At 36.9% G+C, this 72,089-nt stretch overlaps 3 protein-coding genes across 3 annotated transcripts; all 3 read left to right on the plus strand.

The window, feature by feature from the left end:
* Positions 1 to 4,485: 4,485 nt before the first annotated feature.
* Positions 4,486 to 34,480, plus strand: LOC145674322 (uncharacterized). The gene is made up of 2 exons (XM_081744225.1): positions 4,486 to 5,871; positions 33,084 to 34,480. Exon 1 carries the CDS (start codon positions 4,661 to 4,663, stop codon positions 5,846 to 5,848), a length of 1,188 nt encoding a protein of 395 aa, XP_081600351.1. The 5' UTR covers positions 4,486 to 4,660; the 3' UTR covers positions 5,849 to 5,871; positions 33,084 to 34,480.
* A 24,068-nt stretch (positions 34,481 to 58,548) lies between these two features.
* On the plus strand, positions 58,549 to 59,415 carry LOC145674162 (uncharacterized). The gene has a single exon (XM_081743992.1). It carries the CDS (start codon positions 58,549 to 58,551, stop codon positions 59,413 to 59,415), a length of 867 nt encoding a protein of 288 aa, XP_081600118.1.
* Positions 59,416 to 59,569: 154 nt separating this feature from the next.
* On the plus strand, positions 59,570 to 61,174 carry LOC145674163 (uncharacterized). The gene has a single exon (XM_081743993.1). It carries the CDS (start codon positions 59,570 to 59,572, stop codon positions 61,172 to 61,174), a length of 1,605 nt encoding a protein of 534 aa, XP_081600119.1.
* Positions 61,175 to 72,089: the final 10,915 nt, after the last annotated feature.

The raw sequence follows: 72,089 nt of genomic DNA on the forward strand, positions 1-72,089 counted from the left end.
TCTGCTGCTTAGCGGAAACGGATAATATCACGTTTAAGATGCGTTATTATTTCGCGTAAATGTAAACCCTTGAGAAATGAAGGAACGGACTTTAGGTCTAGGTCTTCTTTCGGGCCCTCCTGTTGTTCGACAGAAGTTGATTGGGTGTGGGGAGAAGTGGAAGCTTCAGCGTCTTCGTTGTCCGTAGCCATAGGTTGGATATTAACAACAGTGGGGATGAAAAGCGTCTCTTCTGATGGTTTGTTGAAAGTTTTCTTGGTCTTATCTGTAAGTTTCCTCGGCTGCTGGGCCGGCAATTCAAGAGCCTCAGAATAGAATTTAAAGACTGGACAGCCACGGTAATTTGCCGGGTGATCTCCCTGACAGTTGGCGCAAGTGGCGGGTGTGGAGGAGTCTGCTTTACTGCAGGATTGGGTGAAATGAAATTGCCCACATTTGAGACAGCGCGGGTGCGCTTAGCAGGTGTCTTGTGAATGCCCCAAGCGTTGGCATCTGTAACATTGCAGCACTGAGGGAGGCTTGTATGGTTCGATGTGGACCTTGTAATGAAGTAGGTTGGTAATAGCATACATTTCCTTAAAAGCTGCAGTTCGTTCCGAAGCAACCAAAAACAGTGGCATCATAATTTTCTTGTCATCTGTCTTGCTTTTGCGAGACATTTGGTGGAAGTTTATTGGTTTGTAACCGAGACGCAATAGTTCTTCCTTCAGGTAATCGAAGTCGGTGTCTATAGGCAGTTTTCGGACAACTACCTTAATAGACCTTTCATTTTTCGCTACGCCTGTAGCATACTCAGTTTTTGTTTGTTCGCAATAAGCCTTGATACAATTATAATCATCTCTGTCTGCTGCTTGAATTCGAATGCGCTCCTTATTGGGCTGAGCTAGAGGGGGCTCCTTCAATGCTCGTGATAAGGTCTTAATAAAGGTATAGGTGTTAGTAATTCCGTAGATGAAGACCGGAGGAGGCTTGAAACTCGGTGCCTGCTTTGTCGTACCAGTGTTAGTGCTAGCATTTATCTCATTGTCTTGGGGACAAAACATCGAACTTGTTACTGAGTGGGAGAGTTGGATATGCTGAGGGACTATTAGTGAGGTGTTCTTCCTTGTTGAGGTTTGATAAAGAAGATCTACGTCGCTTTAGCGTTCGTACAACCGTGAAATCCATATCTTCAGGAGTATTCGAAGTGGATGGTTGCGAAGCACTTGACTGCTTGAGTGTAGTGGATTTCAATGTCGCTAGGGCTATTGCTTGCTTCTTTTTGCCTAAAGGCACTAGAAAACCTTCTAGTTTGTACGTTGATTTTATTATTTTTCCTCTGAGACCTGGAATCCGGGGTGATTGTACTTTTTTTAAATTGATTTCGCTGATGTCTTCTGAGAAGCCATCTTTATAACTAAGGTGGGAGATGGCGCCAGCTTACCACAAAAGGGTAGTGACTGCCCCTGTGTATATTCTGGTCTTAGAGCAAAGCTCTAAGTTTAGAGTTTATTAAGGTGCTCTTTCCTCCAGAGAGGAAGCACGAAAGTAATTGTTCGCCGGTATAGGTGCCAAAGTAGTCAATTATTTTTTTCTCTTCAGGTACCTCTACCTCCGAAGAGGAGAGTATCAAAATAAATCGTTAAGCCTAGAGAATAGCAAGGTTGTCAACAGTTAAGATCAAATCAGGGTTCCAATCTCCGTGGAGGTTTAAAAAACAATTCGGCGGTTGTTTCCTTAACCTCAACAGACAAGTAATCCAACCGTATATACGAAGATCGCGAATCAGTTCAAGAAATAGTGATGGAATGCCTAAGTGACTCGCTTATTTTTATCCGCCAGCTACGGATACCCTATTTTTTAACCTGGTAAAAGTTCCAGGTGGCCAGTCCGTATGAGGTTTACCTTTTCTGCATATTTCTAAGAAGATTTAACATTTTCTATCATAAGAAAGAGAGTTATTTCTATTTATGTAATTTTGAAAGACATGTGACAGAAATTCTGGACAAAAGTGTAGTTTATTCTTTTATTTATACTCCATTTCTAGACACAGATAAAACAATTTCCCTCCATTTTATTGTTTCTTTAAACAAGTCACGTAATGACCCATACATTTGGTTCGGTCTTACTTGTTTGTTCTAAACTTCATGCATCTCGATTCGTTTGTTTTTTTCCTTTTCTACTTGTGCTGAAGAAATAAAAATGGTTCTGCGTGCGCGGGAATCCATCCGTGGACTACAAGATCTTCAGACCACCTTGCTATCAAATACTCTACAAGGGAGGATGGCCAGAGCAGAGAAACTATTTCTTTGTTCAAGAGACATACGCACATTACTCTGGCTTCGTCAACTCGATCTGTGTGCGAATTTAAACAAATAACTCGGTCTACAAATTTTACACGTGATTTCGCTAACAAGTTATTATTAGCTTCAATGCTACATGCAACATTGATAAAGCATTAAAGGAATAACACAAATTACAAATAGTGATCGAACTTACAACTCTAGTCACAAGAATAATTCTATTCAAGGTGTCATCTCACCTTCCTATCTAGCAAAAGACCCGGGCTCGATTCCCGGCAGGAGCTCATGTGTTTGCATTCCACGTTAATCAGTAGGTCCTATCTCATATAGCCTTGCTGTTGAAAGGGACGTTAAACTCAAAATCAACTCAACCTATCTAGAAGAAGGGCGAAACAAAATTCATTAATGCTACCAGCTAACATACATTTATACTCCATTTTTTGTTATCATTAATATTAATTCTGGGCCGCGGTGGCTCAGTGGTAGAGCGTTCACCTTAGGTGCTTGGGGTCCCGGGTTCGATCCCAGCCCCAGCCAAGTAACTTTGTGGTAGACAAACACCATGTGCGTGGGTTTTCTCGGGTTTCTCCCGTCCTCCCACTTTATTCATTCCACCATTTCATTCATTAATCATCATCACCGTCTCCTTTAACCTAACCGGCATAACCGTGGGACGTAAAACTCAAAGATTTCATTTCATTTTTTAAATATTAATTCTATCTGTCAATCCATAAATGTAATAATATTATTACGTTCATGTGTAAACCTAAAAAGAATCTGACACAAAGTATATCTCTTCTGTCCCTATCAACAGATTCAATTATGTGTCTTTTTCTTTCCTGCTTTTGTCATAATAATAATAATAATAATAATAATAATAATAATAATAATAATAATAATAATAATAATAATAAACCGTTTTCTTCAGAAAGTTGCCACTACATCGCATTGGATTTTTTCCTTGTTTCGTTTTTATTGCGTTTACTCTGTGTTTTTCGTGGAATGTACGAAAAAGTAAATACCTGGTACATTTCCACCACGATGCTTAGGAATACTATTTTAACTGATGAGCAAATAGGAAGCTCTTTGCGAAATGATATGGGGCAATGTGTAGTATTTTATTTTCATAGCAGCAAGGGGCAAGATAGTATCCCGCAAAAAATATGCATAAACTTTCTTGACAAAGAATACAGTAAATATGTTAAGAATTAAAATTGTTTGAAATATTTTCTCGAAATTCATGGTCCATTTTCGAGATTTTATATTATTATCTGCATCAACCACTAATTAAACGAGTTTTTGTGTTGTAAATAAGCTAAACAAAATGTGCTTGATCAATTTAAAGTTTTTTTTTTTTTAAAAAAAAAGCCCAAAATCTCCCAAGCAAAAAAGAGAAGCAGAAAAACCGAGTCCCCCCAAAAGACGTTTTTTTTTTGAGCTCTTACACCTGTATTTTAAGCATTTCAAAAATTCTCGTAATTTAGTAGCGTCCCGGATTTTCAGTTTTGAAATATGGCAACCCTACCAACGTAATATATAATTTGCGTTTTGGCCTATGTTTAGCAGAAGGGGTCCAACTCTTTTCTCTAAAAAATGTTACAATTTTGGTAATTTCTGTTCACATTCGGTTAGTTTAGGGCACGTTAGATTAGTTTAGGCTAGCTTAGGTTAGTTTAGTTTAGGTTAGGTTAGGTTAGTTTATGTTAAATTAGTGTAGGGGTCCCACATAATTTTCCAAAAAATGATAAAATTTCTCTTATTTCTACTAATATTAGGTAAGTTTAGGTTAGTTAAGGTTAGTTTATGTTAGGTTAGACTTGGTTACGTTATGTTTACGTCTAAGTACTTGCATCATTCATTTCTCCTGTAAATTTTGTGTTTTTTTACGTGCTTCTGGATCCCTTGGACTAAACATACTCCTGCGTTTTATTTGCAATAATCGACACAACAAATTGTTTTATGTGTATCTTGCATTGGGTTCCGTTGCGCTCTGAACATTTTGCGATGGCTGTTAGGGAGTTAGGTTCTTGCACTGTTTTCAATAGTTTAGCTAGGAACATGGCCTTAACAAGAAGGAGCGAGCTTTCGAATAGGGTCCCTCCCTGATCCAAATAAAGTTCCGCCACTACCCAAAGTACGCTTGACGGAAGAGTTATTAATTGATATTGAAATGAATTTGGAGAATATTAAAAGTACATGTGTTGGCAACATTGATAGTTGTTGGGTTGATGGACGCTGAAGCGGCTGAAGTTGAGTGCTTACTGCTTATATTTTGTAACTGAAAGAGGTGTTGTGGGTTGGTTAACACTAAGAAGAATGTTGTGAGACAGTGCATAGAATATAAATCAGTTTGAATTTCCACTTACACTCTTGTTAAGATGATAGGAGACATCTTGTTTTGTCTCGTTTCAGCTGTTCATACCTTCAGTCAAGTAATTATCACAGGATTTGTTTTGTGTTGCACTGTTGGTCATATTATATTGAAAGGTCTTGTAGCTTTATGTGATTTGGTTACTTCAGCTACCAGTAGCTTATATGCACTTCTTGTTGTGCTGTATGAGGACTTTTGCCTTTTTGTAATAGACATAGCCAGGAAAGTCAGTTGGAGTGTCCATCTTCTTGAATACTTAATCGCATGGCTTGGATCTTGTCTTAATAATATTGTTGTAGCACTGGAGAATGGATCGAAACGTTTGTTTGAACATTTTATGCAAATTGGTGTGAATGTGAATAACTTTTTGTTTGATTGTGTTGATGCTATTGGTTCATTTGCAGAAGCCATAAAACAAAGTATTATACTAGTCGGCTCAGGAACATGGTTAGCCCTGAAATTCATTCCACTTTCTATAGTGTATATTGTTACCAGCATCGCACAATTTTTTGTGCATCTATTTAAGAACTTCTGGTTTACGTTTTGTAGTATAGGCGACCTGTTAACATATGGAACGATTTGCGCATGTGAGAGAGTTCTACAATTTTTCACGGACATTCCAGTCCATGCCTATTTTGGTCTAGTAGCCGGAGTGATTATACTTGTTTTAGGTTTTAAATTCCGACGTTTGTTGCTGCTCAATGGAAGTGTAATTATTATATTTTTATACCAAAGTGTAACATCAATGCTTTATTTGACATGGCATCACTTAGAACAATTAATATTACATATTGCAACCTATCAAAGGGAACATGACTCGGACAGTGAAGTTTCTGATGGTGAGGAAGGAGATAGTGTTGAAATAGATCGGCTAGAGAACGTCGTGCAAACCCGACCAGGGAGTTCTGACAATGAGAGTAGGCTTCTGCCAACGTTAAATTTACGTTCCAGGCCAATTCTAAGGAGCCAGTTGAATTTGACGAGCTTATCAAGGAGGCAGTTGCAAAGACAATTAGAAAGAGAGAAAGAAGATAGGTTGTGTATAGTTTGTCAGGATAAAGTGAAATGTATTACTTTATTGCCGTGTCGGCATTTGTGTTTATGTGAAGACTGCTGCGAGATATTGCGAGACAGGCAGGGAGCCTGCCCAATGTGTCGAAACGACGTCAGGAGAACATTGAAAGTGTATTTGTAGACCCACCAGGAAGCATATTAATGGTAATTTTAATATCTTTTGGGTTTAGTTTAGTATATGTCATCTTATATGCCAGAATGAATGTAATCCCTTTCTCTTTTAAGATTATTTCAACCTGTGCTACTACAATAAAATAAGTGTAGAGTAGAGCACGATAATTTAAAGTACAATGCTCTGAAGTGATCAAGACACCTGCATTCTATTATTAACTATAAGCAATGGTGAGGATTACGATGGGTGACCAATATTTATATAGCCACCACATCCTTACCAAGTCATTTTTTTTTTAATTATAATTACGTAATGAAGTACAGTACAATATAACCCAAACCAATTATATTACACGACTGCTTACAGGTTAACGTTTCGGATGACATTTAGTACGTATCTCCAAATCTATCGACAGCTTCGGAGCCAAAACTGTTACTTATAACAAGCCGTTCTAAACATCTTCGTTTGTGGACACCCACCTCGCTCACGCGCCATCTCCTGACGAACGCATCCCTCGCTGCCGCCCGGGCTCCCCTGCTGCACTCCTGCCCTGACTCGGTTATTTAGCATTTGGTCTTTTTAGTGTCCCCTAGCACAATTTGTTTCGTGTTTCATGCTGTACGTCCACACTGTATTTATACTCATGACTACATCACAGTTACGGATAACAAACCATAATCACTCCTAGTTGATTTGAGGAGGAACTAAATTATACCCAACGTTTCATTTATTTTTTCATACTTATTTCTGGGAGTTACCGCATCTATGGCCTTAAGTCCGTCATATATGGGGGATGACGTTCCTCGGCGAACACACAGTCCAGGGAAGGTAGAAAGCGGTCTGGGACATGTATGCTAGGTATCATCCGCCATTTGCCTGGTGTGAATGAGGAAAAAGTCTCACCCCCGATGGCTGATCTGGAAAAGCTATTAAACTCTTTTTGCCAAGTGTCCCCAGTGGTAATCGATCTCGGGTCCGCTTGCAAGTTAATGTTTTAATTTAAAAGCATTGCTAGAAGCAATGTGTAAGGATTTCTTTACAGTCCACTTGCACTGAGCAACTTGTTCACAGAACTATCCAGATTGTAAGTGAAAAAATAATAAATAAAAGCTTAGATCCTCTAAATTTTCTCAAGTCTGCGTGCAGGGAAGTGCATTATTCGTTTGTTAAAATTTAGTCTCCCTTTTCAGTCCAGAGATAGGGTTTATTGTTCATTATGGGTATTATTTAGTTTATCACCCAAATTACTTGGTAGTGATTACAGTTTCTTATCTGTAACTTTGATAGTCATGAGTATAAATACAGTGTGGTCGTATAGCATAAAAGCTACAGTGCATAAAGCACGAACCAGCTCTTGCTGGATGCCTTCTTAAAAGTATGAATGCTTTCTAATCGAGTCAGGGTAGAAGCACGGCAGGGGGCCCGAGCGATAGCAAGGAGGTACGTACGTAGGGAGAAGGCGCGTCAGCGACGGTGTGTATACGCATAAAGAGATAATACAACGGCTCACTATAAGTCACAGTACTGGCTCCGGAGCTGTCGATGCATTTGGAAGAGATACTGATTGTCATCCTTCATTATAACTGGAAAAATTCAACAAGTGTTAAGTAAACAAAAGTAATTTCGCCTTCATCAGACATGTTGTATGTGTTTGATATAGCATATTTGCTGAAGGCGAGTTACATTGCCGAATCTATTATATGTTGTTAATATTTGTAGTGTTTGTTCGGTCAGGTTTGTTTAATTAATATATGAGACATGGACCTACACCGTAACATGTTCAATGCTCTTCCTTCTGGGATTGAATCGGAGACCCCTTTCACCAAAGACTCACGCTCTAGCCACTTGACCTACGGAGAGCACTAGGAGGTCCATTATGTTACAGAGAATCATATTAATAATATGCAAGAGAAATATACTATCTCCACATTGGCATTAAATACATGTATATCCGGCATGTAAAGAACACTATCATTAAATTGGAAAAGCTAAAGCGGGAACACGGTAGCTTAGTGGTAGAAAGCTTATCTCTGGTGCGTGCAGTCCTTGGTTCGATCCCCGGCCAAGTAATTTGTGGTGGACAACGTCATGTCCGTGGGTTTTCTGGGGGTACTCCCGTATCGTCCCACATTATCATTCCACCAGTACTTCTATCACCATTCGCATGCTTTAATCATCTGCCCATTAGTCTAATAGACATAATCGCGAAACGTTAAACTGAAATATTTCATTTCAAAGATTTGAAAGGCTGAAAACTGGCGTACTGTAACGAGGAAAAATAAGTAACTAAAAGAAGTAGATTTACAGTTTTGTATGTGGGATAATTAACAACGTTGCGAATCTCTATGCAAACTTGTTTTCATCATGGATTCGAATCTTGTATACAAAAAAAAAAAAAAAAATAATAATAATATATGCATGTACAAATTTAAGAAAAAACATTAAATATCCCACAACCTTGTAATATAGTTAATTAAAATATGTAGAGTGTGACGAGAACAACAACTCCTTTTTGTTTGTAACTATTTTCTGAATGCATTTCAGTTGTATTGTACGTCTCATATATCCATTCTTTGGATTAAAGGTACTGTTCGTATAAATAGGGGGCCACGGTGGCTCAGTGGGAGAGCGTTCACCTCTGGTGCTTGGGGTCCCGGGTTCAAACCCTGCTCCCGCCAAGTGAACTTTGTGGTGGACAAATACTTGTGTGGGGGTTTTTCGAAGTTCTCCCGTTTCCTCCCACTTTTCTTCATTCCACCATTTCATTCATTTCTCATAATCACCGTCTCCTTTAGCCTAACCGGCATAAACGTGGGACGTAAAACTTAAAAGATATATTCGTATCAATGTATAACTGCAATTTGTAACATTTCTCGTGAAGTACTGTAGCTTTCGCTTGACGAACTAATATTATGATGTATTGAATTTGAAGGTGCATCGCCGCAGATACAACTTCTCTACAGAGGTTTTTTTTAGTTCAATGTACTGTGATTATGCACCCAGGCAAAGGGGATTGTGAAAACAATAACGAAAGAAGCGGTAGAATGAAGGAAGTGGGAGGAAATTAGGCAGACTGTTGTTTGTCCACCACAAAACCCATTTGGCACGAGCTGAATCGAACCAAGAATCTCATGCATTAGAGGTGGGCCTTTTACCAATGACCCTCCCGGCCCATTCACCATAGGACGTTACTTATGATGCCCTTAGCCGAAGCAATACAGTTTTTAATTTTTGTCTATCTGTTTCGGATGTTTTATATATATATATTACCCCCTCAATTCTTCTTTTCCCCGAAAGTCACCTTTGTCAAGCCTATCCGGATAGAACACTGTTGTACACTCCGTTTGTGTTTCTTATGCTCGCGACTGTCCCACATATCTTAAGATGTGCAGAGATACGTTACACATATGATATTTGATAGTCTGTATCTATAGTGTGGCTTTGCATTACAGTATATTCCAGATTTATCTGTTTCTGGGCAATCTTGAATTTGCAGCTTATTAGTCTAAGTGCGATCCTGGTTTTCTTCGCATATAAGCCTACCACAAAGTGAGTGCTTTTAAATTCTGTTTTCATTCTGCAGTCAACTGTTCTTCATAGGTAACTAGCTAAAGTGTCCGTTTTTCTCACGAAGAGGTTTATGGGAAGTATTTGAACTCCTCCCAGTAGGATATACTTGAGTGATGAATTTTGGATTTAAAAAGTACATCAGAAATATTTATTCAGCCCAGTGACCTCAAAAACTATGGATTGGACACTAATATCGGTTGTTTTCGATTATTTGTACGTCACCCCACGTCTTCTTCCTTCCCGAAAATGTTAAGACCTAATTTAGTCCAGGAACCACTCGTGTACCAAACATCATCAAAATCGTTGCTACGATCTAGAAGTTAGCTATCAATAATCGTTACAATAATTTTTATTGATATAGACATTTTTTTTTCGTTATCTTACTTTCCGAGCCATTTGTGGAATTAGAAAGACCTTATACTACAGACTAACGAAAATTGGTTTTTAATGGTAGAAGTTAGAATATAACGATTCGTTATTAAAATATTTAGGTTCAAGGAAATATTGTGTGAAAAACAAGTGGAAGTATATACTAATGAAAGGAGAAAGCAACCTATTTTTTATTTTACTCACCAATACTCTTTATCATAGTTATCTGATGTTCAAAGTGTGCATTACACAGAGTGATTCTTTTAAAACTCACGGATTTCATTTGGGTCTAGAATTTCTCACTGAGGTCCGATTTTCATGCGGTTTGTGGCAGGGTTGGCTGGTTTAAAAAAAAAAACACGAAAAATGCTTTAAATTGTGTGAACTTCATTATGATGTCTCCACATATGAAACCATCTGCATTACGTTTATGTACTTTTCACCTTTTAATCAAGGGGTCCCGTGTTCAATTCTCGGTCGAACCACAACTCATCTTTCAAGTGTAAACCAAGTAGTGATTCGAGATGTCCCTTTAAGCAAAAGTCTTCTCCGTGATAACCTTGGTATTTCATAAGGATGTTAAGCCTAAACATACGGAATGAAACCAAATTGTATATTTCTACTTGCCTGAATGCATGTTGTTTTAGAAAGAAGCCAAGGTTGCTTAAATATATTGATAAAAATTGGCAAAATTTATCAACTGCCTACGCAGCTTCCAACATCAGCTTGGATTTGACTTTGTTTTAATTTTATTGAATGATATCTACATACCAAATTTGTAATTTAATACCTCAGTTTTAGCGTAGTGATTATGATACGTTGACCTTAATATTTTATATACAAATACATTTAAAGTAATAACAGGATTTTCCCAATAGCTAAGGTGGGAGTTTCCCGATTTATATATAATTCTGTATAATGTTTTTACTTGTGTAACTATTTACCTTTTTGTCCTTTTGAAATGACTCTTGACAATTATATTAAGGCCTGTGTAAAGATCAGTACAACGTATTTTTATCAGGAGTCCTTCGTGAGTGAGTCGGCCATCGCACTTGTGACCAATTAGTCCCGGTTTCGTGTCGAAATGGACAATTTTTCTTGGATGAAACCGAGAAGCGGTTTGGATTCCGCTTTAACATTATGTGACCCTTTCCAGCATAACCTTGTTGCATAATAACACCAAGGCGAAACAAACTAATTTCTGTCCATATCTAATATAAATACATAGAGTAAATTATTTAAACAAAACAAAACAAAACAAAAAAAAAAAAAAAAAGGGTTTAAACCAAAAGAACCTGTTTCTTTTTTTGTGGGGGTTTCTTCAATAAAAACCGTGGTTTTTGGCAACCCTGGTTTGTGGCGAATGATCAAGTAACGATGGGAGATTTATGGGACTATATTTACTGGTTTAAATTCATCCGGGGTATTATCGGCCACGCCTCAAGAAAAACCGCAAATATTCGCCAGTGTACCTTGCAATTGGAATGTGGTTTTGGATTTTTCAACTTATACCCAAAACTCCCATGTTGAATAGCTACAGCCGATTTCTTGCGACAAACAACGGAGAGATTTCTTGGACGACTTAAGGGGTCGATAAATGACATTTTCCACAAGAGGGTCCGAAACCTCCCTGACTCACTTAGAAGGGATCCTGTTTCTTCCAATTTATTAACTAGCGACCATAGGTATATGTTACTATCTGGGGCAGAACCTGAGGCAAATTTGTTCCTAAATAATCTTCGCGAAGCAACAACAGCTTCCGTTTACCAAAAACTTTTAACGATAAACTAATGTTGCTCCAAAGAGTACACAATTCTCACTGTGTCCTGATTATACTCACACAGTAGCACAGAATTGCACAGCACAATTCCCAATACAACGGCCCAGTTTCATATTTCTTAGTGTAATTGACCTTGGCGAGGTTTCCATGTACGAAGAAAACTCAAATATTCACACCGCACCGCACTTGATTCCAATTGTGAGGTACACTAGCGAATATTTGCGGTTTTTTTCCTGAGGTGTGACCAATATTACCCTGATGAATTTAAACCAGTAAACATAGTCCCATAAATCTCCAATCCTTCTCTAATCATTTGCCACAAACGGTATAAAAATCGGACTTCTGTTAGAAATTCTAGACCCAAATGAAATCCGTGAGTTTTAAAAAATCACACTATAGTAATAAACAAAAGCTAATATCCACGCTGGAATATATTGTTAGTATTTTTGTTGATAATATACACGATTTATGTAGTTACAGTGCTTGCATGCCCGGAGCATCATAAGTTTATCGTTAAAAGTTTTTGGTAAACGGAATCTGTTGTTCCTTCGCGAAGGTTATTTAGGAACAAATTTGCCTCAGGTTCTGCCCCAGATAGTAACATATACCTATGGTCGCTAGTGAATAAATTGGAAGAAACAGGATCGCTTCTGAGTGAGACAGGAAAGCATCGGACCCTGTAGACAGCTCTTGTGGAAAATGTCATTTATCGACTCCTTAAGTCGCCCAAGAAATCTCTCCGTTGTTTGTCGCAAGAAATCGGCTGTAGCTATTCAACATGGGAGTTTTGGGTATAACTTGAAAAATCCAAAACCTCATTCCAATTGCAAGGTACACTGGCGAATATTTGCGGTTTTTCTTGAGGCGTGGCCGATAATACCCCGGATGAATTTAAACCAATGGCGCCCACGGACAACAGAACATTATTCTACAAGTCAAAGTAAAGCAAAAAAAATATATATATTTGTATACTTTTGGTGTCATCGTCTGGAAACACAAATTGCACTATGTGACAACGTCGCAAATAAAGAAACGTAGATTAGATCTACCAATCTATCAAATAGTGATATCGATTCTTTCCAGATGGCAGCTAAAGTCGATATTGATTGACACTAACATTACTTATTAGTGTAGCAATCCATTTAACTGCTTGTTGTATTCGTAGGCTAATGGCTCCAAGGTAATTGTAACGTTGCCACATTGTGAAATTTTGATTCCCCGTAGCGGCTGAAGGAGGCCCTTGAGGGCAAATCATCTTATAACATTTTCGCTTTATTTTGACCTATAGAATAGTTGTCTGTGGTCCGTGGGCGCCATTTTAGAACACCCGATATATACATACAGGGTGTTAATGAACTATACCGACAAACTGAGAAGAGAAAGCGTTCATATGGACCTGTGGCGAAAAGTGCATAGTTTCAGAGCTAGGGCTGTCCAAAGTTGCGAACAAGCCAAATTTCGAGAGGCCCTATTTCGAATTCGAGAAACAGTGGATGGTGGCCCTTATTAGCGTAAAGGAGGTCATGAATACGCAGTCCAAAATTGCACATATCAGTAATGTTCAGTGGGTGTGCATAGTATTCCCTGCAGGGTGATATTCCCAGACATGCCATCAACTGAATTTTGATATATGCTCTGATTTTATGCTTGGTCCAAAGCAGGCAAACGATAAGTTTTCATAGCAGTGAACGCGGAACCCTTTGGCACGATATCGGAAGTGTTCAGGATCGTTAGCAGCACGGTCTCTCGTACTCGGAAAAACGCACGCTGCCATGTTTTCTTTCACGCTGATAAGTGAAGAAAATGTGAAATATACCGTGATGAAATACATGGCATCATACGTTATTCGGAACAAAGAAAAACATGGAGCTACCGGTTCCTATCACTTCTGACTTCCCTCGGAAGCATTGGATATCCATTGTTGTCAAGGCTTACTTTCTGCCTACCCTGGACCCCTCCTTGTAATCAGGGTATATCTGAAAACTCTATTGAGAGCATATGTGAGAATTACAGCCTGTGTGAATACCCTGTATACCTGTTGAAAATTGATGAAATATTCACTTCTGGATTGTGTATGCGTGGCCTCCTTTACGCTGATAAGGACCACCATCCACAGTTTCTGGAAGTTGAGATAGGGCCTGTTGAAATTTAGCTTTATCGCGATTTTGGGCAGCCCTAGCTCTGAAACTGTGCACTTTTTGCCATAGGTTCATATATACTTTTTCTCTTATTTTGATGTGGGGAATCACCTCTTACAGTTTGTCGGTATAGTTCATATATATATATATATATATATATATATATATATATATATATATATATATATATATATATATATATAATGTCTGACTTTTCTTGCTTTAATAAGACGTTTTCTACTGTTGCTAATCTGGGGTGATAACAAATAATTGCGTACAGATTGATAATATCCCCGCAAACTGAAGTACCCGGGAAATGTTTACATGTTATCCTATTATAATATATGCAATTATTTTATCCCGAAATTCACACGTAATATTTCAGAAGTTATATTTTATGTGACCAGTTGCTTTCATGCGTGCAGATTAATTTTATGAGTGCGCATCCAGACATGTTCCACATACACGAAAGTGGGGAAAAAAACTAAAATCGAGAATGCTATTTATCACTGTCAGGAGCGTAGGAGGGGCCCACGCGAGAGTACGTCCGTAGGGAGTACGTGTGTCATCGACGGAGGTTATAGTGCAAGAAACATAAGAATAAGAATAGTGCAACAAATCCTTGACATCGTATTCGCTCATTTGAACTTAACTGTAGTCCTTGTAATGATTTGATACTGGTAACATTAAACTTATAAACATAAAATACTGATTTCCTATATTATACAGGCATGTCCCTACAATGGAAATTATTATCTCAGGCATTCCTTTTTCATATGTACTCACATATTTTAACAGTAGAATTGCTATTTGACGGGCTATTCTTAACCAGTGCCAAATATGGGATAGGTTTGTGAAGTCTGATGCAAATATGGGCGGTAAGTCCATTAGTTGAAAAAGATATTATCGTTGCTTCGTTTGGTTTCCTGTGTTTTTTGTCTTTTCTTTAAACAGTCTTCGATGCCATAGCATAAATAGCATCAAAAGGCAGTCATTGCCTCGTGATACAATTTTGGGAAACAGTTCGATTTTTTTCTTGAGTGTGACTCTGTCATCAGTACGCCATTTAAAGAATTAGATTTTTAAAAAAGTTTCGTACAGGGAACGATTTTATACCTAAACAGCAGTTTACTCTTTTAACGTAAGCTAACCTAACCCACATTTAATGTAAAAGGGACAAAATACTGAGTGAAAATTTGATGGCATTGCTACAAAATCAATTGACCTGTTTTGTGAATGATTTAATACAATCTATTAAACTCCAAATGCCTGGAGAAAGTTAGGAACGAAATGCTAATATTATACTTATTTATACACAGGTCTGAAGTAAATCAGTACGCAGTTTCGCTTTCATTTGTTTCCATATTTTCAGTCACTTGTTTAGGACTGCCACCTTTCAACAAGTATATAAAATATGATTCAATATCTCTATGATCGTGTAAAAGTTGTTTCAAGTTCATTTGAGACTCATGTTCAAGTGTCTTGAATAACGTTGCTTTGAACGTGTAAAGTTGAGGTGTTGAATGGTGGTGTTCAAGTTTCTTTGACAGTCTATGAACAGCATAAGACAGCAGAACTTGACATGCAAGACCAAGACAGTTTTGGTCTTGTTTTTCTCATCGTTATTGGATATGACTTTCCGATACTAATTTTTGTCCAGTGGGGACACGGTGCCTCAGTGGTAGAGCGCTTACCTCTGGTGTCTGAGGTTCCTGGTTCGATCCCGGCCAAGTAAGTTTGTGTCCGTAGGATTTCTCGGGGTACTCCCGTTTCCTCCCATTTTCTCATTCCATCAATTATTCCACCATGATTTACTTGCCTTAGTCATTGACTCCCTTAACCAAAAGAACATAATTGTGGGATGTTAAACTGAGATATTTCATTTTCGTTCATAAAGAACCTATTTTTTCGAAAGCGAAATAAACAATAATACTCGAAAAAGGCACATAAAACCAGAAAAACAAACATGGATGTGGGTGCCTTAAAAAAAAAAAAATCTTTCAAGCCCTGTTCGCACAGAAGAAATAGGTTTATAAAAAGTATTTGAACCAAGGATCTTATAAAATAGAGGATCTGCCCTGACAACAAAATCTTGAAGCCATATGTCACAGTTTCGCCACCCCTACTCTGCCCATTCCGCCCAATAGGATCGCAATGTTTTGAGCCAACAATCATGACGGAAACGAAAGTAGCCAATGAGACGATGGTAGAAACGAGGGGAGCCAAGCAGACGTGCCGATGCTCGGTTGCTTTTTGGCTTCACCGATTTAATAGGATGAAGATACATATGGGCAGATCCTCTATTTGTAACATCCTTGATTTGAACCCCTTCTTCCTAAGGATATGCGTTTGATTGAAAGTGTAATGATATAATCCGTAATATTGTCCTTCCAATTCTTTTGACCCCCATGCCGAAGGGGACTGAACTTGGAACTTGCTTTGTGATTTGTACTTTAGAGTAGAGTATAATTGCAGGCTAATCTAGTATTACAACATTTACACATAACTATTTTTTGACGTACATCAAACACGTAGTAACCTTGATATTTAATGTGCTCTATCGAAACATGCGATTTTCGGCGTTGTATCGGTTGCTTTACCGTTCAGAAGTACACGAGGCAAATCTGGGACCACACTCATTGCAGCCATGAAAACAAACTGAGGGCTGGCGCCAGACATCCGACAATCCCATATTTCATTGTGGTAGACAAATGACGAACTAGTAGCGTTTACTCACGGTCAAGTATACAGAAGGGAGAAATAATGGTAGTGAATGAATCGTAAAAGCGTCGAAAAAATGTCACTTTTGCTTATATTTCGTAGAACATCGAGACTTGTTGCAAATTACGCTAATTCGACAAAATTTCGCGTCTAATCGCGAGCGTTGTATGTTCTAACAAATAGTGAAAAAATATATATTTTAGGTACACAACATTTTCATACAGAACTAACATATTTCGTGTTTTCGCATGTCACCAAACAATTGTGTCTCTATGCATTGTCATTGGTTGAAGACGTAATGTTGATGCAAGATGTGTGCATGTTTGCTCTGTATGATGGTGCTACTATAAGATACTTCTTTATATGTCATTTGCCACTGTTGATATTAAAAGTACGTTTTTCTTGTGTGTTGACTGGGTAATGTTCGATAATTACTTACATGGAAAATTTAAAGGGAAACGGATTACCCGAGAAACAAATGAGTTGGTACCACCTGTTACTTCCTGCAACTTCCTCAATTATGTAATTTCGTTCATGTAAATCAACGACGGAGTAAATCAACATTACCAAAATTGGATGGAAAATACATATTTAAGTGTGTACATTAACATTATTTTATTTTTAACTAGCTGAACCTGTGCTCTCTACACAGCGCATCATTCACATATAACCTTGAATTTCCTTGTTATTCCTCACATATGTACATGTCCCTTTACAGACACAACTGAAAGACGTCTTGATAAAAATTGGCAAGAGATACCATAAAGGGGAGATTTGGTCGAAGTTACTTTTTTCAGTATCTCGCACCATTTGTAAGATTTGAGCCTACTTCCGGTTGGAGTTTTTAATTCATATATGATCAGTGTTTTCTTTCTTCTTGCATGCAGTATGTAATAAGCAAATACATACACACACAATTATTAATATAATGTCAGAGATATATGGTGTTCATTGGACAAAACACTCCAAACAATAAAGATTCATCTTAGACTGGAGAAATGGTTATCCTTCGTTTTTTCATTTTAATTTGGCTATGAAAACGCCTGATATATACAATTGCGTACTGTTGGAATGTATAGTTCGTAGGATATGATGCTTTAGTTTTTTAATTTCAACACTTCTAGAGTACCCGTAAAAATGTAATAAAGAAATAATGTTCATGTTTTTTAAATAATCAATTAGAACTGGACAATCTACGCAAAACTTGCAGTCGATCAGTGAAAACGTCATCTTTCTAGAGCCTGTAGTTTCCGAGATCTCATTGTCGAAAGGATTGGCCACAAACATATAGTTTAAAAGAACTCCAAACATGGCAGCACAATTCATTTGCATTGCTTTTGGAGAAGGCTTATAAAAATACAAAAGCTTTGAATAATAATTTTAAAAAGTAAACTTTATGAAAAAGATCTATTTAAATAATTTATTTAAAGTACACATAGTTTAAAATATTTGTCTTTGTTAAAATTGAAATCACAAATAACCGTAAAGCAAAAGCTTGAAATTATAAGTTATAAGTTGGAGCTAAGTCATTTTGATTGGTTTTGTAGCATTTGTATCTACTGGAAAGTTAAAATTCACTATAAAACTGTTAACCTTCGGTTCGAGTTAATTCCCGGGTTCGATCTCGGTCCACTCACTCACTTTTTCACTCTATTATTGAATTCGCACCTACTGAAGATCTAAAGCGTTTTTCACAGTCCTTTGCACCTTTCAAAAACAAACCGCGTTACTTGATGTTGCATCACTGCGCGCACGACTATTTGCTGATTGGTGAAGAGGAAATTGTTTCGTCTGTTTCCCGCAATATTTCTGCTGCAGCACGTGCATGAATTTCTGCTACTGTGGTGTGCATTACTCGTCTCACTCTCACACCATTGCCGTGATATAAGGCAATATACCCAATACTATATAATCCTCCCTCCTTTAAGAGCAACTGAACATTGTTATTTTTCTCCAAACTGTAATTATATGTGAAATTACAATGAGTTATGTCAAATTTTCAACTGAACGGTAAAGAGATGGCGCTGGTATGTAACAGCAAGCATATTTATCATAATGGGAGATTATTTCTTTTTCATCAATTACCTAAATCATTATGCATATCCACGAAAAACAGATGGTACTTTTCCCCCTTAAGTTCAATTTATTGATGTGCTTTCTTACATTGTATAGCATGCGAATGTACAAATACTAACTTCAGTACTACAAAGTAAGTAAATAAATATTCTATGAGAACATGAAAACTAGCTATTATAGGTCTTAATTTTCTTCAAGTGAATTGAACAACTTTGATATCGTTTGATGAAGTATTTGCTTTTCTTCAGCACTTACGGGTTTGCCTTGTTTAGATTTAACAGAATAACTCGGAGCAGCACTTAACCTGCTGGCTTCCTTGGGCGACATCTTTAAATTGTGGCGCGCACTTCGTGTGTTTTGTCATTTGTTGTAACAGTTTTCTCATACAAATTCGATTTTGGTTCAAGGTTTCGATACATACAGATACATACTTTGAGTCGAAACCTAAATGTTCTTACTGTGCCTTAACAATACATTAATTACCATAATGCATTGCATTTGTTGTGTACTGTTTGCTCATGGAAGAATAAACTGTTATTAGTCTCATTTTCAATGTTGCTAACTCATAGTTATTTTTCAGTTTTTCACAAAGAATGGTTGTCAAACAGTTGTGTCATTTCATGAAAATGGGCTAAGAAAATGAAAAGGAGAAATCAAGTGAACTCGCTGTTCTTATTAAAGATAATAAGTTCCTTATATTATTTCAGATCTTTGTTTGACCTTTCATTAGAGAGGAGAAAATAGTCATTAAAAAAAGAGGGGGGGGGGATAGAGAGAAGTTAAAGAGGATAAAATCTGTTTTAGTGATTCATTACGAAGTAATATGAGGCTAATTTTATCAGTTATAATTTGTATATCGCGCTTTTAAAATGCGATCAGAATAAATGACCATTTAAAAGACCGAATATTCGGTGCCAGAAATGAAATAATGTACAAAGGAATCTTCAACATTTAAGAATTTTTCATAATATTGGATCGGAATGTTCATAACTTTTGAGTCTTATTTTTTTCTGGCTGTAGTGAAATTAAAAGGAGGTACTATGTGCATGTTAAATAATGTGTCTCTTTCCTATGTAGAATCTAAAAAGTTTCTTGGAATTTGTTGAATAAGTTGTCGCTAGAGTCTTCTTACTCTCATGACTGATATTAGTTTATGGCGTAACTTTCCTGTTAGATATCAAATGAAAGGATAAGTCATGAGGATTCAGAATATATTTTATAGGTATTTTATTACATATAACAAAGGAAATAAAATAATAAATTCTCTATTCAATAAATAAGTAAACTCAGTAGTTTTCAAGTTCTTGCAGAATGAACAATTGCTTGTTCCAAACACTCGCTCGTCTATAATGGAAACGTACAAGGAGCTCAATTTTGAAATGAAATGTAATGAAATTTTTCGAGTTTTACGTCCCACGATTATGCAGGTTAGGCTAAAGGAAGCGGTGATGATGAAAACATGAATGAAATGTTGGAATGAAGAAAGTGGGAGGAAACTGAAGGACCCAGAGGAAACCCACGCACACAGTGTTTGTCTACCACAAGGTTCACTTGGGGCGAACTGGGATCGAACCAGGAACCCCATGTGCCAGAGGTAAAAGCTCTACCACTGTGCCACCGCGGCGTCCCAAGAGCTCAATTTTGAATAGAAGTCGTGAGTACAACTGCACATGTTTCTAGGCCGGATAATTACCTCCTTTGTGGCTATATGATCCGCGTACTCGTCGGGCTCGAGACCCGCGTTCGATTTCCGGAGGAAATTCATGTTTGTTCGGATCACTCGTTCGGCTGTAGGTCCAGATCTTATGGAACCTTGTTGTTGAAGGGGACGATAAACTTTAATCAATCCATCCAACCATAGATCTGCTAGTAGGAACACTCAGTCATCATGTAATAGTGGTTCTGAATTCTAACATTTTAGGTAGATTCTCAGCTAGAGGAAACTTTAGGAGTGGGGATAGTAAGTTTTAGTTGTAATTTACACTGGTAGAAGAAATTCAACTTTTTGCTCTTCTTCCTCCTGATGTGTCTCTGCGTTTACATAGTAGTTCAAAGATTCAGGAGAGCAGTGCGTACGCCACTGCAAACGAGAGAAAATGGTTCCTGATTCTCTTATCACAAGCCCATGCCATTTTATTTTTAATCTCATTGTTTTTCCCCCTTCAGTTTGTTTATTCATTTCTTAGCACAAATTTGCATATAACATTTTTTGTTTAATTTGTTGGCAACATTTCTGCACTGCAGTCTGCATTGTTTACAAGGGGTGCAAAGCTTCGTGAAAATCAGATTAATGTGTGAAAACTTCTGTTGTTTGCGCCTTTCATTAATACATGATATCACAACCCTAAAAAAGGTGTGCTCAATATATCGACATTGGATTGTTGAAGCACAGTAGCTAGGCAGTGGTACAAGCTACATGATCTGAGTAGAGAGCACTGATTTCAGGAGCGAGAGAGTGTGTGGCTGTTCTGGGATGCGGACTGGGTAGCTTAGTGGTTAACCCTTCGGCACGGTGTGCAGAAGATGCCAGGTTCTAGTCTCTGTTGAGTCATTCATTTTTTCGTTCTTTATGTATTATTAACAAACGTGTTCTTAAGTGAGTGCAAAGTTAATATTACTTACTGTTACTCCGTTAAGAATAAAATTTCAAATACAATGGTCGAATGTATTACGAAGGACTGTACCTCTTGTTCAAAAGATATAACTGCACACTTGAGGCACGTTTATTTCCAGAACTGACGTCACTTAATGTGCGTCAAGAGGTACAAATTCTTAAGTGTGCATAGTGTGCTAAGGTGTAGACTTCGTAGGCGTACTTGTATATTAAAATGGCGGTCGGTCGTAGTATAAAAAACAGTACAGCCAATATGACTTGAATAAAAATGTTAAAAAGCATTAACACACACACACAGTGAAAAAGTGAAAGACTGGCCCGTGATCCGAACTCGAGATCTTCGGCATGCTGTGCCAATGCTTTAACCACTACGCTACCAGTCCCCCTCTCAGAACAGCCTAACACCCTCTCCTTCCTGTAGTCGGTGCTCTTCACTCAAACCACATGACGTGTACCACAGCCTAGTTGCTTTGCTTTGACAGTACAGTGTCCATGTATTAGGAACAACTTTTGATGGTTGTAATTACATATATATTGAGGAAAGGAGAAAACAATATATGGACAGTGGATTCTCCAAGCCAGGCTGTGGTCTGAGTGGAGAGCACCGACCTCAGGAATGAGAGTGTATGTGGCAGTTCTAGGAAGCGGACCGGGTAGCATAGTGTTCAACGTATTAGCACGACATGCTGAAGATCGCGGATTCAGATCTCAGTCCAGTCATTCACTTTTTCACTCTGTGTGTTATTGAATTTGCACCTACAAAGGATCTGGTGTTCGAAAAGTTCGGTTGTTTCCTCCTCATTAATATATGTTTAAAACCATGTTTGTATGTTGTGTAGAGGTTAGAGATGCAAGGGCTCGGAAAAAAACCGGCTTTTTTGGAAAAAAACTCGGTTTTTTCTGCTTTGCTTTTTTGCTTCGGAAATTTTGGGCTTTTTTCAAAATACTGCTTTAAATTGATAAAACAGACTTTGTATCGCTTCTCTATAACACAAAAAATCATTTAATTAGTGGTTGATGCTGATAATAATATAAAACATCGAAAATAAACTATGAATTTCGAAAAAATATTTCAAACAATTTTTCTTCAACATATTTACATTATGAATTCCACAGGATTAACCAATGTATATAATAAGAATTTTTTAACCTCCTATATACAAAAGTAAGCAGAGTTGGAAAGAACCGTGGTTGTTTTTGAATATGCCAAAAACCCGTTTTTTGGGGGATGTTATACCAGGCTTTTTTGGTTTAAACCAGGCTTTTTTGACTTAGATTTTTTTGCTTTATGTATTTATATTACATATTCACAGAAATAGCCTAAGTTTGTTTCGCCTTGATGTTATTATGCAACAGCGGGGTTATGCCGGAAGAACTCCCATAAGCTTAAAGAAGTGCGGTCAGTAAATTTCTTAAGTTGAGAATCTCCCGCCCTAGCCATTGGGAAAATCCCGTCATTACTTGAAATGTAAGACAATAACGGGAAAATCCTGTTATTGCTTTGCATGTAAAATTTAAAGGTCAACGTACCATAATCAGTACGCTAAAACTGAGGTATTAAATTACAAATTTAGTACCGGTACGTAGATATCATTGAAAGTCCAATCCAAGCTAATGTTGGAAGCTACGTAGGCAATCGATAAATTTTGCCAATTTCTATCAATATATTTAAGCAATATTGGCTTCTTTATAAAACAACACGCATTTAGGCATGTAGAAATATACAATTTGGTTTGTTTCGTATATTTAGGCTTAACATCCTTACGAAATACCGAGGTTATCAAGGAGAAGACTCTCGCTTAAACTGACATCCGAACCGCTACTTGGGTTACGCATGAAAGAAGGATTGTGGTTCGACCGAGAATTGAACATGGGACACCTTGATTAAAAGGTGAAAGGGAAATAAAACTATTGCAGGTGGTTTGATATCTGGAAACGTTACCATGAAGTTCACACGATTCGCATTTTTCATTCTTTTTATTTTTGTGGTTTAAACCAGTTATTAAAAAAAAAGTTGGTGTAAATCAATCAACCATAAAAGTAAACACTTCTTTTTAAAGAATACACAAATAACTAGCAAAAGAGTATGTAGTATTTTTACTTTAAAATATTCCACACCCTCTTTTTGAAACAAAATAAAATTAAAATAAAACATGAGAGAAATACTTAGATTTATATGATACACTTAAAGGCTGCACATCTAGAGCTTTTGGTTCTGTATATTCTTGAAATTCTACAGTTAAGTTTTATAGAACCACCATCACAGTTTACCCAATCCTCAAGTTTTCTGAATTTTTAACAAGAGGGATTCAACATATCATTAGGGAACTCCCCCCCAAAAAAGACTACGGAATATATTTAAGTTAAGCTAAATACAATTGCACAACAAACATGGCTGAGTGATTAGCTTTTGCGCTTCTATCGGGAAGTCCGGGATTCAACCAGCATTCGACCATTCTGACAAAGCTTTTCTTCATTCCATCTGTGAATGTAGAAATAGTGCGTGTACTGTGAGTTGGGCGACTTCCTTTTTTATTGTTTTTAAATCGTTATTATTACTAACTAGCAGCGTTCACCCCGCTTCGCTGCGGTCACCCCGGAACGCAATAAACTTTGTTACTTAGATAATTTTTACTTTTTCGCTTTCAAGTGATATGATAAAAACCATAGAAGATTGCAGTAAATGTTAACATTATATCGCCTGTCATTTATGTTAACCCGCCCCGCTTCGCTGCGGTCACCCCCGAACGCAATAAACTTTGTTACTTAGATAATTTTTACTTTTTCGCTTTCAAGTGATATGATAAAAACCATTATAACGCCTGTCATTTATGTTAACCCGCCGAGTGACACGGTCATGCGGGTTGCATATACATACGTTTATTTTTATACCTATGATGAACTAACAAAGGAGGACACCTGAATGGTCAATTATCTCAAGACACTGGTAATTGAAAATTAAAGTGATATGATAAAAACCATCTAGGGTCCAAATCCTAATAACCCCCCAAAAATAAAAGAAATTGGTTCAGCCGTATTAGCGTGATGAGCGGACAAAGGATTTGTACGTTCTCTTTTATATATATAGATTACCAGCAGTGACGGTTTTGCGAAGGTTAGGGGGGCGGTCTTTCGGACTGAAGCCCGTTCCCCAAAGTTACGGAATGTCTGCAACAAACGAAATATCTATTATTTATACCTTTACTCATAAACTTTAAGCTACCGTCAAATAAAAATTACGAATGTTTAAAAAAACTAAACATTAGTAAGAAACCCTTCCCAAAATACTTTTCTAAATCCGCCACTGATTCTCAGTATAAAATGATTTTTAAAGTTGTATCCGGAAGATTATTGCTAAACATATAAACGAAACGAAATATTAGTTATGCCTGTACTCATAAACTTCAAGCACTTCCCAAATAAAATTAGGACTTTTTAGGAAGCGAAACAATCAGAAAAAACCCTCCTAAAGTACTTTTCTAAATCCGCTACTGATTATTTGTATAAATTGGTATTCAAGGTTGTGTCCGGAAAATTATTGCTAAATCACTTCACAGCTACAGTATAACAGAAATGTGGAAGTACGGTTTGACGGATATATTGAAAAACGTACGCTTTGAGGGATAAATAGAAAAACGGGCAAGTTTAACTTTTGCGCTAGAAGCTAGAGTACTAAAAGCTCTTAGAAATGAAACACGGATGACAAACTAGAGAAGAAAAAAGATGTCGATAACTCAAAAGTTAAAATAAAGTTAAATAGCCTCTAAAATTACCCTCAAATACTACATTCTTCATGTTAGGTTTAATTCGTAAAACATGTGCTCCATCCATCTTGATGGTGAATTTCAGAGCGAAATATCATATTCAGGTCATGGAATTTTTATCTAACTATAGAATATACTATAAGAAAGCTATTTAGATAGAAAAATCATGAAGTTGAAAAAAGCCAAAATTTCCAAAATTCTCGTTTTTTCCCCAAAAAAGCCGGCTTTTTATGTGAAAAAAACCATCGATTCAAAAAAGCCGGCTTTTTTGCATCTCTAGTAGAGGTAAATATTTATTTTCCAGAGATGATGTTAAAATAATTTTTATGTAGATTAGTAACTATAATTTGAATATCAAATTGTTACAAATTTAACTGAACGTTGCACAACTATCATCCTCTGAGTATTGGAATACCAGGTTCGATCCCCGGCCAAGTAAGTTTGTGGTAGACAACATCGTGTCCATGGATTCTCTTGGGGTACTCCTGTTTCCTCCCACTTTCTCATTCCACCAATTCTTCTATCGTTATTCACTTACTTTAATTATCATCTCCCTTAGTCTACAATGCTCGTGGGACGTTAAAATCTTCTATTTTTTTCGTTAATATTACCATTACGATATTTGTAATTTAATAAAATACTAGCTGAAATATCCATTCTTCGCATGGGGCAGATAAAATATTTATGTAAACAAACAGAACAACGAAAGGGGGAAAAAATATCCGTCATTTTCTACTACTTTTACATATCCCGGAAAACGCCTCCTGAGACCCCCCTGGTTCTAATTTTGAAAAAAAAAAACTCCTCTTCCCCCAGTTGATGGGGGCTGCATTTGGAAGTCAACTCCTGTGGGGTATCATCATTCATCTCAGCAACCGCGAAGACTATGGATTTGACACTAATATCGGCCACTTTCTACTATTTTTACATGTCCCCGTAACCCCCTCCCCGCGACCCCCTGTTTCCAATTTTGAAAAAAAAAAACGCTTCGTTTTGGTTTGAGGCCTGAACCAAGGTACCTGTGACCAAAATTTGGTAACTCTCGGTCCACTTGTGTGGTCCTCAGGCCGCACAAAGACAGACTGGCACACAAACTCTTTATTTTATTTATATTAGATTAGATAACATGTAGTTTATATAGTTTGTGATAAGTTTGCTCTCGATTTAGCAATTTGCACGTTAATTGCATTTATCAATGGCATATGAAATGATACCTTAAAGCTCTAGTGCAAGTGTTAATTGGTAGGTAGTATAACTTACAGTATATTTGTTTAAATGAAGAAATACCTCTCGAGGACACTGTTCATTCTTGCACTTCGTCTGTGTTAGGCACCGTAATTTATCAGTTACTGTTTATTTAAAGATTATCATACATTTTGCGGTTTTTTACAGCTTTTTAAAGAAGTGAAATACCGGTAAAAGTGCTCTTTCTATATCTTTACCCAGATCATTACCATTCCTCTTGATTCGTATAATCACAGTGTCGCACCGACGATAAAGCAGTAAACTAATAAACCCATTTGTGTAGTTCAACAGTATGAAAGCCATTACATAACAAACATTAGTCTTTATTTATAAAATCGTCTCGTAATACCATAAAATTCTTAATTACATTACCGAATTTTCATTTATGGTAGAATACTTGCGGAAGGTGTATGAGTGGGAATGTTAAGAGGCGAAGGAAGTGAACTCAGGCGAGTACCAACCTAGAGACAGGGCTCCATTTTATGTTATTTCTATTTTATTACTTTAACAAAAGACATCAGGCCTCCGTAAACAGGGTGGCAACAAACCAGGAAAAGTTAGAGAATTCGAGAAGACTGGGAATAATCAGGGACTTCTACTGAGTCAGTGAATTTCGATTTACTAAGAATGAGATTTTAAAAGCATTTGAAATGAAAATTTTAAGGCGATTTCAGGTGTGGTTAAGTGCTTGTTTTTAATTGGCAACTTCAAACGTCGAAAATTATATAATTTTCACTAACGATGTGTAACAAACTTATTTTCTCTATTATCTTTTTCTTTCGCTTGTGCAGTGGAATATCATATTGGTTGATTTTGATTTAATTTTGAGTTTAGCATCCCTTTCAGCAGCGAAGCTATTTGGGATGTTGACCTAAGCTTAACGTGGAATCTGAACCACATGAATTCCCGCCGGGATTCAAACCTGGGTCTCCCACGCCAAAGGCGTGTATACTAACCGCTTATCGTAGCCACGAGGGAGCTCAATATCATACTGATGAATCATCTACAAAATGTAGCTGGATCAGCTATCCAATGAGGCATTTATTTTTGACGGACACACAATTCCAGCCTTTACGTTTTTCCGTTCCCACTAGTTTTTATTTTATCGGATTTTTTTTTTTTTTTTTTTTTTTTTTAAATTTTAGCATTAAGTATGGGTGTTTTATCACACAGACCACAGGATACGGTTACTCATATTTTAGCTTTTTGTGTTTTAATGTAATGTTTTGTGTAATGTATTTTAATTCGCAGAGATGTTTATTTTGCAAGTGCTTATGAGTTTACGAAAATAGCTAATAAAGGTGCACATCAGCGTATGCATTGGGTCAATAACCGAACTAATTTCATTGCACTCTTGATCTTCAAATATTGAATACGTAAATAACTAATACTTTCTTGCCAGAGCTTAATACACTTGTTTATTAAAACTAAAATGAAGTGTTACAGTTTCAACAACCTAACGGTGTCTTCATCGGACACTCAATCTGATGACACACAGATTGAGTGTCTGACGATGAAGACATCGCAAATTTGTAAAATTGTAGCACTTTATTTTATATATACCAATGAAAGGAGGAAACAACTTTTTTATACTTTTTTTTATACATAGCAGATCCTCTATAGGTGGCAATTCTATAACACACACACAGGGAAAAAGTGACTGACTGGACCAGGACTCGAACTTGGGACCTGCAGCATACCGAGCCGATGCGTCAACCACTACGCCGCCCAGTCCACTTCGCAGAACAGCAACTCACTCTCGAACACAGACCTCGAGAGTGAGAGACTGAGTGACTGTTCTGGGTGGCGTGGTGATTGACGCATCGGCACGGTATGCTGGAGATCACGGGTTCGAGTGCTGGTCCAGTCAGTCACTTTTTAACTCTTGTTGTGTTATACACTTCATTTTAGTTTTAAGAAATAAGTGTATTAAGCTCTGGTGAGTAAGTGTTAGTTATCTATATAATGTTTCAGAGTCGTGATGGGTATTGTTATATGGGATACGCCTATAGATATCAAGTTGTAGTTTGTACTTTATGCTTATAATGCAATATTTATTGTTACACACTTGTAGGTACATATCTAATAATTTTCCATTAATAATTATACATTTGTAATGACTTGATTATAATGTTTCCTTTACAAGTTTAGAAAACATATTATTTACTCTTATTTTAAAAGTACTCTGGCACTAAAAATAATGCAGCAATTTACAAACAGTATTTATGGTACCTGAGTTAAAATAAAGATTTTCCTGTTTTTCTCGAGCAATTGTTTGACCCAAATTTTTCTATATTTTCTCAATCCCAATACGCAATATTCAGTTTTATGAAACATATTTTTCAGACATGTAAAAAATATTTTGTAACTGGAGAGCTGCTTTTGAGAGAGGGGCACAAAAACTGTTTTCGAGGTTAGAGAGTGTGCTCCGATGGGAACACCTCTGCTAGTAGCCCTATCCAAAAGTGCGTAACAAAAACTGGATTTCTTTATATAGCAATTTGCAGTGAAATGAAAGAAAGAAAAAGGACGGTCAAAATTTGCGATTCAAAATATCGTAAAATAAAAATTTAAAAAAATATCATAAAATGAGATCTTCATATTCCTAACTTGCTGTTTTAAATCTTGTTTTTGGCTCAAAATCTCTAGGTTTGGAACTAATAAATCAAACAAGTTGTTCTTATTGACGATTCATTGTCACGTGTTACATTGATTGAAGGAAACTGACCCAAGTAATCGATCGTACTTCAGATTACGGGTTCGAAATATTGTGTATGTTGATGCTAACTTAAACACAAATTCAGTGATGTAGTCGGTGGAACATTTACTTCTGAGACGAATGTTTCTGTGTTCAAACCATGAGTGCGTGACATCGATTTTGCAGTAAACAAACATCAAGTGAGCGCATTTTCTCGGGTTTCTTCTATTTGTCCTCTATTTACATTCCTGTAATTCTTACATAATTAACTTAGTAATTACTGTCTCGCTTGTGGGACGTTGAACTAATGCTTTAATGTGAGCATTTATGAGTGCTTTAATAAATGCTAAGCAATTAGTTTTCGTCTGTCAATGATCATAAGGCGCCTTCGGGGATTCTGAAATTAAGAATTTGCATTGATTGACTTCTTTCACCCGTGTAAATAATGTTTCGGGACACAATTTTATTTTTTTGATAAATAAGCTCTTCTTCCCTCGTTCTCTGGCGTGCAGATTTAGTTTACTTTTGCGATAGTATTTGTTACTGGAAAATAGAATTTTGTAAATACCAAAATGTGCGAATCTAAAATTAAACAATATAATAAAGACATTATTACAACAAATTCCATATGGAAATGAAATGAAATCTTTGAGTTTTACGTCCCACAGTTATGCCGGTTAGGCTAAAGGAGACGGTGATGATGAGTAATGAATGAAATGGTGGAATGAAGAAAGTAAATTCCATATGAATCAGTAGCAACCTGAGAATGAGTGTGTATGCTTTATTATTGTGTATTAAGCGCGTGATCATGTTCCATTATTTACATGTTTTAGTCCATACCTTTCATTTCTTAAAAATGTAACAATGCTTAAACTCCTAGACTAAACACAAACTGGCTGTGCCCCAAAAATGAGAAGTTGCAAATCCAAGTTGATTTACAGTGGATCAAAGTAGGGTATGTAGGAGAAGAAAATATCTAATGCGATCGTCAACAACAGGATTTTATTTACAACAGCTTATTGTTGTATAGAAAGGGATCAATAAGCTCAAGGGCGGAGTGCATAGTAACAGCTTTCTGCTGGTTTAGTGTCATTGATCAAGTTGTAGCAAAAGGATCGAATGTAAAAAGGTGTTGTAGTTTTGGTATTCGTTGTTCGTTGTATCCATTGTTCCTGTACATATAACAAGCCTGTCAATTTCCAAGTACTTCAAGACCACGTACAATCCTTCGTGGTTGTTAGACAGTTCTTTATCATGGATTCTGGAAGTACCAGGTGGGTCATTCCACGTCAGTTCATCCAGGCCATGTCACCCACGGACTCGGAATTTGATGATATTTGGTACACTTGGTCTACAACCACCAAAACTAACTTGTGGAAAGTTTCAAAGTTCTCGCTCAACCAGTTTCCATGTTATGGTCCATCAAAATTTGAACATGGTAGGCAAAAAATTCTACTTGCGGCAGCCGGAAATAGTGTATCGAGGTTTAAAATTTCCCTAGTAACATGCTGATATGAATCCTTTGAGGCAACAGACCTATCCATTCTGATGCAGAATTGTCTGTAGATTTTATATCTGTGGTCAGATTTGACATAACATCAACGTGAAGTGCACTTTTGTACAAAAATCTAGTAAAAGGTATACTTGAAAAATGAACCTCAACTAGAAGTACAAAAATGGCTCTATTTCAAAAAGTACCAAATTCACAGAAATAATTCCTAGATATTCTGAAAGAGGATGAAATTTCCTATCAAATGAAGTGAAAATCGTTTTGGGTATTTGGCTTACTGCTAAAGAAGAAATAAAAATGCAGTTTTACACAATGTGCAGATAATTGTAATATTTTCCAGCACTCAAACACACTTACATGGGCCTATATATTTCATTTTTTGGCAACAGTTTTCCATTTCTGTTCAATTAATAATTTACATTTATTACTCAGTTGGTATTGCCTACCAGTACGAGTAAATGGAGTCTTAATAATAAATAAAATATGCTGTACTGGGACCCAACATGTGTCAACTCTGCTAGGCCAATAAAAGGATGCTGCAGGACCAGCTGGGTGCATGCATCTACTTCCGCATTGTCAGCATCTACTTCCACTACTAATCCGATATACCACTTATTATCATAGATGCATGTTACAAAGCAATTAACTTTGATGTCCTGGGAAGCCAACTTTTCCAACTGATCATATCCTGGTGCAAAGTTAAACTCTGAATCTGCTGTTTCATCTGTACTCAATTGTCTTGCTGTTATAACTGTACTTGACAGTGGTACAAACTTATGAAAACCTCTTGTGCCTGCTACAGTCTCAGCAATCTGGAAACGATTTGCTAACACACTTCTTACATTGATAACCTCAGCTTCAGGTAGATTAAAAAAAAAAAAAAAAAAAAAAAAAAAAAAAAAAAAAAAAAAAAAAGTAATTTTCAACAACTGACGCTTGCAAAACTCATACATTTGTTTTGGATTTGTTATCTGGTTTTGAAATTGCCTCTGCAGATTTGCCTTTGTAACATCGTTTCACACTGCCACCAATCCCATCGCAAGGTGACTTGCCATGGCTAGTAGCAAAGAAAGACCAACAAGCAAATATGCCAAAGTCTTGGAGATGATGGCACAGATTTAACAAACTCTTACAGTTTTTATACTGTGCAGCACACCCATTTGTTACATATTCGACTCTTTTAATATGCGGATATTTACTCTTTAGGAACGACATGGTTTTAGATTGGACTTCATACACAAAAGGCACGTCATGATGTAAGACATCAGATTAAAAAAAAAAATCTCTGTTAAAAGGTTATTTTCAATAAAATAAAGTACAACAGGGTGTAAGGTACTTGACACATGACTCCAATGGTTAAGTCTGTATCTCATTTTGCAATATAAAACCATAATTCTCTGCAAAGTCCATCAATATAATGGCTTCATCATGAGAGACATTTTGTTTACGTTCCTTTAGGTAAGTTGCCCTGCCTCTTAGCAATGAAAGAATGAGGTATTAATCCTTGGAGCTTCTGAACGAAATGATCAATAAAATCTGGAATTGGTAGTGTTCTTTCTACTGACTACGATCGACATTGACCCACTCTGCAAAGCTTACCTGCTCGTCATCCCAGTACTCCTCGATTTTGTTTTAAACTAATGGCATGTTAAGTAATTGTACTTCAAGTATTTTACGATGCTGATTATATGTTTCTTTGTTAGGGGACAGTGACTGCATATTATACGGAAAAAGCTTGCCTCTTCTATTTCTTGCCTTGCCTGCCTCTTCTATTTCTTGTCATATCTTCATAACGCGCACTACCAGAAAGAAGAAATAAAATTTAAAAAAAAAAAAAAAAATGGCTTCTTTAAAAAAATGGTTTAAGTCAAGCTTATTTAAATCACTTAACGCTGGCGTCGATGCATGACCGTGCGCCTTTAATGAAAAAAGAAAAAATGTAATAAAAAAAACACAAAATTTGAATTTTCTTTCACTACTATGATTGTTGAAGATCAGTTAAAGTTTTAAAATACATAGTGAAAGAATGTCACTTTAATACCAATTTATGAACTGTTACCACACATATAAAAATATGGTTTATCACTTTGATTTGTAGGTTGCAATCTCCCTTCCGAATTCCTTGAAAGTTAACTTGCACGTTAATTTACACCCTTAACCATTGACTTCATAACGAGGAACTGCATAATTTATACTATTTGGCAAACGTTATTAGGGTCATCAAGTCTAGGAGGCTGAGATGGACTGGTCATGTGCACAGAATGGAAGAAAGTAGGAACGCTTTCAAAGTTTTAACTGGAAATCCAATCGGAAAACGACCATTAGGAAGACCTATGCGCAAATGGGGAACAATATTAAGATGGATCTCTCAGAAATAGGAATACAAAGTAGAAACTGGATCCAGTTGGCTAAGAACAGAAGTCATTGGAAATGTTTTGTAAATGTGGCATTGAACCTCCGAGTTTCATAGACCATAGAGTGAGTTAGGTAATTATATATAAAAATGCATTAATTAGCAGATTGGATTTATTTTGTCTCCTAACAAGACTTACTTACTACTTGTAATATCATATGGTCCGCAGTAGTGCTCTTAAATTTCGAATAATAATTGTTCGGGTAGCTAATAATTGCTCTAATATTGAAAACTATAATTTGGATATTCGAGAAACAGAAGAAAAACTATTCGGATAATTTCAACAAGACTATTTTGGATCATTTATACCTGTTATTCTAACGCTGAAATTTTGTGTTCTTTCTAGATTCCGGAAATCAGTGTCCCGTGCTGTCCGTTAAAGTAAGAAGTAGAAGAAGAAACATTTGAAGGAATATGTGTGTGTTGGACGGCAGTTTGAAGAAATTTTAAGCCCACGTTTGATTAACGAGGATTAGTATTTTAAATTTCTCCAACCGTTTGTTTTAGAATTTATCATTTAATTATTCCTTTCGTCGGGTTTCCCGTATGTTTTCACGTTGATATCTCACCTTGTATGTGTTCAGTTCCTTCTCTTTACCTTTTAATGTGGTATTAATGATTAAGAGTCATCCTAAAATCCATTTTGCGGTGAAATTGTCTCATTATGTGACAGTCCACATTGCTATGGTACAATATAAAAGCAATTACAAATACTTCTGACGTCGCATTTAACAAGTGAAAAGATAAAAAATTGGAAACTCAAAGTAAGATTTTTTTTTAAAAAAAAAAGTATTTTCGAAGCCTAGAAGCAAATTGCATGTCATTAGACATCCTGAGTATAAATTTTGTGGCACAGAAATACATTTTGTTTTATGCGTTTGTCTCCACAAGCAACGATATATACACCGTCTTCCATCATGGTTTTCTGTTCTTGCTATATTTGGCCATGTATTTTAATTGCCATATTTTAGGATAAAATACGCGAGATTCTCTTAACAGTCTGTAATGTTTTTTCACTACAAATTATCCACTAATTGTAGTAAACCAAGTGTTTGGTTAGTATTTTGAGTTCTATCAAATTCATAATACAGTTTTACTTTAGCATACAGTAAGATCTTGGCCCATTTATGCATGTATCCTATCGTCACTGAAGAAACAATAATATGGTAGCTCTGCCACTCAGCAATCAGATATGGAGCAGTGTTGTTTAATATTCTCCAGGAAAGAGGCATTGATGAACAGGGAAGTATTGTGCGTGAAACCCTCTTTCTTGAAATCAAGCATGCAGTATCTGAGTATTTTCATTGCAAAGCGTGTAATTAGCCAAAAAGGACAACGAAAAGCATCTTTTCTTTCCATTGGTAATGTAGTTAATTATGTATAGATGTAAGAGTAGTATAAATCAGTGCTAGTTCTGATGGAGGGGTTAGGTTACTAAATGAATCCAGCGTGGTAGAGCGCCATCTGGTTGAATATTGAATAGAGCACAAAATACGAAAAAGAAAAGAATCAGTCAGATTTACTCGTAAAATTCTCCGTAAAATGCTGCTAACTATGTAATCTGGTAGTGTTACTTACAGAGGTGTGAGATTTCATGAAAAAATATTAGAGCTGTCCGTCCTGTTTTCTGAAATTATTCAAATCTGCTTGCTTCATCATTCACGTAAAGGGTAGACCATTTATCTTGAAACGATGTTATAAGTTTTATTTAAAAAAAAAAAAAAAAAAAAAAAACACTACAAATATCGACAGCAAAAAATCATTTGGCATATTCTGCATTATCACCAGACGAATAGTGATGTAAACCCAACATAAAGTTTTATTTTTCAAGTAGCATTACACCAAATTGATCATAACACTACATATTTTAAATCCATATGTTGAACAGGAACTTACAGTACCACCTTTATTATTCAATGCCAGAAGCTAAGGACTTTACAGTATTATAAACATCCAATTTTTGGAAACTCCTTACAACAGTAATATTAGAGCTAAGGTGGATGAGCCAATGGACATCCAAAGTGCCTGAAGTGTCGAATATTGATACAAACATATTTCGAATGAATGAGAACGATGTTAGAAGGAATGCTGAAAAACTGCTTAGATAAATATTAAATCCAGTCGCATAGAGGTTTTTCAAAGGTGTAAAAATCATGACATTTTCAGCAATTTCATATCTCAAACCATTTCAGAGATGTGGTAAACATCTGTAGTTTGCAACAGTGCTTAAAGTTATGTAATTGTGGGAACTTGTAATTACAACTACCAGAAACTGTTGCTGTAATGTTATACAGGCAAATGAGAGCAACAATAATTTTAAATATTTTCCACAAATACGCCATTTTAAGTAGTAGAATCATATCTTTCAGTCTTTTTCATATATCTGGAATAGCTTTAGATATGTTGCTGTAAGTGGGATTATGTTCTTTACGTTTTTGAAATCCACGAACGTGATTGGATTTGATACTTTTTTTTTTCTTCAAAGCAAAACCTTTCGAAAAATTGCATTTTCAGTTCCTTGTAACTTCGTTCTTATTTATTCGAAGTGCGTCATTTCATGCTTATGGAGCATTGCCCCATCCTTCTCACATAGATTCTCACGATGGGGGCCCTGAAGACCACCCCAATTATCACAGTCATGATAGATACATCGTTGAGAAACTTATGGAACGCAGATTCCAACGAGGTAACATTTGTGCAATTCCCACCCTATTCGTTGAAGAAGAAGAAGAAGAAACAAAAAAATATGAAAAAATAGAATTTGTGGGTTCCTGGTAACCCTTGCAGTCACTCTACGCTGACAAAATGATGCTAATGTATAGGCAACACACTTGTGACGATAATATAAAAAAATGATAGTCACTGCTGCAATACAAAGCGAAATAAAAATTCAAAATGAAATTTCTATGAAAACGTCCTGTATATCATTTTCGAAGGGCTGTTGCAGACCTTTGCGTTGGCTGCCCTGGTGTGTCTTGTAATTATTACAGAGTTCTGATTGATACATCATTAGAAAGCTTATGAAACACAGATTCCAATGAGGTAACATTTGTCAGAACAATTCAGTGAAAAGACACCTAGTCTTATATGGAATTGTCCTGAAAATAAATGTAATTTACGTCAAAAGACTGAGATTCAAAATTTTGACAAATTTGCTCTTCCCCTCCTTCATATAAGCAACAAGTACACATACTGAGTATTACCATGTAGTGGACTACTTCATTGCTTCACATACCAATTTTTATGAGTGTACCCCCCTTCAAAAAATCTGATGCAAAAGCAAAAACAAAAAAAAAAACAAAAAAAACAAAACAAAAAAAAAAAAAAAACGCGAACTTCACCCTGCTCCCTTCACCATGGTACCCGCCACATACGTAAAATCCATACCGACGGAAAGTTCATCCTTCAGGAACACATTGATATGAGCATCACCTTCCTAGCTTAATTAGGAGCTGAGGTATTGAGGTTTAAAACTTTAGCGCAGCAATTGCGTCAATGGGCGTTTAAAGGTTAATTTGGAACATTGCCTAATTAATATGGTATTGTAAGTTCGTTTAACACGTAGATTTGAAATATGTAATAATCTGTGTAATGCGTCTTGAAAAACCTACAACTTTGTTGGGTTGGAAACAGTTATTCTGTGGTATTGTAGAATATGTCAAACAATTTCTTTCCATCGGTATTTTATATCGAGCAAAATTTGAGTTTTTAATTTATTAATTTAAAAGTTACAAAGTCGTATGAAGATAAAATAGTCCATCGCGTGTATATTATACTGTTATGTAAAAGCAACTTCCAATGTCAACCCAATGCAAGATCTAAGGGTTCAAAATGTGTGTATATTTTATATATTTGCAGATACTCTGTGTAATAATATTATTTCGATTGCGTTAAGATGAACTTCATTTTTGTTCTAAAACGTTTATGAACATATATATTAGTATAAGATTCCGTACATTCCTTACGCAATGATGGTGAAATATTTCATTTGATGTGCTAGTCTTCAAAATGCAAATTTCTTGGTTTATATATTATGTAAAATATTATATAGAATAGTACGTTATTTACGTTATAAAATTTTATTTAACATTAAAAATTTGATTATAAATATATACGAAATGAAATTATGAGTTTTGTATATTTATGTATGATGAACTTCGATTAAACTGACAGCCTGCTAAAACAACCGTCAATGAGATGGTAAGGGTTTTGAAAGTACGTAATTTAAAGTGTTCGAAGTGGCCCAAACTGGCTTAGATCAAATATCATGCTTCATGTAGAGTAAATTTTACAGTGGGTAATAGATTTTGTGAGGCTATTTTTTCTGTTTGTAATAGATTTACCAGACCATCTGTCAGATTTACCCATGATCACTAAAATTAATATATTGTTAAGTGATCTTTAACGTGTTAATAGAATTTACCTGTTAATGTTTGTCATTACTACATTTCTGATCGGTACACATTAAAATATGGGAAAATATATATGCAACCATGCACTGGAAATTTCGCAACTATGTAGCAAAGAGGTAAATATGCAGTACAAAAGTAAATATCCAATAGTCGTCGTCTTTGTTCAGTACATTTCTTACTTATATTATTGTTAATGAGCATGTCCAATATGAATGAGTTGAAGTACAAGATATTAGCGTGTGTATAGGAAAAAAAAAAAAAAAAACCTAATACATAGGACAGTGTGTTTAGTTATGTTGAAACAAAGACTGGGCTCCAAATTCACACACGTTGCTACTAAACTTTTCTTGCAATAAACAACTAATATTTTCTTTCTGAAAAGTTAAGAAGGCAATGTTTGAGTGATGAAATGTCACTTGGTGAAAAGGCAGGAAATTCTTGATTCATTGTTTCTTCAAACACTTGATTTACTTTGAAACAAACTTTAGCCCCGGATTTTTCCGCATCAATTGATCCTGCCTTTTACATAAATACTTTTCTCATGTATATTAATTTTAATATTTTGAACTATTTGAAACTTGGTTCCTCATTGTATCTATAATTTGAAAAGAAATTCTGTAACTGGCTTGACACCTCCAAATTCATGTTATATTGCAAAAGCCCTACATTCAAGTTCACTTGACGTTATTTCTTCCCTAATTCGTCCATTAGGTCTAACTTTGTGCATTAGAGTAAAAACTCACCATACTAGGCTCGTGTACCAATAAGGAAGTTGTGACTTGGCCCGAATAACAACTCTTAACACAATTAAGGCAAATGAAAATTTTTAATTAAGGGAAAGTTTTTCAGTCCATATTCATGTAAATTTGCTTTTAATATTTGGTTGACAAAGACCGTGTAGTATTTGACCCATTTTCATAAACACCATTTAAAGAATTTTTGCGTAGTTTCTAAATTCACCATTTACTGGGAAAATAATAATTATTTTATTCAGCTAACTAAAAAAGTGTATAATAAAAGAGTACTAGTTCAGCAGAGGCTTTGCAGAATGCATTTTTTTCGTCAATTGATAAATTTTAATAGCCAGAAATTCACTATTTGTGAAGGAATAGTTTGACAGATTTATCTTTTTTAGTACTACGATTTCAAACACGATATTATTCACAACATAATTTGCCAACTTGCTTCATTGATTCACTAACAAGCTTGATTGATTCACTGAAATATACTTTCACTCTTGAGATGTGCAATGCTCTCCGCCAAAAAGGCAATAAGTATTGTTTAATCTCAACGTGATTTACGCATTCTTTCCTTATTTACATAACCCTGGACATTCCACGTGAAATTCCGATTGATAATAATCATCTCCTGTGGACTGGAAGTTCTTCCTTCCAGGTAAATACTTTTAAAAAAATGGCAAACGTAAGAATTTTATGAATTATGCATTTGTATGCAGTGAAGGGTATAAATATGAGCTAATTCCCCAAAACGCATTGTATGCACTATAAAACTTCGTTATTTCAGCTGCATATCATCTTTAACTGATACCTATTAACACAGCATATTGGTATCACATTAGAAAGAAAACAATTGAATATGCAGAAATTCGAAGTTTGGTCATCCTTGATCGTTATAGTTTAACTCATTTAGTTTAAAAGTCTTCAGAAACTATATAGGAATGCTAAGTATCAAGCGAGTTCATGATCATTTTTGAAACTGGCGGTCAGTATTGCATACAGTAAATTATTATGGATTTTCCGTAATTATCACTGATTCTCAAACTTTCTGACAGAATTACGGATGTGACAAAGGTTGCTGCAGAAAATGTCAAGTTTAAATCTCGTAGACTACTCTGTGCGAATCTTCGTTTATTCACAACACTGTCTGTTGCCAGAGTAAGCTTAGCTGTGAAGCGATGGCTGTAGCAAAACGTGCTAGAAAGTTGTAAAGTCTGGGAGAGTAAAATGGTGAAGGTAGTGGACTTCAAGATGGCTATGATAATGGTACTCTACAGTAATAGATGCGATTCTGCCTACATTACCCCTATCCAAGATATTGTGTTACTTCGTCTAGCTGTTCGAAACTTACAAGGTACCTTCCATCTTATACTGTAAATGCATTGAAATCTTGAGGTCACTTGCGGCATCATTCAGTATTATTCAACCGAGCTAACTTTTCTCGTGGATTACGTTGGTCTAATAAGGAACCATTTTAGGGGATATATATATAATTATTTCTTTTGCAAGATTGAAAGTAATATGCCTTTTAAATGGTATATTATTGTTTCCAGTCTATACTGTAAAAACTTTTCCCTCAAATTTGGGAAATGCTGAAGTGTTTCAATTATAACTCGCTGAACTATATACTACTCTCAAAATTTGGCGTCTCCCCGCATATAATGTAGAAAACTGTAGTTTTTATACAATGTAAACGTGTTACCGATACACAGTTACTTGTCAATGTTAGATATGTTATTGGCAGAAAGATTACTAGCTTTGAATTTCATACTGGCAACGAGAGAATTTCAAAGATCGAACGTCATTTGATTTGAAGACCACTTATTTCTTCACTATGGCATTCTAACTTGTTTTTAACCTTTGTACGATTACCTCTCTTCTTTTACGAAGGCACTTTAAGGATTAATAATTTGGTTTAGGATTTCGAGATAAGATAACTTACTAAACCAATATCTTATTTCTTTTTGTGCATGTTTAGTGGCTGCTCTTGGTTTAAAAAAACGAACGATTTTATTTTTTTTTAAAGACAATTCCGAAATAATAGTGTAGCGCGTGAGAAAACTGATTAACGCAAATTATATTAGAAGCTTTAAGCTGTTAATTAAAAGTAACTTTATATTTGTTAGTACTCTGAAGATAAAAGTACTAGACCCTTTCTATTTCAACTGTACTTTTGGCGCTGCTGTCGATGTGTGTTTTTTCGTACCTTCCTCGAAAGAGGAGGGGAAAGTTGTTGCAGCCGAGATCTTTCAATTGTTAGATGCGGAAGCGTTGCCACAATGAATTATTTCACGGACTTCTCTGTCCCCTGTCTTGTTAGCCATTCTAAATAGCCCATAATCTTCACGCGTCAAGAACAAACGATTGAATTACAAATTGGCTACACAGCGGAGGCCATTCACTTTTTTCCGTAAGCAAAGGGAAGATTTCCTCCATCAGAGGGTTGGCGGGAGGTGAGGCGAAATATATTTCGCATATTTTCCGAGGGCACAGATGAGATAGACAGGCTCTAGTATATTTCTATAATGCTAGTACATTATTTAGCATTTTCAAGATAGAAGAAAACAGGTGTATAAATGATTTCTACACGTTAGATTTTTATTTATATTGTATGTTGCGATTTTTTAAAGTACCGACCCTGTGTGTCTTTTGTCTTTCCACATTGTCCTTTGCTTTATTCGAATGTAATATTCATTGTGATTCCAGCGTTTAGTCCAGCTGTAGAGAAATTCAATGTATAAACCCCGAAAAATGTTCTCCGTGATTTATCAAATAATATAAACTCGTTTTCAGGTTACTCCCTTGTAACTGAGTGGTCAGCGCACGTCATACTGTATATTTTTGTAGGGTTATAGAATCTTTAGTGTTAATACGGCATGCTAAGATAATTGAGGAGCAGTCTGAATTGGAGAGCAGCAGGCTTTAATTTACAAAGTTAGGAAACGTCGCTGGGAGTCGATATGCTGCTAATCATGCATCACCCAAAAGAACGTGCGTCTCCTACCAGCTATAACCCTTCGTGGGATGTTGTTTAGAGCAATTGAAGACGTTTACTCTCATTTCTGATTCTGAAATACTTGTTTGCTATGCAAATTTCTAGAACCATTTTTTTTTCAGTTGTAGTATTGTCAGAAGTGATATCACAGTTCGATTATTCCATATGACTTACCTGGTGGTATAGCATCTTTGATTCGAACATTAAAACACATAATTCAAATGAGCAAGTTGGAAGAATGAAAGTGTTAATTTAACAAGATGATGTGACTTTCTTTAAACATTACAAGAAAAGGTACAAGGCGTCCCGGGTAGAAAGCCAAACTCAACAAAAGTTACGTGGAATCTCAACGCTTGGAAATTATATTTGACGTATTCCAAGTAGTAGGTAATACCAAACTCTTCAGTGGCAGTCAGTTCTCGTGCTTACATGCATAGTATGTGGAAGTCGTCCCTGTTTCGCTTCGAAAAGCAGCTTCAAAGTAAATGAACGATTGTTTTGACCGTTCAAAGTACATTTTCAGGAAACAACCGTTTGTTGAGTTCACCCTTATTACCCGGAACGCCTCATATAAAATCGTTTGTGTCAACAGTGTTATGGTTGTGTTCAAAGGTGAAAATATACTAATAAATATTAATTTTAAAAGAAAGAAAAAAAGAATGTTCAATACTTCCATAGAATGTTTCGAAGCTTCGTGAGGGTTTTATTTGAACTAGAACGGGAACAACGAAGAATTAAATGTCGAAATGAGCCCTAACACAGTGCTTGCTATTTATGGAGTAATTATCAAAACAATATTTGTTGTACGATGTAATTGTTTTAGTTCAGTTAAAGAATTACAATAAGAGTTTGAAACGTCTTACAAAATAAAAGTTATTGAGAACAAAGTTGGTTGCTCTTTTTCTTTTTAACATATTAACAAAATGAATGGTCTCATATGAATTTAATATTAATGGTAATACACATATATTATACATATTATATATATATATATATATATTATTGCATTGTTCATAATACTTAAAATTGATCGACATTTAAAGGCTTGTAGACCTTTGTAATAAGTATTAATACAGAATATTTTTGTATGTTTTGAAGTGTACAGTGTTGTTCAAAGCATCGGACCACCATATATTCTTGTGAAACCTTGTTTCCTTATCCGGAGGACGAAGTTTCATAAAGCAAGTGCAGATCTTATTTGGTCAATGATATTTTTTCTTCAAGCTGTAGCACCACCTTCTTGTACGTACAGTTGCAAGAATTGGCTTTTCAAAGAGAAAGGGGGCTGCAATTTTTTTTGACTAATATTGTTCACTCGACTTCGAAAAAGCCATTCAGTGTAATTTATTAGTAATTAACAAACGGAAGTCCTGTTTTAAATAGTTTTTATGTTTGAAACTGAAAACTTCATGCTAATTGCACATCTCATTCGGAATATATTTATATGTAAATGTGTACATGGAATGCACTTTTAGGGCTGACTGTACAAAGATATGTAATTCTGTTTTGTAATGCATACATAACCACTTCATTATTATATATTAGCAAAAGACTGAATAAACGCTGAAATGGTATTGTACAGTTACTGGTGTCTGAAGTGAAGTTCAGAGCAGCGAATGAAATACAAGATGGATTTTCGATAACCAACAGAACACAGAAATATTGAAGTTTTTAAAGCATGAGTGATATTGTTGTGCCTAAAATTAATGTCTCGATTGAGTATGACAGTACTGTGATGAAATTTGTTCACTATTGTGGAGTATAGAAAACGAAGAAAACGCTTATTTTAAGTTACAACTAATTAATTTACTGTCTGTTCATAAAACTCAGAAGATTAATCTTTATTTCGATTTCCATTAATAGTTGCATGTTCACTAATTTTATTTATATGAAGGATAAATGTGTTATGGGTATGTAACAGTGTAAAAAAAATGGGAGAATTATCTACTTTTGTGTTCAGTTAAAACTAGTAGATTTTTAAATTAATAATTTTATGTATGTTATTAATTTGAAGTTTCAAGAAGTACAAATTTTATAATTGACAAATAAATTTATTTCCAAGGTAAATAGTTGTAATTTTTTATTTTTATGTTCCACATACGAGTTGTTCATTGTGATTCACTTATTAAACATCGTATTTCATTTCCGCTGGAAATTTCACCTTCTAATTCTTATCTCAATTTAAGGAGATAGCTGTGGCTTGTGATGTATGAATAATGCACTGTGTGGCAGTGTAGAGCACTTACTTCTCTAGTTAAAGGCATTTCTTCTTTGATCCCACGTCATTTGAGTTTATGATGGACAACTGCACGTTCACGAGATTTTTTCGGGATTTTCACGTGCCCTCTTTATGTGCTGGTACCAGCAGTTCTTCCATACTCATTCGCTTTCATTAAAACCGAAATTTGAAGATCTTCCAGTTTCAGTATTGGAAATGTATCTTAGTTTTGCTATATGAAACGAAGCACTCTCCTTTATTAAGTAAGTCATGCAGTATTGTTAACTTATAACTGAAATATTTATAAATTAGAGCAAAATTCATATTAAGGTTTTTTTGAAAACTTCGTGCGGAAAAGCCTTAACTATCAGTAAACCACCTTTCTGGATTTTTTCGGAAGAATTTGGTTATTCTATATTGTAGGTTTATGTTATGAAATTTGAAGAAAATAGTTCGAGATAATACAGAGTTATTTAACGATGTACGTGAAATGAATAATTCATGAAATTTTGTGATAATTCACACATACGAGTGCCTTGTGTGAAACACACTTCAAACGGCAGATATCTAGTACGTATTCCAATTCTCTCCACACCCATCTCAGAACTTGTAGCATTCATTTACTCTACAGCTTCCGAATATGTCTGTGAAAAACAGTAGTATTGGTTACAATTGGCTGAGAACGATCACGTGATTTAGGTCATTGATCGTAGTCACGTGGTGGGGGTGGCCTGGCATGGGGGTCATTAACTAGTCACTTGGTATGTCGTCACAGTCGTGTAACTTTCTAATTTGGGAGGGGATTAAGGTCCTATACATGGCTCTGAAAGTTTAGGGATCCTACCTCGTTCCCTTGGAGGGATAAAAAATTGCCAGAAATTGAAAATTTCGGGGATTTTTAACATTTGTCCTCTATGATGGATGTTTTTTAGTCTTATAGAGGGGTATCTCTGTTTCATGACTATTGAAGACCATATGCGTGCTCCTGTGGTTCCCTTTGGTGGGGGGAATGGGCCAACCTTATATCCCTTATGTTTTAAGGTGGGTACTTATTTTTTCGTGTGTTTACATACAGGGGTATGAGTGTTAATGGACTTACAGTGTGTGTCTCATTCTCTTTAACGGCTATTGAGGACCAGATACGTACTCCTGTTGTTCTTTTAAATGAATGTGAGGTGTGCCAAACTTGTACCCCTCATGCTTATGCACTTTCAGGGGGTATCACACTCTCTTTCATGGCTATTGAGAACCAGCCATGTACTTCTGTAGTTCCTTTGAATGAGTGTGACGTGGATTAACTTTGTACTCATGTCTTAGTATGAGTGCTTGTGGAGTCAGAAGATACCTCACTCTCTTTAATGGCTATTGATCAATTACGTACTCTTATGATTTCTTTGAATGGGTGTCTGGTGGATCAACTTTGTACCCTCATGTTTTAATTATAGGGTGGGTCCTTATAGCCTTATAGAGGGTAACTCACTCTCATATATATATATATATATATATATATATATATATAATATTGAGGACCAATTATGTACCCCTGTGATCTTTTTCAATTGTGTAGAGTGAGCCTTCGTTGTAACCTTTATATTTTAAGATTGTTGCTTGCGGTCCTCCGCTCACGTACAAGTACTTCGGGACCTATTGAAGGGTACCTCACTCACAATCTTTCTTGGCTGTGTAAGACCAATTACGACATGACTCAACATTCTGATTGGTTATAGTCACATTACAGGTCATACGCACACAGTCAAATTACTCTTGATTGTTTAGTCACACGATCAGACCATGTGTTAAAAAAATACATTTTCATGCTCTAAGATAGGTGGTTTCTTTGACAATGTTACGTTGTGTACTCTGAACGGTGTGTATGTATATGTTTAAAGCAGCGTATGAGAAGTGGTGCTTCTGTGGTTACAAGGTGTGATGTCATATTTCGTCAGTGTTATTGAGATTGAAGTACGAGTTTAATTTTAAATGGGAAAAGTGGATAAAATGAAATGTTCTCATTCGGATGAAGATGTTGCTCTATCATGATTTATTGCCTGTATTTGTGTCTAGATCCCTTCTTGAATATGAGACATATAGACAGATTTGATTATGAGGTAATAGCACTTTACTCCTTTTCGGGCTAAAAAAAGTACAGGAATACTTAAATTTGTGGAATTTACCTTTGAGTTTGGTCCTCTGTAGTCATTTCAACAGCTTGACAGTAGTCATTTTAACAGCTTGACAGTCTCTAACTGAACTTCATGTGCATACCTACTATGCTTCACACCTACAACGTGATATCCTTCTCATTAGTAACTTTTTCATGATATCCACTTTCCTCCCCTGCTATCACATGAAATGTTGTCCTATGGATGAGTACCTTATGATCAATAGAATATTTTCTAGACGCATATCTTTAAGAAATTCTTAAACGAAAAATTAAAATAATTAATTTTGGTTTCAAACCATAAAAGTCAGATGGTCAACCGTTTTAAGTTTTCTGGTTAACTATCTAATTTCTTTCCACAAGAAAAGTAAACCTTAATTTCATCAAGCCGAATAATTTTCGCAGTTATCCATGAAACTATGGGATAAAGTTTCTATCAAACATTTTTGTGCAAAGAGAAATTTTCAAACAAAAAATTCCCACAAAGAAAAAAATTCATCCAAAAAATTTTGCCAAAGAAAAAATTAAAATAATAAAATTGTCCATATCAATGTTTTCAAGCAAAAAATATACAAAGAAAAAACTGTCAGAAAAATAATATCAATGAAAATCATCATCCTCAGTACGTTGTATCACTTAAGCCCGTCTCACACGGATCTGAACTAAGGCCTCAAACCAGGCTACAACTTAACAGTTGCTTAACTCAAACTTCCATACAATTTCTTTTATCCTGAGGTGATGTAGGGGCACTAGGGGTCTCAGACGATCCTTAAAACTAAGTATGTTTTATCAGCATAGCCTCTCGTGGTCGCTGTATTAAAACAAATGAGAAACGTGTTACGCAAATCGTAAATATTTTTGTTTTCTATTTCACGATATGAGTTCATCCGAGGAGGATGAAATAGCCAAAACGAGAGAGAGAGAGTAAAGAGGAGTTGGTGGACCAGGGAGTGAATTCTTCGCCGCAATAATGCACAGGAAAGCACCGTATTTTCAATTGTGAATAATGAACTACTTACACATCATCGTTCCTAAAGAAAAAAAAAAAAAAACTACAGAATGGATTATTCAGTTCCATATCCTATTGAAATTAGTAACTCCGAAAATTCAGCAGCAAGATACGAACATAAGGGAGTCTGTATCAGCTGAAAAATAGTCTGTAGATCCTTGGATCCACCAGATTGTAAAACTGAAAATCAAATGGCTTGTCCAAATATATAAATGAGGACAGTTATCAGGCGCGGAAAAGCTAAAATAAAGAAGAAAGAGCAATTTCCTAGTATAGGTACTGAGTGCATCCTCTCAGCTCAGTACCCACAAAAAATGCCCACATAGCCCATAAAGTAAACATACCCACCGGGAACCCATCTCATGCACTACACCTAGAATTTATGTATTGTGCCAGCATTGTAGAACTGTTCCCTAAAATTTCATAAAAGCCTCATAACACTGATGACAATTAACTCTCATTGTTTCTACTTTTGGCGCATCACATATGAATTTTATGTTTAGAAGTTTAGGATTACTAGTCTAAAATTATTACAAGTGCTTTACAACGGATAAAATAAATGAGTTGATATGAAAATGCCTATATAGGAACTATTTTCCACCGGCGATGAATTTCTGCACAGTTTACAGAAGTTGTATTTTGTTTACAAGTGGAACGCTACTAGTATGATATCATGACAAATGCTATTGAAACTCGTATCATTGTCAAAACCCACTCGTTTTCACTACCTTCGCTTATGCGAATATCCACCTTCGCTGACGTGCCTGTTCCCTTCAGACGCACCACCTCGCTAACTCTCGGGCCCTACAGCTTTGCTCTGCTATGACACGGTTAGATAGCATTCGTGTTTTTTAGTGGACACCTAGCGCAGGTTGTTTTGTGCTTTTTGGGCTGTAGTTTTTATGCATGCATTCGGACGCTGTATTTATACACGAATTGTAAAAGAATTATCATTTTTCAACAATTGCTTATGATACCCCTTGAATTTTAACTATGCCATGTGAATATTTTCATGTCGCCCAGCATAAATCATTTAGAAAACTATAAGAAGGTAATTAGTGAAAGAATTCTAATTTTTGAACAATTATTTCGAGTGGTGCGCCAAAAGTAAACCTGCACGTTTTTTAACATGTTACATTCTTTTGGTATACGAAAAAAAAAAAAACAATAATCACCTTTTTTTTCTTTTAAAAGATGTAATTACTTTTGTTCACAGCTGTAGAGTTCGGGCGGATACCTTCACTGCATACCTCTTCCAAGGTCTTTATTCTTGCATTTTTTAAATAATATAAATCATGCTACAAGAAATCATATTTTTCGTATGACTATTAATACTATTTGTGCTTCTCTTGCCAGGAAGCATTGTTTTGAAATTACAGCGAGAAATAAAGTTGAATGTCGTCAGGCGCTACTCTTTTCTGATTGGTAGTTGTATGCAAGTCCAGATGAAAATAGAAACTGCTTCTATTTCTTCCAAGTCAGGATCCAAATAAGGACAGTAGAAAATTTCAACCTGAATTAGGGGGAAGTTACTTCTCACACGATCGTTAAGTAAGGTCGTGAATTTTAGATCGTGAATCGCAGCCTTACTTCAGTCCCGTCTGAGACAGGCTTTAAGCTTTTTTTCATGTCATGAGAGACAATCAATCCACGTTTTCGAAGGGGCAGCTATATGTCTTTAACTATGTTACTGTTGAGTTGGGCGTGCTATACACTACGAGATCAATCCTAGGAAATATCTTAAGCCTGTCTCAGACGGGACTGAAGTAAGGCTGCGATTCACGTTCTAAAACACGACCTTACTTAACGATCGCGTGAGAAGTAACTTGCCCTTAGTTCAGGTTGAAATTTTCTGTTGTCTTTATTTGGATCCTGACTTGGAAGAAATAGAAGCAGTTTCTATTTTCTTCTGGACTTCCATACAAATACCAATCAGAAAAGAGTAGCGCCTGACGACATTCAACTTTATTTCTCGGTGTAATTTCAAAACAATACTGCCTGGACAAGAGAAGCATTAATTATATTAATAGAGTCATATGAAAAATATGATTTTTTGTATAACGTGAGCCACAATTTATATTATTTTAATAAACTGCAAGAATAAAGACCTTAGGGAAGGTATGCAGTGAAGTAATTGGTGTCCGCCTGAACACTACAGGTGTGAACAAATGTAATTACGTCTTTTAAAAGAATAAAAAGAGGTGATTTAAGTATTTGTGCAATTTGTATAGCAAAAACTGTAACATGTTTTAAAAAAAAGCGTACAGGTTTACTCTTGGCGCATCACTCGAAATAATTGTTCAAAAATAAGAACTCTTTCACTAATTTCATTCTTATTGTTTTCTAAATGATTTGTGCTGGGCGCCATGAAAATATCCACATGGCATAGTTAAAACTCAAGGGGGTATCATAAGCAATTGTTGAAAAATTAGAATTATTATACTATTTGCGTATAAATACAGCGTCCGGATGCATGCATAAAAAGTACAGTCCAAAAAACAAAAAAACCTGCGCTAGGTCGCCACTAGAAAGCACGAATGCTCTCTAACTGAAGCTGGAGGTCCCGAGTATTAGCGAGGGGGTTCGCAAGCGAAGGTAGGTATCCGCTAAAGTGAAAACGAATTGGTTTTGGCAATGATACTAGTTTCAATAGGATTTGTCATAGTTTCATACTAGTAGCGTTCCACTTGTAAACAAAATACAACTTCAGTACACTTGTGCAGAAATTCATAGCCGCTGGAAAATAGTTTCTATACAGGCATCTTTCATATCAACTCACTTATTTTATCTGTCGTAAAGCACTTGTAATAATTTAAACTAGTAATCCTACACTTATAAAATTCAAATGTGATGCGCCAAAAGTAAGCCAGAAACAGAAACAAAGAGTATTAATTGTCATCAGTGAGGTGTGGCGTTCGTGCAATTTTAGGGAACAGTTGTACAATGCTGGCACAATACAAAAAGTCCGGGTGTAGTGCATGAAAGGATCTCCCGGAGCGGAATAAGTTAACTTTATGGGCTATGTGGGCATTTTTTGTGGGTAGTGAGCTGAGCGGATACACTTAATACCTGTACTAGAAAATTGCTCTTTCTTTTTTTATTTTAGGTTTCCGTGCCTGATAACTGTCCTCATTTACATATTTGGACAAGTCATTTGATTTTCAGCTATACAATCTGGTAGATACAAGGATCTACAGGCTATTTTTCAGCTGATACAGACTTCTTCAGGTTCGTATCTCGCTGCCGAATTTTCGGAGTTACTAATTTCAATAGCGTATGGAATTCTGAATAGTCCATTCTGTAGGATTTTTTGGTAGGAACGAGAATCTTCTGCAAGTAGTTCATTATTCACCACTGAAAATATGGTCCTTTCCTGTACATTACTGCGGGGAAGAATTCACTCCCTGGTCCAGCAGCTTCTCTTTACTCTTTCGTTTTTGGGGGGGAGGGGATGGCGGAGTTTGTGTCAACAACAGAGCAGATATCGCTGCTACGTCTATTTCATCCTCCTCGGATGAACTCGTATTATGAAATAGAAAAACAATAATATATACAATTACGACAGTTGATTGCCCTGTGCGTAACCATTTTTCAAGTGTTTTTCGTCTGTTTAATACAGTGATCACAAGAGGCTCTGCTGGTAAAACCTACCTAGTTTTAGGAATCGTCTGAAACCCCTACATCACCTCAGGACAAAAGAAATTGCATGGAAGTATGAGTTAACCAACACTGTCAAGTTGTAACCTGGGTTGAGGCCTTAGTTCAGATCCGTGTGAGGCGGGCTTTAGGGTTTATCTTCGGAAAAATGTTATGACATATCTTGTAGGAAATCCTACCCCTTTTGTGCCATACATGTGAAGAGTTTTCCTGTCTGACCGAATGACGTTTATCAACATTGTGAAATAGTTCTATTTAATAAAAGTACAAAGTTGAAGATTTACTATGCTAACCACACTGCACATCCCACTGATATTAATATCAGGCGCTATATTGTTAAATTGGATACCTCTAAAAAATGAAAAAAAAGCATAAAAGTCAGAAGGGTGCTGGTATACTTTTGGCGCGCCACATTTTAGAAGATTTACAAGTAAAATTTAATAGTTTGCATGAAAAGACATATTTATAAGGAACAAATTTCTGCAAACAACATAATTAAATACAAAGTAATACACCTGTGTTTTATGTTTACAACTGTAGGGTTACTAGTGTAAAATCATTATAAATGTTTTAACGACGGATAAAATAGGTCAGAGACAATGTTTAGCAGAAAGGGTCCAGCTATTTTTTCTAAGAAATGTTACAATTTCGGTAGTTTCTATTCACATTAGTTTAGTTTAGGTTATTTCTGGTTAGCTACGGTTATGTTACGTTAGATTATATTAGTATATGGGTCCAGCACAATTTTCAAAAAGTGATAGAATTTCGCTTACTTCTATTAATATTAGGTTAGTTTATTTCATTAGGTTAGATTTGGTTAGGTTGTGTTAGGTCTAAGTAATTGCATCTTCCATTTCTCCTGTAAATTTTGTATGTTTTGCCTACTTCGTGACCCCTTCTGCGAAACATTTAACTAAGTGAGTGCATATGAAAGATGACCGGTGATACTATTTTCCAGCACCGGTGTATTTCTGCATAGTTTACAGAAGCTATAATTTATGTTTACAAGTGGAGCGCTACTACCACGATAACATGACAAGTGCTATTCAAACTCATATCATTGCCAAAACCCACTCGTTTTCACTACATTCACTGACGCGCCTTCTTCCTTCGCTCGCACCCCCTGGCTGAAGCTCGGCCCGCCCTGCCTTGACTTGGTTAGATAGCATTCGTACTTTCCAGAGGCCACCTAGAACAACTTGGTTTCCATTTTTTGCACTATAGTTTTTATACTATATATCCGGCCCCCGTATTTGTACGCAAATCGTAAAAGGATTGTAGATTATAAACAATTTCTTTTGATGGTCCCCTTGAGGGATTTGACGTGAGATATCTATGCTATCTATGCTATTTTCGTGTCGGTCAACGCAAATTATTTAGGAAACAGTGACAAATTATATTTTTTCAACAATTATTTCGAGTGGTACACCTAAAGTAAGCCTGCACGATCAGAAGATACCTCATCAGTCATGGACGTTATAAAATAGAGGATCTGCTCGTATGTATCTTTGTCCTATTAAAGCAGTGAAGCCAAAAACAACCGAACATCGGCACATCTGATTGGCTGCTCTCGTTTCTGCCATCGTCTGATTGGCTGCTTTCGTTTCTGCCATGATTGTTGGCTCAAAACATTGCAATCTTATTGGGCAGAGTGGGCAGAGTAGGGGTGGCGGAACTGTGACGTATGGCTTCAAGATTTTGTTGTAAGGGCAGATCCTCTTTTTTATAACATCCTTGTCATCAGTTGTTTTCACTTGTTTTGTTTTCACTTTCTCTCACCTGATGTCGCTTAGATCGAAATATTACTAATTTTCTTTCCGAAATAGAGCGTGCTCTAAACAAGAGAAATCTCAGAAGAGTTTGACCTGGTGGCGTTCGGTACCTGTCCTCGTATAATCTTCGAATTCTCCTATCACACCGACTTTCCGTCTGTTACTTGTGCTGTGATTAGTGTTAGTGTTATTTTCATTGTATGTCGTGTTTAGTGCTACTATATTTGCCTCCTTGGGGGCAATTATTCAACATGATAATAATAATAATAATAATAATAATAATAAAGAATTTTATTGTCGTTAAGCTATACATAGCAATAGACAACGTCAAAATGAGGTACAATATTGATACGTAAGTATAAATAAATAATGATATATAACTAAATTAATGATGAGATGACATTACAAAATAAATTACAATAACAATATACATTTTAAATACAAGCTCAACACGAGATTACAAAATACGTTACACTTCTATTGAACAATTAAAATACTCCTGTAATGAATAAAACGGCGTTGCAACTAACCAATTGTATAACTTACTTTTAAATCTATCTATATGTTCATCTTTTAGTGATGCAGGCAACTTGTTATACAGTTTTATTCCAACTGTCTCATAACTGTTCAATGATTTGGACAATCGTTGATATGGGACATTTATGAATTTACTGCTTCTAGTATTATACGAGTGGATGTCTTGCCTGAGTTGTAAATTTTGGTGATTACTTTTTATATAGAGGAGTACTCTGTAAATGTATAGATTGATTATTGTCATAATTTTAAGATTGATAAACAAAGGTCTGCAATGAGCTAATTTGTCTACGTTTGAAATAATTCTGATGGCCTTTTTCTGTATTAAAAGAATGCTATTTACATGATAATTGTTACCCCAAAATAATATACCATACAAAATTATACTTTGAAAAAAAGCAAAGTAAGCCGATCTGACATAGTTATCAGGAACATGATTTTTTAGTTGTTTTAACAGATATATTACTCTTGAGAGTCTTCCAGAAATATAATTAATATGCTGTTCCCACGATAACTTGTTGTCAATATATATACCTAGGAACTTCACACATGTTGAGTTATTCTCAGCAGGCACTTCTTTTAGACTAAAAGTCATATGTTGAGTTTTATTCTCGTTAAGTAAAAAACCATTAGCCTTAAACCAAATCACAACCTGATCCCAAGTATTTTCAGTTATAGAATTAAGTCTACTAAGATCAGGACTAGTATTTAGGAAGGTCGTATCGTCAGCATATAGTATAGAGTAAGCAGATAAAAAGTAAGGTAGATCATTTATCATTAGTAAAAATAGAAGTGGCCCAAGTACTGAACCTTGGGGTACTCCGTATTTAACTGATGCAATACCAGATTTATTGTTATTTACAAAAACAATTTGTTTACGGTTTTCTAAGTAAGACTTGAATAATCTAAAACTTAAACCCTTGATACCGTAGTACTCTAATTTTTTAAGGAGAATTGTGTGTTCAACACAATCAAAGGCTTTGCTTAAATCACAAAATGTTGCCTGAACAAAATCCTTGTTTTCAAACCCTCTAATAACCCTCTTTACCAACGAATCAATCGCTCCAACAGTAGATCTACCCTTTACAAAACCAAATTGTGAATCACTAATTAGGTTATACTTATCAAGATAATCACATAACTGCATATGTATCACAGTTTCAAGAATTTTTGAGAAGACTGGTACCAGAGAAATTGGTCGATAACTAGATGGACAATTCTCGGGTCCCTTTTTATATACAGGCACAACTCGTGATAATTTTAAAACTTCGGGGAAGATTCCCTGTGTTAGACATTGGCTAATGCAATGTGTAAGCGGCAGAACAATACAATTAATAACTTTTTTAATTAGATTACTCGACAATCCATAAACATCAACACTGTCTGAACACTTAAAGTTATTTACAATGTTGAGAACTACTTGGGGAGATATATTTCTGAATACAAAACTATCGTGTATAGGATTTACAGATTGTTCCATTAGATTGACTGCTGTTACATCAGGTTTGTCAATATTATTGTGTACTTCATCTACAGAATTTACAAAATAATTACTAAAATCTTCTGGATTGGGGTAAAGACAGTCCTGATTACTCTTAACTATAGAATTAATTACATTCCAAGCTTGTTTACACTTATTAACAGACGATTCGATTTTTGCCGAAGTATACTGCTTTCTCGCTTCATTAACAGCTTGCTTATATGTATTCCTAGCTTTCAGATAGACTGACCTAGTTACATCATTTTTCTCTCTCCTATATTTGTTTAAATGTAACATCACCTCACACTTCATTGAGTAAAGTTGAGGGGTATACCACGTGGAATTATTTTCTTTATGTGGCTTTTTAAGTAGGCTCCGATTAACTTTACAAATTCTTTGTGGGATGAAGATGTCAAAGTTATAGAGAAACAAATTCAAGAAGCGTTCAAACAGTGCATTAGAGTCATTGTAATTCGACAGCAATTGAAACCAATTCATGTTGCAGAGTGAACTCTTAAACTCAGATATTTTACCCTCAGTGATTGGCCTAGAGACAACTATTTTACATTCTGTGGACAAGATATCAACCTCCTTACTTAATAGTGCGTTATCCAATTTTACCCATACACAATCATGATCAGAAAAAGGAAATATTGATACATCACAATGAATTTGACATAAATTGAAATTTATAAATATGTTATCAAGACAAGCTAGACCTCTTGTTGGCTTCATATTTGTAATACCATAATTAAATTGCCTTAACAAATTTTTTAATTCAGCTACACTGTTCTTTGTTGTTGTTACGTCAAAATCAGAGTTTAGATCACCACCTATGACTATCTTAAAATTTCTAAAACTAGGCCTACTCAATAAGTTTAGCAGTTCCTCGAGCCTATCTAGAAAGACTATTGAATTACCGTTTGGGGATCTGTATAGTGATACGAAAACCAACTTAAGACAATTAATAATGATACCTGTGGCTTCGAAATCGATTTCAGTACATAGAAAGTCAAGGTCTAATTTCTTACACTTAAGTGAGAGCTTGTCTCTTACAAAAATAGCTACCCCACCATGACCACGGTGATTCCTACAGAAACTATTAACAAGTACATAGTCATCTAATTTATTAAACACAATTTCATCCTCTTTGCACCAATGTTCACTTAAACCTAAGACATCTAGATTATTCTCATTCCCAAAGTCATTTAAAACTACATGTTTATTATTGATCCCTTGAACATTTAAATATCCCACTTTAAAATCAATAGCGTGACTTTGTTTTACATTATCCTGTTGTGCTATAACCGCTTGCACATTTTTGGCTAAGTCTGCATCATTAAACTCTTTTGATCTAAAAAATTAGCATGAGCTAGAGGTATTGCATTACCTGAGGTAGTAGACTGTGAGATTATGAGCTGGACAAATTTATTACACATAAGGTGCTTCCCATTGCTGTTTAAATGTAGCCCATGTCTTGTGAAATGTGACCTATCTAGCGACTGCAAATCAACGTACTTTACATTTGGGAAAAACTTACATACCTTTGCTATTTTACGATTGGTACAATTCAGTAGTATATTTACACATGAACTCTCTACCAGATCATGTCTGCATGGAATTCCCACTACAAACACATTAGTCTTTGTTAACGTACACAGCACCTCGTACAAGTTTCGCACTGCCCCCTGACCCTCATTCCTTGCCACATCATTTCCTCCCGCAATCACAATTAATGTATCTTTCATGGTCATGTTTTTGGAAAGCAATACACAATCTTTCAACACTTCACTGGTTCCGGCCCCAGGCTTCGTAATGCAGCTCACATCATAACTTGACTATAGTTTTTCTTGTAGTAGGTTAGCTATATTTCTAGCATGACTATCTCCAAGAATCAAAACGCGTCGTTTGTCACTTAATTGCAATTTACTCGGAGTTACTTCTTTTTTTACCTCGGAGTTTTGTTTCACTTCTTGGGCGACGTTCTTTTGTTTCTTTTCACTTTTCTTCCCTATGTGTAAACGATTATGCTTTTGAGATGAAAATTTCCCTTGCACATTGACCGTTGTTTTTCTTGAGTGTGCAAGGGTACAGTTCTTCCTTGCACTTGAATTTTCTACTACTTCACTGTATAGAACATCAAACTTATTGTTCACTGGTACAGAATATAACGTTGTAGACAGATCTCCTTCATTCAGCGTATTACCTTTTTCAAATACTATGTTTTCTGCTCCCCTTTTGTTATGTCGTACCTGTGTCTTATCGTGTCCAACAGTCACCTGTACTACAGAGTCAATTTGTATACTTACTTCGTTAAGTTTCTTTTTTAACTCCGTGTTTTCAACTTTCAGAGATTGCACATCACACTTTAAAGCACATAGTTCTTCATATAACACACTTAGTATTTCAGGTGTGTTACATTTGCATTCAACACTTTCCAATACACATTGATTGTCACTTGTCACTGTTGAACTGGAATTTAGCATTTTTCTTGACGTTGCTCTTGTGATAATTGTATTTTTGTTTCTAATTTTAATTTCACATGGTTTACATACCTTTTGAGCACTATTTGTTTCGGTTTTGTCACAAATATCACACTTAATTTTATTCTCTACACGGGAAGCCTCAAAACTTTTACCTACCAGTGCCGCCATCTTGATACTGATGGCCGCCCAATCGGGTGGAAAGCCATTGATTTCATCATCTGGCTCTCAGCCTGACCCATTGATACCGGATTTACCCTTGTCAGAATCGCAGCAGCCTCCAAGTCCGGCCATGGAAGTCACCATTACCACTGATCCATCCTCTTCTCCTGTGGCTGCTATGCCTTTCGTTACATACAAATCTCATCATCTGGCTCCTTATGTAGTGCACATCACTGCGAAAGATCATTCCAAGCCTGTGGGGAAAACTCATCCCATGGCTTTAGGACGTGCTCTCTTTAAATCCAAAGTGACAGGAATCACCAGTTTTGACATCATCGGGCGCAATTTAATAAAGGCAACCTCTGACAGTGCTACCCACGTTAATGCTTTGCTTAACAATGATATTCTCAAACAACAAGGTTGGACGGCGTATATACCTAACTATGGAGTTACTACCATGGGTGTTATTAAAGGAGTGCCTGTCGACGTTTCGATGGAACATCTACTCGCTGATATACAGTGTTCTGGAACTCCTGTTGTATTATACATGCACGGAGAATAGAACGTATGGTCCGCAATCCGATCACTACAGTAGTACAAGGGTCAGATGCTCCTAACATAGCTGAATCCGATCACTACTGATCCGCCGGCACAGCCGACTCGTCTTCCCACCACTACAGTCGTCCTCACTTTTGACAACCAATTACTTCCTATCGAGTGTAAGTTATATATTTGCCGTTTCAAAGTTGCACTTTATGTACCGTTAGCTAAAATATGCCGCAAATGTTACCGATACGCGCACATCGCCAAAACTTGCATATCAGCCGCTAGATGTCGTCAGTGTGGTCAGGGCCATACCTCTGATAAATGCTCTAACCCTACGACCTGTCTTCAGTGTGGTGCTTCCCACGTGGCTGACGATCCTGCTTGTCCAGAACGCCAACATAAACAAAAACTACAAGAAATTATGATTAAATCTAAGTTATCTTACAATGAAGCACGAAAGTTACACCCAAGGCAAGCCACCTACGCTCAAATGGTACAGGCTTCACCTCGTTCCGATAGCACATTTAATTTAGCTACTCGTTCTACTGGGACAATTCCAAGTGCACAGCACCCAGCACCTACATCGCCGAGACGCCATGTTCGATCCATGACTACTTCCGGTATACCAGCAGATCGTGACGCACAGCTTGGTCCGTTGCAAGAACCTTCTTCCTCCAAGAGGCGCAAAGTTCTATTCTCTTCGGGGACTTCTCCCTTATCTGCCTCTTCAACTACCCCACCAGCTTCTTCTACTCGTGTTCGCAGAGAACCGTTACGAAATGTAGTGCGCCAACTTCATTCTGAACCTAAACTACCAGATTGTACACTTAACTACACTTCTACTACTGTTCTCAAAAATCAATACAAAGCCATTCGAACTGTGTTGTTTCAACAACTAGTGAGTACCAATCTTTTTAACGATAGTAACCTGCGCTTACCACAATCTCACACATCCTAGGATGGCAGGAACAAGTGTAATTACCATGTTACAGTGGAACATTTATCAAGCACAGGGCAAGCAAATGGCTTTACAACGACTGTGTGCTATTTTTCAACCAACCATACTCCTACTCCAAGAGGTCTGGTCGTTTCATCTTTTTCGACTACCCATCTCAGGTTATCGCCTACTACAGGAAGACCGACTGGATCAATACAGCGGTATCGCTCTGGGGATTCGACGTGGATTTGCCTATACTCTCCTCACTGGGATACCACCTCCACCGTCTCCCCATACGCAACTACAAGGTATACGTTTAGGAGATATAAATTTCATCTATGTTTATTTACCCCCGGAACCGTTTACTGGAACCGTTTGTTTCACCAATTCCCACTCTCCTCTGTCATCGGAGGAGATCCTAACACGAAGAGCCCCCTGTGGGGCAATGCAGTTACCAACACGGCTGGTACGGACCTGCTTACGGCTCTCCGCCACTGTACTTATCTATTAGCAAATGACGGTACTCCTACTAGGCTGCCTTCTCTTCAGGCCAGACCTAGTGCTCCTGACATCACCATTCTTAGTCCAGAGTTGTATATCCAGCATACCTGGCGAGTTCATGGCTATGCTTATGGCAGTGACCACTTTCCCATTCTTTTGACCCTTCACTCATCACGGGTCGCCCGTCCCACATACGATTCTGAACGGATGCTCCCTCATTCTATTCCTAAAGTCCCTTTCCCATCCCAGCCTAGTATATTTCGTCAGCATTTCCAGGATCTCTTCCGTGAGTGTACTACAGTGGACGAACGTTCAGTAAATCTTCAGGACACCATTGTTCTCGCTGCCCGCAAAGCTGTCATTCCTACAAAGCCGCCTACTTCTACAGCTCGCACTAGTCGCTCATCTCTCAGCAATCCACCATGGTGGGACATAGAATGTCATCGTAGTTGTAACTATCGCAGGAGTTGTCAACTGGAGTACCTGCGAAGTCGATCCCGAGAAACTTACCTTAGATATCAGGAAGCCCATGCCAAATTTCGACGAACACAAGCTTCCAAGAAAAAGGGTCACTGGATACAGTTTTGCCGTACTCTAACTCTCTCCACCACACCTCGACGTTTATGGAACTATATCCGATTCAGAATGCAAGGGTACATTCAGAGGCCTCCACCAACGGTACTTAATGATGACTGGCTTACTTCGTTTCATGCGATGGTCACTCCGGCCACTACATTACCGGCTCCGCAAAACCTGCAGCACTGCTTGGTCCCTTCTGAAAAGGATCCTCCTTTACTTCCGATTACAGCCACAGAGCTTCAACGAGTGCTTCAGAGTTCTTCTTCTACCTCACCTGGTGTTGATGGTATCAAGTTTTGCCACCTTCAACTGTTTCCTGCAAGTGGTTTCAACTGTCTGCTGCAACTGTACAACAGCGTACTTCAAAGTTCACACGTACCGCAGTCCTCAAAATACCACCTTGTTGTGCCAGTTCCGACACCTAATGTGCCCTCTGGAGACCCTAGCAGCTACAGACCGATCACATTATTGCCGTGCATCTCTAAAATTTTTTGAGAAGATTCTCCTACAACGTCTTATGTGGTGGGGAGAGTATTACGATATATTTCCCCCAATCCTTGACGGGTTCCGCCGATCTCGAAGCACACACGACGCTTTTACTAGTCTCGTCACCGACATATGGAGTACTTTTCAACGGAGGGAATATCTTATGGCAGTTCATATTGACCTCGCACGAGCCTACGATAGTGTACCCTTGGATGTGCTCGTCCAAGAGTTATTTTCACTTAAGATTCCAGCTGGATACCTCCGCTTCCTCCATAATTGGCTCATACACCACCAAGTATCAGTGCGTGTTGTTCACCGCTATACAGACCCCAGGATAGTATCTCAAGGATTACCACAGGGTTCTCCACTTTGCCCGTTTCTTTTTAATCTATTCACCATCTCGCTTCATAGGCAGCTTCGAGCGTTGGTCAGAGTAAATCAGTTCGCCGATAATTTCTTGTTATATGTTCGCACGTCCACGGTGATCTATGGTGCCAATAAACTTCGTCACGCCATAGACAGCCTACAACACTGGTGCAGAGATCATGGCCTTAGTGTAAACTGGCGTAAGAGTCAGTACATCATCTTCACCCGGAAAAGGCGCACAATCGCTCCGCCACTAATACTTCAAGATGCCCAAGTCTCGCCTGTTTCTCATCTCCATTACCTTGGAGTGACATTGGATTTTCGACTCCTTTGGAAAGCACATCTCGATACACTTAACACCAAAGTGCAACCCGTTCTTAAGCTAATCAGCGGACTCAGTACTAAGAGATGGGGATTGGATATCAGATCACAGTTATGTATATTTCGTCAGTGCTTGGAATCAAGGCTTCTATATGGCTGCCCAGCTATTTCTCCACTACCTCGGCGTCTCAGTGAATTGTGTGTAAAACAATGGCTGAATTTTATCTACCGCACGCCTAAACTCCCATCCTACCAATCCTCATACACCACGCACATTACTCCTACGCAAGTGGAATTTCCATCTCTTTCGCCCCACTGGCTAAATAACGCTCCCCGCTCTCTAACATCGCATTTATGGGAAGACTATATCAACCAACACCAGGTAGACGCTTTACTAATTTACACGGATGCTACTAAACAGGTAAAGGCTGGACAATCGAAGGTGGGCATTGGCGTCTTTATACCGCATTACAATTTGCGCTTTCATCAGGCATTGCCTGGCCACACATCAATCAACATGGCCGAAGCGTTCGCTATTCGAGCTGCATTGCAACGTGTGTTATGTCTCCAACCACCTGTTAGCTGTATTTGTAGTGACAGTCAGAGTGTTCTTTGTCGTCTTCTTCCTACAGCCCAACCAGCTCATTCCAACTGGATTCTGATCAATATTCTACAACAGGTATGTCAAATACAAAGCAAAGGACTACAGGTAACTTGCATCCATGTACCAGCTCATAAAATGATACCAGGTAATGAAGAGGCTGACCAATTATGTAAACAAGGAGCGTTATTAGCGCCTGTAACGGTGAAGTTACCGGCTACATCCTTTATCCCAACTCTTGGAGAACAACAGCAGAGCGAATGGCGAAACTATCAACATCAGGCTAGAGGTGGACCAGGTAAATATTACTGGCGACTAGAACCTAATCCTACCACGCGTTCTTTTATCTATCACCCTAAATGGACTCATGCTCATCATGTGTTGTTCACACGACTTCGACTCACACCGCACAGACTCCGGTGCAAAAATATCGTCAGGGCCTACGGGATAATCTACTCTGCTAGTGCCAAGAAGATCTAGGTACCTTGAATAATCTAATCTATGCCTGTCCATATACCCAGCACTACCGACCAGTGTTTCTTTCTTCCTTGCACTCTTTACTTGGTTATGGTCCCATGCCGGTGTGCACCATTAATAATTTCACAGTGATTTATCATCTCCTTCAGCTTCTTCTTCTTAATAAGCTTGATCTGTAATCACTGACAGCAGCCCCCCTTATCTTTACCTGCGCTACATTACTTCCTAATCTAAGCTAACCTTCTTCGTAATTTACCCTTGCACTTACCTTTCGTACTACACCTCATGTTCAAGGCGTCGCTGCTGGAACATAGGAGGGGGAGCGTCTCCTCCCCCAGAAGAAGAAGTGGAGAAATCTCATAGGATCGTTCAGAACACAGGAAATAACATGCGATCTGATGCCATACACGTTGAGATTTTGACTGTAGGACAAATCGTAAGAGATTTCCTAGGATCTATCCTATAGTGTATAGCGGGGCAGTTGCACCCTCGCAACCAGGAGGATAAGATCTCCTTCTCCTGAACTTGTAGACGGCCAACAGATATCGCGTAGATATATTCGTAGTAAAATAATGGAACTATAAGTAATAATTTAATTTCAGATAAACTGAAATGATAATAAAATCAAGAGGTCCTGAAAGCAACTGGAATTGCCGGGAAAACAATTAGCATTTAATTTCCCTCAAATTTAAACATCCCTTTTTGCGAAGATGAGGCAGAAAGGAATTAGGCAGAACATGAATTACTGTTCTGCCTAAAGATAAGATTAGCTAAAAAATGTGTTTCAAAGTGCTAGAAGTTCATTCGTCAGAACAGGAAGATACCCGAATCCGCCGCTTTGTTTCATGGTTCAATGGAGGCACGACGGGTGATATGAATATTTGAGCATCCGCCAGAATTATACTTTGTCAGTAGTTTGAAATAAGCTGTAGGATAACTTATCGGACCAATATCACAGGTTTGTAGTTTTCAGCGGTTCGTCACGTCATTTGTCTTTTGCTAAAGTGTTATGGTCGCTAATCAACAATTTTGTCCATGGAACCCGATTCCATTTGTCCATGTCAAGTAACTCGGGCGGACTATGATTACCGACACAGGTTGTGGGAGATGCTGCTTGAGTTTATGCATCATTTGCACTGTAGACGCTTGATGGTTCTGAATGAAAATCCGCTTTAATGCTCAGCGGGACCGATAACTGGCCTTTTTTCGGACCATTGTACCGCTTTGTTGATATGGCTTTGCCTTGAATTTTGTAGGCCGTCATCTCCTTGTACACTGCCCCTCATGACACATACAACATTTCGCTTTCGTTACGTTCGAAGCTTTACCTTATTTGGAAATTGGAGAGGTCGCCCATTTTGCACTATCTCCATCTGCTCAATTCACTGCACAATGCAATTACACTGCTCTTCATGTAGTTACAGAGTTGAACACACCATCGCCAGCAGCTCGACGCTTAGGCCATCGCCTGACAGTTGTCAACCCAAATATCTGACGTGTTTCTAAGTCTACGTGTTTCCTTTAATTCAATGTTCGAAGTGAAAAAAAAAAGCAGGGGCGGTAGGTGTTACGTCAATTTTGACTCGACATACTGGCTATCTAAATGTTGAAATACAGTGAGGGTATATTGCCTAAAAGATTGCATTTCTATTTACATAATGAGTAAAAAAACACTTGAGAGTTTCTCTGCAGTTACGGGTGGAGGGACATGGAGAGATTTTGATCCACCGGTAACAACTCTCCGAAAAAAATAAAAAATATCCTCTTTTGTTGTATTATAGAAAATTATATACGAAAATGCTCAAAAACCAAGTTTTTATATTAAGGGTCTTCACTATAACGAAATTAAATTACCGCTAATTAGAGTTTTTCTGTAAAATCTTCAAAACAGGCCCGTATCCGTGGGGGTCTAGGGGGACCGGGCCCGCCCTAAATTTTTGCTGCCCCCCTAAAATTTTCACGGTAGGCTTACAAATGAACTGTAATATGGTGATGAACGATAATATGGTTGGATCGGGCCCCCCTAACTTCTGCCGGCCCTCTCTACATTTTTGGGCTGGCTACGGGTCTGCTTCAAAACAAGTAAAAATATTCGAAAAGTAGAAACGTAGTGAACTAGATAATACGATTTTGCATGTGATACCTTTACGCAATTCACCTATGGTGGTTGGGGTCCCGGGTTCGATCCCAGACCCCGCCAAGTGAACTTTCTGGTGGACAAACGCCGTGTGCGTGGGTTTCCTCGGGGTTCTCCTGTTTCCTCCCACTTTCTTCATTCCACCATTTCATTCATTACTCATCATCACCGTCTCCTTTAGCCTAACCGACATAATCGTGGGACGTAATACTCAAAGATTCCATTTCATTTTTCACAATTCACCTATCTCCTTTTGGTATGTCAAATGGGAATGAGACGTGGGACGTAATACTCAAAGATTTCATTTAATTTTTCACAATTCAGCTATCTCCTTTTGGTATGCCAACGATACACTCCATTTCCTAATATTTTAAATGCAGGTTTCATAAAACACATTAACTTCATTTTTGAAGTTGATTTTGTCTTGTTCCGTAATTTCATTCCTTTTAAGAACTAATTTTACATTAAATGATAAAAACTGTCCCTCTTTTCTTTCAGATATAGCTTTAAGCATTCCTTCCAATACATCATTGACCTCCATAACACTTATTTTTGCACTTCCTTTCAATTTTCTTAATTCTGTGGTGGAAGATACTAAGCTGGTTATGGATACACTATAGGTATGCTTCACTTAAAGGATTATTGTCAATTATTGTCTAGTCAAATCACGCAAACACTGGACTGTACTGATGAAAGCGTCTCAATCTTACACCGTCCAAAACAGAGAGCAAAATCAGTTGAGTTGAGTTAATTTTGCGTTTAACGTTCCTTTCAGCAGCGAGGCTATATGAGACGGGACCTGCTGACTAAAGTATAATTTATGTAAAAAATCTTTATGTTAGTAGATATTGTTTTGGTTTGAGTTTAGCATCCATTTCAGCAGCGAGGCTATATGGGTCAATTCATCTGAAGTGGCCCAAAGATGGTGAAAATGGTTGCTCGACCATTTCCGAAATTATAGAAATTGGGGTGTGATGAACCTTGTGTATGAGAAGGTCATAAACATCATTCACGTTGTCGTATATACAAGTGTTCCTGAATTGCGGCAATCTTTGTTATCGGTGAAGTGCAAATTTTTGCATTTGCAAGCGTTTACGAAAACTACAATAAAAATCAGACAAACACCAAACAAAAACGAATGTTTATAGGAGTGACTGAGTTACACGGAGAATATATATATCTACTCTTGTTTCTAAATAAAAATTCAGATTTGCAAACCAATACATGAAATCACTAAAAAAAAGTACAGAAAATTACACTTTTAAAGAGGCTGTATTTTGGAATGTCATAAAGGGGAGGGTTCATAAGTTTTGTGCTGAATACTATTGCATGTAAAGTGTCTGCAGAAATGGCCACACTTATGGCCATTACTACTGGTACCGTAGAATTATGAGGGTCCGAAAGTTGAAGTTTGTGAATTTTATTCTATGTTTGGGGCGTAATATCTCAGCCAAAAGTTGCTGCTTAGGCTACAAAGTAATTCTGTATGTGCATAAACTATTGCAAAAAAATATGACTGATATTACATGGAGAAAAAAAGTGAGGACATCGTAAAAACGCACAGAAGGCAGATGTGTGCCAATGGTCGTAGCTCGGAAAAAAATAAATGTTTTGATATGATTCATGCTAGATCTCAAAAGCTACGAATGATTCAGCAATTAGGCCCGCTTTTGTTTGTATTCAGTTGCTTAAAAGCTTCCGAGTGGCGTTTGTTCCATCTTCCTAGCTCCATGATCATTGCCACGTCTATATGGTAAGGGGTTATCTCGACCCTGCACCCACGACACCCGTCGTCTAACTGGGCTGCCGTATTAAGACACTTACTAGTAATGGCGTCAGTTGATCTAAATTTTTGCGCCATGTGGAGCGTGGCGCCCGGCGGCCGCCAAAATCTTACACTCACCTCGGGATCACGTGGTATAGCGTCATAAGGTCAAGTGATGTTAGGCCACACCTCTTTGGGTCACGTGATGTTAGGCCACGCCTCTTTTGGTCATGTGGTGTTAGGCCACGCCTTTTTGAGTCACGTGGTTTTATGCTCCGCCTTTATGGGGTAGGCTCACCAACAGGGTCGATTTCGTTCCCTTTTATGGCATAAAATTTGGAGATTGGTACCTTTCGATACAGTACAGGTGTATGTGTAGCCCATTCTGTGGTACCTTATTTTAACTTTTGAGCCCCGTCCCCTTTGCCTCACAATGGTTTTAGTTCCCACTTTATGGGGTAATCCCACTGAGGGGTCTATTTCGTTCCCTTTTATAGGTGTAAAATTTTGGAGATTGTTTATCTCCATTTCTTACCTTATAGGGTGTATTATAGTCCACGTTAATTTTTCTCGTGCCCTTTGATGAGTATCAATGATTGATTTTGGAGGTTATTGACCTCTCCTATGATTCGCCCTTATTACATTTTTGATTATATGGACTTTTATAGACCTTTTGGGGACGTACTAAAGATCATTCCCTTAAATTTTATGTGGTAGTATATGTACTTCGTGATCCATTTCGTTCCTTAAAATATACCTCAGGGATGAACATGGATACCTTAAAAGTGTATTGTTCACCCTTACCAATTTTAAGTTAATGTAGGACATCGTGATTTGTATCGTTCTCCTTGAATAATGATTGATTACTATGTTATAGACATTGCAATCCTCCAAACATGGTCCCGAGTTCGATTCTTGATGCTAGTTTCAGGAAATTTTGATTTCATCGTCCCACTCGAGGCTAAGGAAGACGATGATGATGAGAAATGGTGGAATGAGAAAGTGAGAGAAAACATGATAAACTAACTTGCTTGCGGATTGAACCAGGGACCTCACACATTAGAGACAAGCGCTGAACCACTGTACTCCATTGAGAAGTTTTAGTTTTCGGTGCGAGCAGTTTCACAACAGATTTATATTTCATATACAAAAGGGTCTTTCTTTAGGTCTGTGTTATCATCTTTTACTATTTAGTTTTGTACGACTCTGATCTTGATGGAAACCTTGCTGACTCATAATGCAGTGCTAAGTGTTTGTATTTAAACGTATAATTATGTCATAAACATAACCTTGTTGTTTAGTTTTGCTGTATTTAAAGATTAATTATACCTTTAGGAATGTTTGATTGCTGGTTCGAGTTTAGTTCGCTGTAGCTCAGCATCTTATCGATAATACAACAATGAATCGGTAAGCACGGTCGCGCGATTTTTCAGTGTTGCCAACACTAAATTATATTTTTGTCAGAATGAATCGATTCGCTTAGTCGGAGCAGTTTCGTAACGAAAACCGAATTTTGTTTCGTACACAAAACTTTTTAAAATTTTCTGAAACAGAATTTTGTTTTGTACACAAAACTTTTGTAAAAATTTTCCTGAAACAATTTTGTTTCGTACACAAAACTTGTTAAGTTTTTTCTGAAACGAAATTTTGTTTTGTACACAAAGCTCGTTTAACAAATTTCTGAAAGAGAATTTTGTTTTGTACACGAAACTTTTTTGAAAAGTTCTGAAACAAAATTTTAGTAACGAAAAATTAGTTTTAATTTTATTCGCAAAATTTCGGAAATTTTAATTTCAGAAATTTTATTTTACCGGTAAACTGATTCAGAAAAAGAAATTGAAATTGCGGTACAGAAAAGAATTTGATTTTAGGATGTGAAATAAAATACAGGATTTCGTTTTTTCTTCATGTTTCTGTACATTTATTTTTAGGATGTGAAATAAAATACAGAATTTATTTTTCTCCATGTTTGTGTGCATTTATTTTTTTTCAAGGAAAGGCGTGTCTGTGATTTCACTTCTGACGAGATACAAATTCTGTAAAGAGAAAATAAAACAAATGAATATACGCGGTCATTTTTATTTTGTTTCCTGAAAAAAAAAGAAAAGTTATTGACATCTAATAAGAACATAAACTAACTTGATCAAGAGAGAGAGAGAGAGAGAGAGAGAGAGAGATGAGAAAGAAAAGCAAATGAGCATTAAACATTAGATGATTTTATAGTACCTGAATTCGTTTTCTCCACTGGTTTCTGCAATGTGGAAGGGTGATGTCATCTTCTGCACCTATTTTTTTCTGGTGGAGCATCGGAGGAAGAAGAAACTCGTACATCGTTGAAGCTTCAGCAGAAGAAGGTCTCATGCTACGCTGACTCTTTGCCGTCTTTGGGAGGTGAATTTGGTGCGATTGCGGAAAATATGGCTATCGTTCTATTTTGGCTTTTTTTTTTATAGGGTAATGTCTCGAACGTACCGAGTATTAGTCGGCGTTTTTAATAATTGAAACTGTAGTTCTTTTCTTCAGGTTTCGTGACAAGATTATGATCTTGGATCTGCAAATTTTGTGTGGAGTGCTAATGGACATTTTTTTTCAATGGACTGATTGACGATCATATTCTCCAAACTATTGTAATTTAACTTTTGGCTTGCTGTATAATTGAGTGTGAATCCACGAATTTTTCATACATAATTGGTTGACTTCGTGTTGGGGTCGTAGATTTTTAAAGCCTACTGTTTTGGTCCACCAGACACGAATTTTTTAATGTATGCTTTTGGACCGAAAGATTGGAGATCATTTGACATTGATGCAAGAAATACTTCTGGTTGTATTGTGGGATTCGAGGTCGCTGCTTAAATATGACAGAATCTGTATAGAAATATAGCACTCTTTCTTGCAGCAGTTCTAAATATTTGTAGAGTTCCAGACGAGCTTGACATGTCGTAAATGCCCGGAGGACAACATTAGCATTGCGATTTTGTACTGGAACATCATCTTCATACTGCCAATAAAGGTATAAGAACGAATCATTGACAGGTAAAATTTGGTTGACTTGTATACCGGGAGCAGTTAATTTCCGATACAATTCTTTGGGGTCGTTAATGATGGTCATTTGGGTGAAATTGTGTCTTATGGCGAGTCGTCCCCAAAACGCATTCAAGGAGAGTTTTAAAAGACTACGACGTGCTGAATTTGTCACTATATTTGCTGCATGCAATGTTATGCCTTCCGTTGTTGTACCATTTGAATGTACTGTTGCTTGTCTTCTTCGGTGACGGAATTGGCCGGTCACCCAGAAGCTTTCAGCATGGATTTCAAAAATGTAGTGATATATTCGGTGAATAATCAGCCAGTCTTTGTTTCCGGATCATATACGGTGATGATGTAGTCCCAAATTTCGTAGATTTCAAGTACTTGATACCCAAGTTTGATGGCTTTTTGAATTTCATAAGACACCCACGTTCCTGTTAGACTTCATTCACTGCCGGAATGCATACATTTAGAATCTTGATTTAATAATCTGGCACAAGCAGCACAAAGTGGGAACAACAACTTATTATTTGAGCGAAATGGGAGCACTGGATGGAAGACATTTCTGCTAGGCAAGATGTTTAACTTGATTAAACCGTTCACATCTTAAATGATAGGCATTTCTGGATCTCCCTGTAGATAAATTCGTGGGTGCTCTATTGGGTACCGTCCACATTTATTGATATATAGATACAAAGAAACAATATCCAAATATCGAATTTCTTCGCCTTCATTTTATCTGCGACGTGATACAATGTAATGGCATTCCACGGCCACCATAGAAGCTGTCTCATGGCTTTAACGGTGTCTTATTATTGTTAGGTTGTATGCTTAAAGACAAGGTCAAGGCTGGATTGAATTCTAACACTTGACGAAATTCACATTCCCACATTTCATGTCCTTTATATCCCATGGATCGTAATAATTTCATTGTACGCTGTGTTCTCTCGTAGAGATAGTTCATAGTCTCTTCAGAATTTTCATAAACGGCCTGTAGGGACACACAGAGGGCAGGCATGGAATCTACATCCTTGGAACTCATACATTTGTTCTCCTTCTGTGTCGGGATGTTAATAGTATCCGTCCAGATGAAAACCAGCAACAAAAACCTATTTTTTTCTTGCTGCATGTATAAATGGATATCCTTTTTTTCCTCCATGTAGGCAAACCACTGCAAAGCAATCCATGAATGATTATTTCTGTGACAGTATCCTCGTGCAGGAAGAATGCTAATGGTATTGGGTTTTAAGAAATTTCGTCGAAATACTAAATTACACACACTCGCTAAAGTGACTGCCTCCAAGAAAGGATTTACGTGGGTTTCTTATTCAAAAGTGGTCATGAAAGATATGCAAGTCATTCAAAGTACGTTGACGTCCTGGACACAATGTTTCACCAATTCTTCTTGGAAAATAAACGTATCGTTCCGATGTTCGTTATACCACGCCATAAATTTCTCTCGTTCATAGATCTTCATTTCATCTACATCATAATAACGAATGTCCGGTACTTTTCCCACATACGCTTGATTTCCAGCCCTATTAAAAAGTGTGAAAAAATACTTTGGTCATTGGTAAATTAAATGCCTTCGATAATTTACGTAATGCAATTGGCATGAAATTTAAGGAGTCAATAAACGATTACTGATTCACTTTCATATTTAAAAATTTGTCCCGTTCAAGATCAAAATTGGTTTCAATTCATGTTCTTCCCGTAAGGATTTAAGGATAAAATGTCCATCGTAGCCCTTAGAATTATGTGCCAAAGATACAATAAGTTTCATGTTGGGTCTTGGTTGACGTAAATACGCAGAAAGGCATTAATGGGGTCATCCTGAAAAATATCTTCCGGGTGCCCACAAACTTCACACTGATGAAATACATCTTGAATGCAGTTGTAACATACTTGCTGGGCCACCAGTAAATTGGGCTTATGAATGAACGTGTCTTTATCAAAGAAAGTATCCTGTGTGGCTTCGATATCATAAAAGAGAATCATAGCTATCTTGGCATGTAACACTGATGGAACTCCAGGCTTTAATTGAGTCGTATCGGGGACCATGTAGCATTCATGAAACGTGTTTATGACACACATTACAAAAGTAGTCTGTACAATCATGTTGTCTTTCCCTGTATGAACAAACGAATAAATGCAGACTTTTGGAACACTGTTTCACCATCTTGCATATTGACTGGCCTTTATGATACGGTACAGGAAGATGATTTGTATAGCATGTTTCACCATAAAATTCACGATTACATTCTGGACACTGTTTCTCCATATTGGTCTTACTGCATGGCGGTTTCTGCAAACATTTCTCACACATGGCCGTGCCTTGATGTGTCTTGATGTGTTTATCAAGATGATCATATTTTTGTGGCATGCTACACAATAGTACACAGTAGAAATAACATGTTAAAGACTTGATGATGTCATAATGAGAATTGATCCACATCAAATTGATTGGAATTTGGTCTTCGCCACCAGGTCCTTCATACAGAATATCCTCTCAGGAAAATCTGGTGTATACGGTAAGTTTGTAATCGACCAAGTAGCGTTGCAATTGCCTTAACTTTTCCACGGATCCACCATTCTCGAAATTCACTGAGGATCTGGACAAAAGTTCAAGTACGTTTGGAATAACAACACTCTTGCTCTGGTTCTGATATTATTTGCACAGTTTCTTATTTGTATCTTTATATTTCTTTAGACCAATAGCAATCACAATCGTATAAGCCAAACATTTCTTTTCGGTGTTTTTTACTCGTAGAATGCCTTTCTTGCACTTTAATAACTCATAGTTTGATAAAAGACCTTGAGGTATTTTTCCAAATCCACGGGGCACATCCACATGATGAAAATATACAATGAATGGCTCGTTCATGAGAAAGCCATCGTTACTTTGCAAAATGCGATCGAAGGAATCCCATAAAGTCTCCAATGTCAGATTACTTGCACGCCTAAAAGATAAATAGAACAGCTTATTCTTCTCATGAGATAATATGGATAATCCAACCATCGATGATTTCAACATTTTCCAGTAAATAATCCAACATATGTTGAAAGGAGGTCTGAACCCACTCAACAATATCGGTGTCACTGGTCGGAGTATTTATTTCAACTTCCTGCATTCGTCCTTCGAGATTAAAACGCCGATAATGTCTGTTGATTTCTCTCAAGACAGTAAACACAGAGGTAGCCATATTCAAACAGGAAAGGTAAGATAAAACAAAAAGGAATAAAAATGTAGGCAAAGAAAGCAAATATCTAAAACGAGAAAAGAAAAAAAAAACACGAATTAAAATTGAATTCCGAGATCAGAGTTCCCGTACACGTTTATCAAAGAGGGAGCGAGAAACGATTAACGGTATCAAATACCTACACTATTAATCCTCAAAGAAGTAAAGAATTATCATATCTCAAATGGTCCTACTTCTAAAAAGTTTTATTGTTGTCATACTAGAAATGAAACCAGGGACCTATTTAACAAAAGTGCATCAACATGTAACTCACCTAAGTTTCTGTAGTGATAAAAAGACTGTATAAATGAATAAAATTGTTTTTTAACTGTACTGAGAGAATCATTGTAGTAAGCATTTTTTCCCTGCAGTGAACTTTGAAACGTATGACGAACATGAAACATTGTCGTTCGAAAATAAAATCTCATGCATCTGTTTCACGCTCTCTTTTTCAGCTAAGCGGTTAGCGTACGTGCCTCTGACGATGAAGGCTCGGTTCAATTCACGTTGAACTATAGGTCAACGTCTTGCTGTTAAAAGGGACGCTGTCAAACTTTTTCGTGGAACAAATTCATGCGTAGTTTTTGAAAAGTAGCAACTTTCAGAAACTGAGCTTCCTCATAGCTAAGTGGTTAGCGTACGAGCCTCTGGCCGGGGTTCAAATACCGGTGAACGCTCAGATTCAACGTTAAGCTTTATTCTTAGCCTCGCTGCTGAAGGGATGCTAAACTAAAATCAACACATCATATT

Source organism: Thermobia domestica, chromosome 17 (genome assembly GCF_964235325.1).
Source record: "Thermobia domestica chromosome 17, izTheDome1.hap1.1, whole genome shotgun sequence".
Taxonomy (NCBI): domain Eukaryota; kingdom Metazoa; phylum Arthropoda; class Insecta; order Zygentoma; family Lepismatidae; genus Thermobia; species Thermobia domestica.

Coding starts and splice junctions, on each gene's coding strand:
- LOC145674322 (XM_081744225.1), top strand. CDS start 4,661: ATGATAGGAGACATCTTGTTTTGTCTCGTTTCAGCTGTTCATACCTTC.
- LOC145674162 (XM_081743992.1), top strand. CDS start 58,549: ATGCTCCCTCATTCTATTCCTAAAGTCCCTTTCCCATCCCAGCCTAGT.
- LOC145674163 (XM_081743993.1), top strand. CDS start 59,570: ATGGCAGTTCATATTGACCTCGCACGAGCCTACGATAGTGTACCCTTG.